Source organism: Saimiri boliviensis, chromosome 5, assembly GCF_048565385.1.
Source record: "Saimiri boliviensis isolate mSaiBol1 chromosome 5, mSaiBol1.pri, whole genome shotgun sequence".
Classification (NCBI taxonomy): domain Eukaryota; kingdom Metazoa; phylum Chordata; class Mammalia; order Primates; family Cebidae; genus Saimiri; species Saimiri boliviensis.
Genome location: NC_133453.1, coordinates 96,396,442 through 96,468,530, shown reverse-complemented (window position 1 = coordinate 96,468,530; position 72,089 = coordinate 96,396,442).

Sequence of the window (72,089 nt, the reverse complement as noted above, 5' to 3'; positions counted from 1 at the left end):
TAATCCTTTAAGATAATTAAATCATATGTTTAAGTGGGGTATTTTATTGAAGGGGGCTTTTAAATAGGTAAAGGAGTACTTTTCAGTGAAGACAACACCCAAGAATTCTAAACTACTCATACAAGTTTCAGTTGGAGTTATATGGCTAATGTTCCTTCATTGTTACTTGTGTTTGAAAAATCTCCTACCGATTTTGAATTTAAAAGCAATTCTTTACCCTTTATAAAAATTGCACTGGGTCAGGTGTGGTGGCTCATGCCTGTAATCCCAGCACTTTGGGAGGCCAAGGTGGGCGGATCACAAGGTCGGGAGTTTGAAACCAGTCTGGCCAACATAGTGAAACTCTGTCTCTATTAAAAATACAAAAAAAAAAAAAAAAAAAAAAAAAAAAAAAACAGACAAGTGTGGTAGTGTGTGCCTGTAATTCCAGCTAGCAGGGAGGCTGAAGCATGAGAATTTCATGTAGTGAGCCAAGAATGTCCCATTGCACTCCAGCCAAGGCAACAGTGTGAGACTGTCTCAAAAAAAAAAAAAAAAAAAAAAAAGAAAAGAAAAAAAAGAAAAGAAAAGAAATTGCACTGAAGGAAGCACAGACACAGAGGAACACTCAGAGAAAGTTGGGAAACACTCCCCCCACCCCCAAATGGGAGGCAGTTTATGCAAGCTTTCAAGAAGTGAAGGGAGGATAATCTTATGATCCTTAGTTAAAAAAGAGGAGTCCTCATGAGCCTTCGATAAAAAAATGAGACTTCGCAATACTGAGCACAGGAGGGTGCATTAGGTAATGCACTTACCAGTTAACCCACGATATTGTTTGGTATGTGTCCCCACCTAAATCGCCTCTTGTAGCTCCCCTAATTCCCATGTGTTGTGGAAGGGACCTGGTGGGAGATGACTGAATCCTGGGGGAGGGTCTTCTCCATGCTGTTCTTGTGATAGTGAATGGGTATCAAGATATCTGATAGTTTTAATAAATGGGAGTTTCTCTGCACAAACTCTCTTTTCACCTGCTGTCATCACGTCAGATGTGAGTCACTCCTCCTTGCTATCTCCATGATTATGAGGCCTCCCCAGCCATGTGGAACTGCAAAGAACTGTAAGTCCAATAAACCTCTTCTTTTTTTTTTTGTAAATTGCCCAGTCTCGGGTGTGTCTTTATCAGCAGGGTGAAAATGAACCAATACAAGCCACTTCAAAAAGGTCTTTTTTAAAAGAAGTACTATAGATAAATAAGTTAAATAGGTCACTATATTTATCCTGTAGAATATTAAGAATCTATTATTTGGAGTGTTTTGTCTTTCTCTAAATAATGGCAGGTAGCACTCTCTTTTTATATGGGGGTGGGTATTTTATCTTATTTAAAAACCATACCACCACTTCATGGAACTATATTTTCTGCTTCTTTACTGCTGATTTCTTTCAAATAAAATATGAACTTCGGGAATTAGGAGTTTTGCCTATTTTGTTTACTGCTATATTCCCAGGACACATCATAGGCACTCAATAAATAATTGTCGACTTAATGAATAGCAATCATAATATCTTTACTATACTACATGCATCACATCCAAGAGTTATTTCGCTGAAAGCAAAAACATACACGACCACTTTCTTGTTTATGAAAAGTGTGTGGGTTCCTCAGATAAGAATCCAAATTGTATTCTTAGGATGGATTATTTCAGGAGAAAAACATACTGATTGTGCTGGGACCTCAAAGTGTCTCAGAGTGTCCAGTGCATTCTCAAAGTATATCAGAAATCTGCTACACAATCAGAGCCCTATATCAAGTATGGGTGACACCAAGATTCTAAGTTAGTATCTATTTCAAACAATGGTCCTCAAATTGCCTCAAAGGGATTAAAGTAATCTGTGCAAAAGGAACTATGGTTGTGTTGTTACCATATTTCACCACCTTCAAGCCAACATATAGAAAAAATCAACACAGATATTATAATAACCTAAAGCAGATGTTTATAAGAAAAGGGCCTCTATAAGATTCTCAGGATAGGCAGGTTATTAGACTAGATTGAAGAAACAAAAAAGCTGTAACATCTCAGTAGCTTTAAAATAGCCAAGATGCATTTCTCTCTCAAAGTCATATGTAAGTTAGGTTAACAATCCACATTAAATATTCGTCTGGTAACTCAAGCATTCAAATGTCCTCCTTATGTTGATGAGGCATCAAAGAGCTACTGGAACAAGGGAAGAGAAAGCGTGGAGGACTCATTTTTATCATGTACATTAGACCAGAAGTGATACATTTCACTTATTTTCACAAGTCATTGTGTAGAACAAGTTCATGTTCTCGATTTGACTAGAAGGGAAGATACATATAAGAAAGCATATAGAATATTTGGGGTACTCTATAATCTGTGCCATATTGGGTTTCTTATAATTGCAAATGTCACCCTTCATTTAATAAAAGGAATCATCCCCAATAAATTATTTATATGAAAGAATTTGGGCTGGGTGTGGTGGCTCAAGCCTGTAATCCCAGGACTTTGGGAGGCCAAGGAGGGCTGATCACCAAGCCAGAAGACTGAGACCATCCTGGTTAACTTGGTGAAATCCTGTCTCTACTAAAAATATAAAAATTAGCTGAGCGTTGTGGCCCACGCCTGTAATCTCAGCTACTCAGCCACTGCACTCCAGTCTGGTGACACAGGCAGAGTCCGCCTAAAAACAAAAAAGAAAGTTTGGAGATTGTCCTCAATCATTTGAATCCATCCTTACTAAATGCATTGAAGTCACAAAATACATTAAATACTTTTGGAAGGCTGTTGTTTCTACCTAATCTTTGGTAATTCATACAACAAAGTTATTATTTTCTAATAGGAGTAGTATTGGACCCAGGGGAATTCCAGAAATTGTAAGTGAAGTTGAGAATCCATGCCTTATAAGGTCAGGCCAAATGGTTGGTTTGCTCAATGCTGATAAACTTTAAAAGGGTTTCTCCCAGGGTAACAGGGCACTCACAGGGATCTTCATGAGTGCTCTCTGAGATTGTACCCAAGAAATAAAATGAAGCAGCAGTGATTCTTCTCTGATTAGCAGAGTACTGTGTGGGTATTTTTACTTGGTGGTATTACTGAAGCAAAGGGAGCTTTGTAATAAAAAACTAGGTTAAGGTGATATTAGCCAATGGAAGAAGTTTTTGTTATTGTTTTGTTTTGGTTTTTGATGTTCTTTATTTTTTATATTTTAAAAGTTCAGAGTAAGATAAGTGTTTTCTACAGCATGTTTCATAGTTATGAAGAACTCCTCATTTTATTTTAAAAAATAACATTTCTTTCAATCCAGTGTAAAATTCAAAGGAACAGAAGAACTCTAAATATTTTATTGACAGATGAGAAAACTGAGAAGCAGTAATTAATGCATAATATGAAATATATGTCATATAATGCATAATATATTATGTACATGCACATTTATAATTTTATAAGAAATTTTATAAAATATTTTCAAAGGACAGGGTTATCATTTTTTGTGGTTCATTTTTTTTTTCTAATCCAGTCTTTGCTAAGAACCTAGCTATATGCCACAGTAATATAGTGTGGATTTAGTCAGATTAGTTCTGTCTTCATAAACGAAATTTGTGACTAAATTACTGCTCTCGAAATTTCACTTGTCATAACTCTTGAAAATTTTCGTTCCCAAACTTTGGTGAGTTTTAGAATCACTTGACATGTTGTTCAAATATACAGATTTTTGGACTCTTCCCTAGTGTTTCTGATTTAACTGGTCTGGTGTGAGGCCTGAGAATATGCATTACTGGTAAGTTACCAGGTGACTCACTAGTCTGGCCTGGGAACTGCACTTTGAGAAAAACATAATATATTCAATGGATTATTTAAAATTTTCTTCAAATAAGCTAGCTCTTATAGATGACACATTCTTATAAGGAAGGGACCATGTGCTATTTATTCTTTACAGACAGGCTGAAATATGACAGATATTTAGTAGAACTTTTAACAAATGATTGAAGTATTCATTATGTGCATTTATATCAAAATATCAAAATATAATTTAAAAGGCATATGGTTAGAATTCAGATTAGCTTCAGTTCTGACCAGGAATGATGGCTTATGCCTGTAATCCCAGCATTTTGGGAGGTCGAGGCAGGCAGATCATCTGAGGTCAGGCGTTCAAGACCAGCTTGGCCAACATGGCGAAACCCCGTCTCTACTAAAAAAATATTAAAAATTAGCATGGCATGGTGGCAGGTGCCTGTAATCTCAGCTACTGGGGAGACTGAGGCAGGAATAATTGTTTGAACCTGGGAGGCGTAAGTTGCAGTGAACTGAGATCACCACTGCACTCCAGCCTGGACAACACAGTGAGACTCCATTTTGGAAAAAAAATAGTTTCAATTCTTTAAAACTATAGATGAGAAACCGAGACTCCCCACTCCACTGTGGTTTGATTGAAATCTATTGCTCATTCTAGATTCAGCTTACCCCAATTTTATGCCTTTCCTCAAACTAAAAGCAAATCATCTATTCTTCACGAAGATAATGTAAATCTCATAAGGATTCACTTTCTCTGGAAACATTGCTCTAAGTAAGTTTGCTTCACATTTGCTCTGCTACTTACCGCATGGATTCATTGCCCAAAATAATATTGTGAGTTTCCTTGTAGAGTTACCGTATTTCCGCTTGGTTCATTAGGAAAGAACCTCTGGTACTCAGATCGGTATGTAGGGAGTTTATTAGGACCAGCTATGCCTTGTTAGGACCAATGCCTGCCTATACAGAAAGAAGTTTGGAGTAGAGAAAGAAGTTGGAGGCAATGCAGTCTCAATACAGGTCTCGGCCAACCCACATGAAGTCTGGATGGTCCTTCACAGCTTTCTTATGTTGCATAGAGGGGAGATTCCCATATCAAGCATTCTTTACATTTATGCTGCCTCTGGGAAGGAAGAATTCACTAATCAGGGCAGTTCTCTAGATGAGGGTGATTTCCACGGGGTTAGGAATAAATACTTCAGTCCTGAGGACAGGCTGAGGAACAACTCTTAGCCACAAACATATATAATCATGTTTTATAACATACATAAAGTATGTTGATGTTTCTACATACATCAAGTATTATTAGTAATTAATATTAAGCTAGTTTAATATTGAATAATAACATTAACAAGAACATTTTAAATATTATATAATTAGTAATTAATTCCAAGCATATGCCTACATATCTTTGTTTCCTTACTACATTTAAAGTAATTTCAAGGAGCCGGGCGCGGCGGCTCAAGCCTGTAATCCCAGCACCCGAGGCGGGTGGATCACGAGGTCAAGAGATCGAGACCATCCTGGTCAACATTGTGAAACCCCGTCTCTACGAAAAATACAAAAAATTAGCTGGGCATGGTGGCGCGTGCCTGTAATCCCAGCTACTCAGGAGGCTGAGACAGGAGAATTGCCTGAACCCAGGAGGGGGAGGTTGCGGTGAGCCAAGATCGCGCCATTGCACTCCAGCCTGGGTAACAAGAGTGAAACTCCGTCTCAAAAAAAAAAAAAGTAATTTCAAGGAGCAAGATATGCCTTCTATTTCTTACTACTGTGTTAGCAAGAAGTATTATTATAGGCTACTTAAATATTGAAAATTATAAACATGATATATCCATTTTGTGATTAAATAAACATTAAGAAGCTAGCATTGATCTTTAGTTATTGAGGTCCACATGCACATAATATCTCAAACATTCTTACACATACTATTTGATGTCATATTGTCTGCCAATCTAGTGATTGTTTTATTTACTCTCTGGAATTACTATTGACTGGAGACAGATTATGGTGTTAAACAGGAAGTGCCCTTTAGGTACTAACCACATAAGCAATTTTTGACACCTGCATTAAGTGAATCCATGTCAAAAGTGGATTCAAACTTCTCTAGCTTAGTCACATTAGAAAAAACTCTAGTCCTCAAGAAAGCCACTAACAGTGGATCATACTAAGGAATAGGAATTCTAGAACTAATAAACAATTGTGTTATTTCTTACTATAAACACTATGCTATAATCTATAGTATAGTATTACACTATAATACTCTAATCACTGGGGGAAGGAGGAAATTGACATTATTCTATTTGGCAGAGAGCAGGATTGGATAGACTGTCCTCTGGTGTGCCTATTAGTGTAATTGAGAATATATTAGAATAAATATCTCTACATGGAGATAGGTGTAAATATATTCCTTTTAGTAACAGTTAACTCATTTATTTATCATTCAGACTCTCTATTCACTTTCGACATATTGGGCACACTATGTATTTAAAATATTGGTGATTATATGAAAAACGTTTCATAGATTATCAGCAGTATTGAAAAATAATTTTGGTGGTTTTAAAAAATGTTTTCAAATGTATATTTTTATTGTTGTTTGTTCCTTACCTAACACAGATAAATAAAACACACATTACAAATCTTCCCTGGTTCAAGGTCTCACCTTCCATGCCACCTAACATCTGTCTTCTACTCCACTGTAACTCCTATGTTGACTCTGGAGTACACTGATTTGCTTTTAGAATTATCCCTGTTTGAAATGTTCAATAGATCCTCATTTCCTATGTGACATTACAAAGCTGTGTTTCATGCTGCTGTGTGGTCTCATGACTTGCTGTGCCTCAGCCCTTAAATCCACTCAAGCTTCTATTGTGGTTATGCCAAACTTATTCTTTCCCTCTCTCATCGCTCTTTTTTTTCCGCTAATTTTCTGTCAGATAAACATGCTTTCTCTACCTTGTTTTTCCCCAAGTGGACAGCTTTTTATTCTGTCCAAACCTTTCTCAGATCTTATCTTCTCAGTGCTGTATTCCCTGGCCTCTTAGACCTATGTGTTCCTATTTTTCTCTGTGTTGTCACGTGGTGTTGTGTATTCCACTCTTGTCATACAGATGTGCTTGTTTTTCCCAGTATATCATGAGCTCCTCAATATCAGGACAATGTCTTAGACTACCTTTGGATTCCTGAGACCTATAATGCTATGTAAGAACGTGATAGATATCTACTGAATTAAAAGTCATCTAGAACACTGGAGGATGGGATTTATCACATTTTGTTTTATTTAGCCTATGCACAACAATTACAATATTCCTAGGAACTAAAATTGTATGTTTATTCTTGGTTAAAATTTTAATTCATTCATTCATTTATTTATTTACTTTTGAGACGGAGTCTCGCTCTCTCACCCTAGCTGGAGTGCCATGGTGAGAGAGTGAGATCTCGCCATCTCGGCTCACTGCAACCTCCATTTCCCAGGTTCAAGCAATACTCCTGCCTCAGCCTCCCTAGTAGCTGGGATTACAAGCACGTGCCACCACGCCTGGTTAATGTTTGTATTTTTTTGGAGAAACAGGGTTTCTGCAAAAAATTCATGTTGGCCAGGCCGGTCTCAAACTCCTGACCTCAAGGATCCACCCACCTCGGCCTCTCAAAGTTCTGGGATTACAGGTGTGAGCTACTGTGCCCGGCCTTCATTAAAATTTTAAGAATGAGAGGCAGAAAGAGAGAGAGAGAGAGAGAGAGAGAGAGAGAGAGAGAGTGTGTGTGTGTGTGTGTGTGTGTGTGTGTATGTTTGTGTATGTTTTGTGGAGGAGGGAGCATATTCTTACTAGTAGGCACAAATAGAAAACTGCAGAAGAATATCAAATTGAGATGAAGGAAAGATAAGATGTTGGTTTCAGTAACAATTTAACAAATATTCCTTGTGCACCTGTTACATTCAAGGTAGTATGCTCATTGCTAGGAGAACTTTGTACTCATTGCTAGGAGTCCCTGCCTTCAATGTGCTTGTAGGAGAGCTTATAGGAAGTAAAATCAGGTCTCCCCCAAATAAGAAAGTATAATTTCAAAAAGCCTTAACATCAGCAGGCAATATAAAATGATATGGAAACCATGAAGAAAATAAACAGTCATTTACATAGTTTATAACGTTCACTTTGGTTTATAAAAAATGCCTGCAGTTAAGTATGTTTAAATGTTAAGTGAATGAGTAGTTGTGACAATTTTAATTTTAAATGTAATGATCAAATGAGGTTTTGTATATGCAGATATCAAGACAACAGCATAGATTAAAGTCAAAGATTATTTTGTATCAGCTTCAGTCATCTTAAATAAAAATATGAGGGACTACTGCATATCTAAATATGTGACAGATTATTATTGTATTTAGTATTAATTATTTCAGTTTTCAGCAAAACAAGAAGTAGCAGACAGGCAATTCTAAGCATAAGTACATTCGTTTTTATTATTCTTTTTGAAACAAGAGTTTAATTATGAGGAGATAACTAGAAGTGTTATGACCTGAATTCAAATTAATATTTGATTAAATTTCATAACACAGCATGAAGCTATAACTGGAATGAACAGTTTGATGAAATTAAAATTACTTAGTAATAGATATTAAGCTAAGTAAGTATTAAATTGCTTATTTCTTAGGCTGTAATAGCAAGTACCAAAGGAATAGTATAGATTTTCCACAAATGAAACCCTGGTAGACTTCCAGAGATTTAGTGCTATGTGGTTTAACAATTCTTGATCTTAATTTATATTGCCTATAGCTCTTCAGATCTGTGATAACGTTTTGCAAATCTCTGCAAATCGCTATGAAACTGAAAATACAAATTGTTAATGTTCTTGATCTGTATTTCTAAAGTCCAAAGGGAGAGAAGGGATATTAAAATCAGTTATATGCTAAGGAACAAAAAAAGATGACCTCTAGCATTTGAAAATATCAAAGAAACAAACACATAGAGATCCATTTGGAAGAGAAGCAACCTGGAGCAGGCATAGGAATTTCTATTTAGTAGATCGTAATAGATATCCTTAGAGGAAGATAAAGTACAGAGACGGAAAACATGGCCAAGCTTGGAGTTCAATGGCAACCCACCTTGTTAGATTCAAGACACTGTACTAGTTGCTAGAATGATATGGACTACTATTGCCCTCTTCCAATTTCCAACGAATTATCTTCCAATTTGCAGTCAATTATTGTGGCTGGAAGCAAGCAGTAGATGAGATGAAAGCAGGATACTGACATGGAACAGTGAATATGGTGAATTTGCTATGGCCCCACCAAGATTACAATTTATAATGGATTTAAAAAATATGATGGTAACTCATGCTCTAAGCAAGGGAAAAAGATGAGTAAAATGAAGGGAGAATGACCTTTGAAATAGTCTCAACAGCACTTGTTCAGCCCTTAATGATGATGAATGGAAGGGAAGCCAGGAACCAGTCTCTTGGCTAGACCAAATGCTTTGGATGGTGAGGGTGGTTTTAGCCTTGGGAACTTATTCTGGAGATCTGGGTTTTTGTTGTTGCACTGCCAACTGTCTAACAAGTTATGGATGAGTCACTTAGCCCTTCAAGACCTAGTTTTTTCAGCTACACTTAGAAGGAATTAAATTAGGTAATTACTAAAGGCATGCCAGTTCTAAAGTGGTCTGATCCAAAAAGAACACATTGATTCCTGTATGTATGTATGTATGTATGTATGTATGTATGTATGTATTTATTTTTCAATCATGAGTTTAGCTCTCTTGCCCAAGCTGGAATGCAGTGGTGCAATTATGGCTTACTGCAGCTTCAGACTCCTGGGCTCAAGCGATTCTCCTGCCTCAGCCTTCCGAGTAGCTGGGACTACAGGTACACACTGCCATGCCTGGCTGGTTTGTTTTGTTTCTGTTGTTCTATTATTTTGTAGAGAAGGGGGTCTCACTATGTTTCCCAGGCTGGCCTTGAACTCTAGCCTCGAGTGATCCGCCTGCCTCAGCCTTCCAAAGTGCTGGGATTCCAAGCTTAAGTCATTGCAACTGGCCTCATTCCTGTTTTGAGTAGCCTAGAATCCTAAGTTGAGAATTTTGTTTTCAGTCATTTTTTGAGCAAGGTAGTAGTATGAGTAAAGTTATATATTTGGAAAATTGATTTAATGGGGATGCATAGGAATAATTCTTTAGGGAAGGTCACTTAGAGGCTACTAATGGTCTTAGGTAAGAGGTAATGAAGGGCTTGCTGAGAAAATACATTATAGAAGCTGAATCCATTAAGATTTTTCTCACCATTAATCAATAGCAATGAGAGTAAAGATAAATGCAAAAATTAGTACACAGCTTCCAGCTTTGGTATCTGAGAATTTTACCAGAACGAGCCAGAAAGTTTTATGTAGAAGGATCAATGCAAGATGTTTGGAATATAACTGTCCAACTGCCAGCTGGAAATACAGCCTTAAATATTCCGTGCTCAAAGTATGGATTAGAACGGGGCTTACAAACTCAAATGTTTACAAGAACTACTGAAGTAACAGGCTGTGTTTGAAACAAAAAAGTAATGGTAAGGCAGCACACTGGAAAAATACGCCTTTCTAAAGGAAGCAGCTGCCACTCAGCTTCAATAGATTGGTACCCTTGCCATTGTAGACCCTGCTTTGCTAAGACAAGTCAGGCATTTAGATTGTTTCCTTGTTTTTGATTGTTGATAAGGAAACTAACTCAATATAATTAATTCACGGTGGGGAATAAGGAAAACATGAATCAAAACCACATTTGCTCTGCAGGCTGCTGGATGTGAATCTGGGAACGCTATGTTAACATTTTCAGCATTAGCAGAAGGATAACAACAATCAGAATTGTGGGAAATGATATAGATTTTTCAAAAAAAAAAAAAAAGAATTTTAAAGAAAGAAAAGAAGAAGCCTAAGAAGAGGCCCTCAAAGAAGTTGTATACCTAAAAAGTCAAGTAAAAGAAAACATGGTCTCTCTACATAATGGTATTGCCAGAAATGAGAAAAATATAAGGATATTACTCAGGAAGAATGAAAGGGTGGTAGAAGGCACATTAGTTGACTCGGAATTTAATGAGAAAAAGAAATGGGTGAACTACCTTGCATTTTTCTTTACATAACATAGATACTTTAGATACTTTCTATTTTATGTTTTCAAAGAATCTGCATTGTTGCTAAACCTATGTATGAGAGTGATTATTATGCTCAGTATCTCTACTTTTTTTTTTTTTTTTTTTTTTTTTTTTTTTTTGAGATGGCGTCTCGCACTCTCACCCAGGCTGGTGTGCAGTGGTGCTATCTCAGCTCACTGCAACCTCCACCTACCAGGTTCAAGCGATTCTCCTGCCTCAGCTACCTGAGTAGCTAGGATAACAGGTGTTCGCCACCATGCCAGGCTAAATTTTTGTATTTTTAGTAGAGATGGGGTTTCACTATGTTGGCCAGGCTGGTCTCGAACTCCTGACCTCATGATCCACCCACCTCAGCCTTCCAAAGTGCTGGAATTACAGGCATGAGCCACCAGGCCCAGCCAGTATCTCTACTTTTTTGTGCTAAGTCCTGAAGAGGTTTGCTGCAACTGTGAAGTTACAGCCATTACAGGAAGACAGCATGGGAACAAAGGCTCAGAAAATTGAATTATTAATTTGTACCATGAGCTAGACAGGTCCATAGTCAGGATTTTATTGAAACATGTATAAGAGAAAGTATAAAATGGGCCTGATTTAATGTTTACAAAATATTTTATTTGTTTTGATTGTATTTTTTTTATTTAGTTTTGGAGACAGGATCTCACTCTGTTGCTCAGCCTTAGTGTGTGGTGCAGTCATGGCTGAGTGCAGTCTCGACCTCCCAGGCTTAAGTATCCTCCCATCTCAGCGTCTCCAGTAAATGGGACTACAGGTACACATCATCATGCCTGGCTAATTTCTTTTCTTGTTAAATTTTATAAAGATGGGGTCTTGCTATGCTGCCCCAGGCTGGCCTCAAACTCCTGGCCTCAAGTGATTCTCCTGTCTCAGCCTTCCAAAGAATTATAGGTGTGAGCCACCATGCCTGGCCTACAAGATATTTTAAAGCGCTGCCTCAGCCATGCTTTATTCATTGACTTTGAAAACGCTTTAGAAGAGCAAGTGGCTTTATCTTACTGGACACTACCCAATCTCTTCTGGTGAGAAATCAAGAATTTCAATTGCTGATAAGCCTTATGTTTTCCATGAAAAGAAACAGCTCCCCAAACAGATGGTTGACTGCAAGATTTTGCCACATTTCTCAAACAGTCTTTGTAAACCACCAGCAGCCTCATTTAATTCTGTCTATGAGGAAGAAGCAATGAGTGGATGATGAATCAGGCATCATTAACTGTAATTAAAAAAAAAATCAATTCAACAATATCTTGAATAGCAATAATAAGATATTAGAAAAGCTTTCTTTTGAAAAGACTTTTCAAATGTGCACAGGATTGTCAAGGAAGTCCCAGAACATGACAAAAAAGAATATTAAAATGAGTGACAAAAATTGAAATGTGTGTGTGTATGTAATTTATATGTAGACCATATTAGGTACTCTGTCAGTACTTGCCACTGCATGATTTTTCTACTCTTGTTGTTCACAGATTTGCTCTGACTATCTTCTGACAGCTATCTATAGAGCTCCAGCGGTCTGACTGCCAACTTCTTTATTCCCGATTTTCCCCGCCATGCTAATTGACTCCAGAACCTTGCTCCGTTGTTTGTGTTTCTTTTCTAGTCTATTATCAATTATTTTCTCACAATCATTTTTTGCTTTTTTGTTGTTGTTTGTTTGCTTTCCTATCTTTTTCCCCCTCCCTTGGCTGACAAACAAACTCACATTCATGTTTCACATGCTTTATTTCTTCCAAGTATCTATTGTTGGTCATTAAATAGCACCACCCATAAATCAGTGGCCTAAACAACAACCATTTTATTTTGCTCATGGATTTCATGAGTCAGGAATTCAGAAGAGCACAGCAGACATGGTTTCTCTCTGCTCAAGAGTGTCTGAAGCCCCAGCAAGGAAGTATTGGCACCTGAGGGCAACAAAAGAAACCCTGGAGGCTGTAATCATTGGGAGGCTTTTTTATTTCCATAATTGGCATGTGGGATAACCCAATTCCTGAACTCAGCTAAAACTTTTGACTCTAATACCCGCACTTGGAGTCGCCACATGGACTTAGACTTCTCATGGCATGATGACTGGGATCCGAGAACAAATGCCCAGAGAATGACAATCTAAGAAACCTAGCCAGAAGCTGTGTGGCTTTTCGTAAATTAGCTTCATGAGTAGGCTATAACTTCCACCATTTTTTATTGGTTATAACAGTCACAACTCAGATTTTTAAAAAATGACTGTTTTGTTTTAACTGAGTGTTTAAAAGAAATGTATATCTTTTTAAACCAAATTCTCTGTATCTGACTTTCACTAATTCGATTGTGTATCTTCCCTTTAAATACCAAGTTTTCTGGAAAAGAGGTTTACAGTTTACTATCACTGTATCCTCCATGCAGAATTTACTTTGTAATCCCCAGCAATCTGCCTCTTGTCAATATCATTCCATTAAGCTTATCTTTAAAATTCAACAATTGCTTTTTGGTGGCCAAATGATAACCCCTTCAGAACTCACCACAATACTAATCATAATCATTAAGCATTTACTATAGACCATAGTCCTAAGTCCTTATAATAACACTATGAAAACGGTAATACTTGCTTTTCATATACTATAAAAATATGATATAAAATTTTAAATGATTTTTTTCAAAGTTTATTTAAGTGATAAACATATGTGGCCGTAATTAAAATTCTTTGGACTATAAAAAATGAAAAATCCCAAACTGCTGTCACTAGGCAAGAGAAAAATTTACACCCAAAATACAAATGTCATATACAGCACAAGAAGGTAATTCAGTTCTGTCTTTATTCAATCTATAGACATCCCCAAATACATTATCAAATATTAATTTAATATAGTTAATACAGTTTGGATGTGTCTCTCTTCCAAATCTCATGTTGAAATGTGATTCCCAATATTGGAGCTGGGCCCAATTGAGAGGTATTAGATCATGGATGCAGACCCTTTATGAATGGCTTAGTACTACCTACCTCGTGATGAGGTAGGTAGTTTACTTGAGATCTGATTGCTTAAAAGAGTGAGGCATCTCCCCACCAACCTTGCTCCTGCTCTCACCACATGATACACCTGCTTATCCCTTGACTTTCTGACATAAATGGAATCTTCCTGAGGCCTCACCAGAAGTCAAGGAGATGTCAGTCGAAGACATGCATGCTTCCTGTACAGCCTGCAGAATGATGGGCCAATTAAATCCGTTTTCTTTACAAGTTACTCAGACCCAGATATTATAGGAATGCAAGAATGAACTAACACAGAAGATTGGTAACAGGAGTAGTGTTGCTATAAAGATATCTGAAAATGTGGAAGCAGCTCTGGAACTGGGTAACTGGCAGAAGTTGGAACAGTTTGAAGGATCCAGAAGACAGGAGGATAAGAAAAAGTTTGGAACTTCTTAGAGACTGGTTAAATGGTTACAATCAAAATGCTAATGGAAATATGGACAGTGAAATCCAGGCTGATGTCTCAGAATGAAATGAGGACCTTATTGGGAACTAAAGTAAAGATCACTCACTTTACATCCTAGCAAAGAGCTTGGCTGCATTGTGTCCAGGTCCTAGAGATCTATGGAAATTTTAACCTAAAAGTAACAACTTATAGTATCTTGCAGAACAAATGTTTAAGAAGCAAAGCATTCAAGAAGTAGTAGGGCTGCTCCTAAACCCCTATAATCAGATATGAAAGCAAAGGAATAACTTAAAGTTGGAACTTACATTTAAAAGGGAAGCAGAACATAAATGTTTGGAAAATTTGCAGCCTGGCCATGTGGCAGAGAGAAAACAAAAAGCATTTTTAGGAGATAAACATAAGAGGGCTGTGGAGCAACCATGTACTAAATAGCATAACTGAAAGGGAGCCAAGTGCTAATATCCAACATAATAGGAAAAACATCTTGAAGACATTTCAGAAGTCTTTAGGACAGTCCCTCCTTTCACAGACCCAGAGGCCTAGGAAGAAAGAATGGTTTCTTGAGCTAAACCCCTAGTGCTGCTGCCCTACACAGCCTTGGGAGGTTGCTCCCTGCATCCTGGTTGGTCCAGCTCCAACAATAGCTCAAAGGGCCCCAGATATAGCTGAGGCAGCAGCTTTGGGAAGCAAAAGCCACCATAAGCCTTGGCAGCTTCCACATGGTATTAAATCTGCTGGTGCACAGAATGTAAGAGTGAAGGAGGCTTGTCAGCTTCTACCTAGATTTTAGAGGATGAATAAGAAAGCCTAAGTGCCCAGGAGAAGTCTACCACAGGGACAGAGTCCCTGCAGAGAATTTCTACTAGGGAAATGCCAAGGTAAATGTAGGGTCAAAGCTGCACACAAAGTCCCCACATGGGGACTGCCTAATAGAGCTATGAGAAGGGGGTCACTGTCCTCCAGACTACACAATGATAGAGTCACCAGTAGCTTGCCTCCTGAACCTGGGAGATCCACAAGCATGCAACTCCAACCCTGTGAGAGCAGCCGTGTGGGTTGCACCCTGCAAAACCACAGTGACAGAGCTGCCCAAGACCTTGGAATACCACTCCCTGCATAAGTGGGCCCTGGATATCCATGATATCAATGATTATGTTGGAGCTTTAAGGTTTAATGTCTGCCCTGCTGGGTTTCAGACTTGCATGAGGCTTTTTGTCCCTTTCTTTTGGCTGGTGTATCGCTTTTGGCATGGGATATCTAACTAATGTCTCTAGCATTATTGTATCTTGGAATAAAATAACTTGTTTTTAGTTTCACAGGCTCAATGGTGGAAGAAACTCATCTTCAGATCAGACTTTGAACTTGTGACTTGCAATTTGGGGCTAGAAGAGGTTAAGACTATTGGAAAAAGATAACTGAACTTTGCCATATGAGAAGGACATGAGATTTCGGGAGCTGGGGCAGAATTATATAGTCTGGATATGTGTCCCCTCCAAATCTCATGTTAAAATATGATCCCTGATGCTGGAGACAGGGCCTAGTGTGAGGTACTGGATCATGGGAGTGGATACTTCTTGAATGGTTTGGTGCTATCCCCTTGATGCTGTACTCACAATAATGAGTGAATTCTTACTCTGAGTTCATGCCATACCTGGTTTTTGAAAAGAGTGTTGCACCTCCCCACTTCTTGCTCTCACTGTGTGACATACCTGTTCTCCTTCACCTTCTGCCATGATTGTAAGCTTCCTGAGGCCCTCAGCAGAAGTTGATACTGGCATCATGCCTCCTGTATTGTCTAAAGAATCATGAGCCAATTAAACCTATTTTCTTTATAAATTACCCAGTCTCAAATATTTCTTTATAGCAACACAAGAACAGACTAATGCAATAGTCATTAAAGTTAGCTAATTCTACCCCTTGGTACACCTAGAAAAAAAAAAGAATAGACTAATACAGTAGTCATTAAGGATAATTAATTCTACCTCTTGGTACACAGATGCTTGTGTTCTATTAACCAGAAAACAAATGGACCTTGCTTAGCTCTCCCTGATTTGCAAACATCGTAATCATCTATGGTGTGTCTCATTTACTAGGTCTTGTAAAACTAAGTAGCTGCTATTCAAGATGTCTACCACCTCTAACCTCTCTCCCAACAAAAAAGATGTCTACCACCTCTAACCTCTGTCCCAACAAAATCACAAAGCTCAATCCATTTCCAGATGGTTGTTTGATATACATGACGTAATGGTTCTAATTGCCAGCAATCATGTGAAGGAGAGTAACATCAGCAAGATGGCCAACTTAGATGTCCCTAGCACCTGTCTCCCTGAAAAAGAAAACCAGAACAATGAATGAACACCTATACTTTAACAAACATAACTGAAGGAGAGTGCTGGAGTACATCAAAGAAGTAAGAGAAACCCTGATGAACACAGAAACTATGGATGACCACATAAAGAATGAAAGGAAATGTGTAACTTCCAACCACTGTCCCCTAACTGGGATCAGCTGGTATCTGGAAGGAATTTCTTCCTATGATGGGGAGGTAGGCAAGTGGATCCCACAACCCCCATTCACACCTTGAATACCATAAATACTTTACCACTAGGATCTCCTGCAGTTCTCAAAGGTACTATGTTCAGCTGAGAGAGTTGACTGGAGTCCTCACAGCTGGGATTCTCTCAGAAAAGGAAACGCTACTGGGCCCTGCTCCCTGTGGCCCATGTAGCAAGTGCTATATGCCATCTTTGAATAAGAACCATGGTTTAACTGTATTTTGCTCCAGGAATGAGGAGTCACAACTCCCCTTCCTCCCTTAGGCTAAGCCTTCACTGAACCACTGTAGCCCAGTGGCCTGACTTACCTAAGCTGAGCTGCAAGCAACTCTTACACCCTTCCCCAGGAGGCCACGTGGAGTTGGAGCCATTTCATCTACCTCTTCCTTTGCCCTCTTGGGCCAGAGCTGAAGTGGTACACTCAAAGCAGTCATATTTCTTCACTGCCTAAGCTGAGGCAATACCTTACATCCCAGGAAATGGTACCTGGGCAGCTCAGAATATTCATGTCCTCAGGCCCCAGCTGAAGTAGCACATCACCTCCTGGAGAATCAGAGCCTTGGGTAAGCTGAGCAGTCATGTATCTCAGAGCTGAGCTGATGTAGTACCCCACATTCCAGGGAAACAGAGCAGCGGCTGAGCTGAGACATCACGTTCTACAGGCAAACAACTCTAGTATTCTGCTTCTCTGGTGCTAGACTACTCACTATCAAATCTGAGATGCTGAGTCATACTTTTCAGTGGGGAATCAACACCCTGCTGTTCCTTGCCTCCCCAAAACTTAAACCACAACTGTGACCATTCTGGGGACTTGCTGCCACTGCAACTAACCTTATAAAGCTTGGGACACCAGCAAGACCCACTGTCCTAGAGTCTAGAGTTACTACTACAAGGTGCTTCACCCCCTAGGAACCAAGTTGCCACTGAACCCTATTGGTTCAAGTTCCAGAACTAAAAACACACCAGATCTCCAAGGCAGACTTTCTTCCCCACTGTCAGGATACTGTTGTACTCTGCCCTTCAGGGTAGAATCACAGATGCAACCCAGCCCCTTCAGCCCAAGCTGCTAGATAAAGGGCACCTCAGAGTCAAAGCTCTTGGCTCTGTGGGCAACATAAGTCCAACCTTGCCACAGAGAGCAAACCTGTTCTCTGAGACCCAGGTGCCACAATAGGCTCCTGAGATTCTGAGCCTAGCCCCCTGGCTCCATAGCTGCTTTGAGCACCTTCACCTGGACCTCCTTTGGTAGGCCATGTCAGACCTTATCCAGAGGGATCCCCTATATTAAATCTCCCTATTGTGGGGAAAATGAGAATAGGAGAAACCTAAAAGCCTTTAACACTGAGTACATTAGTAACCTGTGCCGCCACTGCCACTGCCACAAACTTAGGCCACTGAGGCACCCACAATTGTTGCTGCATGGAGACTGTAATATCGCACCCACCTGTTAACAGAGTCACCACATCTTTCTCAGTCAGCAAAGTAAAATCCAACTGCAGTTAAAAGTCTTTCTGCACAAGTCATTTTATAAAGTTTGAAAGAGGGGATTATTCCACCAGATTCATAGACAGCAATGCAGGGACATAAGAAACATACAATGGCAAGAAAATATGAAACTTACACGGGAGCATAATAACTCTCTAGTAACAGATCCCAATGAAAGGGAAATTGATGCAATTCCAGAAAATAAAATTTAAAATAATGATCTGAAAGAAACTCAATGAAATACAAGCAAACAGTTTAACAACTTAGGTAAACAATTCACAGAATTCGAATGAGAAATTTAACAAAAAGAAAATTTTTTAAAAGATCCAAACAGAAATTCTACAGCTGAAGAATTCAGTGAATGGAATATTTAAAATATAGTTGAGAGATTCAACAGCAGGCTTGATCAAGTAGAAGAACGAGTCTATGAACCTGAAGAAAAGTCCCTTGAAATTATACAGTTGGGAAAAAGAAGGAATAAGAATCATGAACAGTGAAGAAACTCTACAAGACTTGTGGGAAATCATTAGGTGAAGCGGGAATTCCAGGAGAATAAGAAGAAAATAGGCATAGAAAATCTATACGATGAAATAAGAGCTGAAAACTTTCTAAGTCTCTGAAGAAATGTGGACAATCAGATTCAGGGAGCTCCAAGGTCCTCAAGTAGATCCAACCCAAAAAGGTCTTTCTTATATAGATATATTTTATTGCACTTTAGGTTCTGGGGTACATGTGAAGAACATACAGGATTGTTGCATATATACATACATGGCAGCTTTGCTGCCTCCATCCCCATCACCTACATCTGGAATTTCTCCCCATGTTATCCCTCCCCAACTCCCTAGCTGCCACTGTCCCTCCTCTATTCCCCTCCGACAGACCCCAGTGTGTGATGCTCCCCTTCCTGTGTCCATGTCATTGTTCAACACTGGCCCAAAAATGTCTTTCTAAAAAAAAGAAAAAAAATAAGTCTTTCTTCAGGCACATTATAATCAAATTCTAAAATATTAAAGATAGAGATAATTCTACAAACAACAAGATAAAAGTGTCAAGTCACATATAAGTGAATCCCCATTAAACTAACAGAGTATTTCTCTACAGAATCCTTTCAGGCCAGGAGAAAATGGGACAATATATTCCAGGTGATGAAAATAAATTCTAACCAAGAATACCATATTCAGAAAAGATATTCCTGGATAAGCAAAAGAGAGAATTTAACATTAGACCAGTTTTATAAAAAATGCTCAAGATAGTCCTAAGTATGGAAGCTAAAAAAAAAAAAAAAAAAAAAAAAAAAAAAAAAAAAAAAAAAAAATCTCTATCATGAAAACACACACAGTGGCTCATACCTGTAATCTCAATACTTTGGGATGCCAAGGCAGGAGAATCACCTGAGGTCAGGAATTCGAGACCAGCCTGACCAACATGGTAAAACCGGATTTCTACTAAAAATACAAAAAAATTAGCTGGGCATGGTAGCGGGCAACTGTAATGCCAGCTACTTGAGAGAATGAAGTGGGAGAATAACTTGAACTCGGGAGGTGGGGCTGCAGTGAGCCGAGATCACATCACTGCAATCCAGCCTGAGTGGGACAGAGCGAAACTACATCTCAACAAAACAAAATGAAATGAAACAAAAAGTATAAACTTAATGGTAGAACAGATATACAAGGGAGAAAGAGAAAATAATAAAACCTTAGAACTACAGAAATCCACAAGCTGCAATAATAAATAATACAAGAGAAAGAAAGGAGGAAAATATATACAGAAGTGTCGGAAATAAATCAACACAATAACAGAAATAAATAACAACTTTGAATGTAAACAGATTTAATATTCCACTTAAAAGATATAAACAGATAAAATGGATTTTAAATAATTGCCCAACCATAAGCTACCTACAAAAAATTTTACTTTACCTTTTAAGATCCTTATAGACTGAAAATGAAGGGATTAGAAAAGACATACTACACAAATAAAAAGAAAAAACGAGCAGGAGTACCTGTACTTCTATGAGATAAAACAAACTTAAGTAAAAAACTGAAAACAGAAAGAAAGTCATTATATAATGAGAATGGGATCCGTTTCACAAGAGGATATGGCAATTACAAACATATATGCACCCAACTTTGGAACACCCAAAATGAATAAAGCAAGTATTATTAGATCTAAAGGGAGAGATAAACTCTAATACAATTTTGGTAGGCGACTTCAATATCCCAATTGCAGCATTGGATAGATCATCCAGACAGAAATACAGTAAAGTAAAATTGGATTTAAACTGTACTTTAGACCCAATGGTCCTAACAGGTATTAACAGAACACTTCCTCCAACAACTGAAAAGACATGTTCTTTTTGTCAGCACACGGAATATTTTCCAGTATAGACCACATGTTAGACCACAACACTAGCTTCAAGAAATTTAAAGGAATTAAAATAATATCAAGTATTTTTTCTGACCACATGGAGTAAAGGTAGATATTAATCACAAGAGGAATTTTTGAAATTATACAAATACATGGAAATAAAACAACATGCCTCTGAACAACCAATAGGTCAATGAAGAAATTAAGAAGAAAATATTTAAAATTCTTGAAACAAATAGAAATAGGAATACAATATAGGAAAACCTGTGAGATATAGCAAAAGAAGTAATAAGAGGGAAGTTTAGAAAAGAAAAGCTGACATGAAAAATGTGGAAAGATTTCAAATAAACAACCTAATGTCTCATCTCAAAGAAATAGTAAACCAAAAACAAATCAAACACAAAATCAGTGGAAGGAAAGAAGTAAGACCAGAGTTTAAGTAAATACATAAAATTAAGACAGAAATGCAAAAGATCATTGAAACATAAAGCTGTTTTTTGCAAAGATAAACAAAATTGTCGAACCATTAGATATACACTGTTAGTGGGAATGTAAATTAATACTATTATAGAAAGAAGCATAGATATTCCTCAAAATCTAAAAGTAGAATTACCATATAATCCAACAATTCCACCACTGGCTATATATACAAAGGAAAGAAAAACTGTTTATCAAAGAGATTCATGTGCACTCATGTTTACTGCAGCACAATTCATAATAGTCAAGATATTGAATCAATTGAAATGTCCACCATCTAAGTGGATAAAGATCATGTGGTGTATATAAAAATGTGCTGTATACATATAAAACATACTTAAGTCAAAAACTGTGAAAACAGAAAAAAGTCATTATATAATGAGAATGGGATCAATTTCACAAGAGGACATGACAATTATAAATATATATGCACCCCAAATTGGAATATAGAAAATGAAAATATTATATATATATAAAATGGAATACTATTTAGCCATAAAAAAATTTCATCATTTGCTGTAACATGGCTGAGCTTGGAGGATACTATGTTAAGTTAAATAAGCCAAGCACAGAAAAATAAAAATAAAATAAAATAAAATAAAATAAACCTGCATGTTCTCATCCAGATATGGAAGATTACAAAATGTTGATCTCATAGAAGCAGAGAGTAGAATAGTGGTTGCTAGAGGTTCAGATGTTTACAGGGTAGAATAGGTAGCCAAGGTTGATTAACAGATATAAAATTACAGCTAGATAGAAGAAATAAGTTCCAGTGTTTTACAGAACTATAAGCTGACTATAATTAAAAACAATTTATTTTATATTTTCAAATAGCTACAGAAATTAATTTTGAATGTGCCCAACACAAAAGAAATTAAATTCTTGGAGTAATATATATGCTAATTACTATTATTTGATTATTAGACATTGTATATATGTATCAAAATACCCCACTGTATCCTATAAATATGTACAGTTATGTATCAATTAAAAATAGTAATAAAAGCACACATAAAAGAAGAAAAAAATGAAAACATTTGAGAGAGCAGGTAGTGAGTTAACTATTAATACTTGGCTGATTGTCACATAATTGGAAGAAGCTAGAATTGGGTACAACAGCAGCAACAAAAATGGAAAACTCAGTTGGAATGACCATTTTCAAGTCTTCATTGCTTAGTCTCATTACAGATATCTAGCTGGCTAAGGAGCAGCCTTAAGAAAAAAGATACATATCAGCCATTGTATAGAAATATTCGTTCCATGAATGAATGGATAACAACACGTGTCAAATACATACAATATTATCCCACCTTACAAAGGAAGGAAATTCTGAAATACACTACAATATTGATGAAATTTGAAGTCACAAAAAGACAACTACTGTATGATTTCACTTTTATGAGGTACGTAGAATAGTCAAAATCATGAAGGGAAAGAGTAGGATGGTGTTTTCAGGGGCTGAGAGGAGAGGCAATGGGGATTTATTATTTCATGGGTGTAGAATTTCAGTTTTACAAGATGCAGAGTTCTGGAGATGAGTGGTGGTAATGAGTACAACATATGAATGCACTTCATACCCCTGAACTGCAGATACTTTGAAGTATGCAGATACTTTAAAGTGATTAAAATGGCAATTTTCATGTTACTTGCATTTTAACACAACAAAAATTGGGAGAAAAGAATTTCAGTTCTGTATCTTCTGTGATCAACTCCAAAAGTAACCTTTGAAAGAAAAGTTTTATTTATGTTAAATCCCTAGAATATAATAGATTGTCTTTCATATGTGAGATGTACAAATTTTTTCATTGAATTTAATTGCATTGTGTTTTGATGTTTGAAATGCACAGCACAATATGATGGTTAAATAATTAAGATGAACACTGTAAACTCTCCAGAATTTCTTATGATGGCTGACATTTCGATATTCCAAATGTGTCCAGGAAGTCAAGAACATGTCTGTGTATATGCACTAGACACTTTCTAGGAAGGTGCATGTTGCAAACAGTGAAAAGTGAGTTTCTGGCAGTTTTATTTTATACTTTTCTAAATGTCTTTAATATTTACAATGAAAATCATTTTAAATTTGTGTTGAAGATATATAACTAAAGTGGAGATTAACTTCATTATAGAATGAGTAGAATCCAAACAGAAATGACAAGTGAGATTGGGGGAATGATGAATAGCTAAGATAAGATAAGAAAAATGGGATAATGTTAGAAAGAAACAGAAAAGGTATCAGGGAGTGCTAAACAGAAGAATTGATGGGTTTTTTAGGCCAAGTCATTTTATTTCAAATATTTGCATGACACTAATTCTGCCTTCATAAAAAATAACATTGTGATTCAGTGAAAATTCCGATGCCTTAAAGTCTTCAAATCACAATAGGTTAAAGCATGTGAAATATTTAAACCATTCCACATATTAGGAACTATGACAGATATTAAAGTTACAAATTACAGAATGTCATTGTGAATCAAAACCAGTGTAACTCCTGTCCTTAGCTTAGACAATAATGAAGCTGGACTCCATAATATACTTACACTCCTGTAAGTATATTATGTATTACTGTGATCCAGAAAAATCAACCTGCTGCTTGCTGCATGAAATACCTGCTTCTGGAAGATAAGACTAAAATAACTACAAATTATTTATGAAGACTAACAGTATTCTCAACAGGAAGTGCTTCAAGACCTTCATTTCTCTGCGCTCACCATTTAAAAGCTATTTTGTCATAAACTCGAATCGTCTCCACACATTGCAACATACACATTGAAGTCAACCAGCCAGGCCAGGACTTAAAACACTGCAAATGCCCTCCCCTGGCCTTCCCTTCTGAGATACAACAAGACTGTTAAGATGGTGTTCTCTGACTGAGCACAGTGGCTCATATCTGTAACCCCAGAACAGAACTTTGGGAGGCTTAGGCAGTTGGATCACGAAGTCAGGAGATCAAGACCATCCAAGCTAACATGTTGAAACCCCATCTCTACTAAAAAGACAATAATAATAATAATAATAATAATAATAATAATAATAATAATAGCCAAGCATGGCAGCATGTGCCTCTAGTCCCAGCTACTCGGGAGGCCAAGGCAGGAGAATTGCTTGAACCCAGGAGGCAGAGGCTGCAGTGAGCTGAGATCGCACCACTGCACTCCAGCTTGGGCAACAGAGTGAGACTCAGTCTCAAAAAAAAAAAAAAAAACAAAAACAACAAAAGATGGTGTTATTCCATTCTGCATTACTCAGTTTACTGTTTTTTCTGGTGTTGTATAGGAGAAGTTCAATGTTAATACATTGTTTCTGCCTTTAAGAAACTAAGAAGTTCAGAAACCATGGTATCTTGAAATTTGCCTAGATAGCAGAATATTAGAATTAAAGGATGAAAAATTTTATTGAGCCTTATTCAGCCACTATAATTCTCCAGGAGCCCTATGTATATTCATTCATTTAACTATTTGAGATAGATTATTCTGTTAATTGAGAACACATTACATGCATGGAGTAGTGTTTGAAAATTTATGTTTACTATACTCAGGAAGATTGAAACCTATGAGTGAGGCAAACATATAGACAACCATAAGAAAAAATGACAATACTACTTATCAATAAATATACACAGGTGCCAATAGAATTATAGATAACACCAACATGTAACTGGAGAAGTCAGCAAAAATGTCATGACCAAGTTTGTGAGTCAAATATAAGTTAGAAGGCAATGAAAAGGTAAAACTGATATATATAAAAGGGATGAAAACCAGCATGCCATGTTTGAGAATCTGCAAGTCTAACATTACTGGATTATACTATATAAAATGTTTGTAGACAATAGATTCTGAAGGGTTGCTTATACCTTGTTTAGAAGCTGGTACAAAACCTTCTAAATAATAACAATCATTGAAGAATATTGAGCATGGGAAAAATTGCTCCTCACTACACGTTAGCCCAATTTATCTGGCAACACTGCAAAGGATAATTTATTAAGGGATAAGAATATAGGCAGAGTGACTAGCTAGAAAGCTATTGCAGTGAGAGGAGAATTAGAACAAGAGAAATTAAAGAGGTTGAATTAAGACAATTTAAAGTTAATTAATCATTAGATGAAGATGTCCAAAATGAAGTAGCAATTTTCAGATCACTATCAATAGGTGATTGGTTGATTATTGTGCTATTTGATGAAACACTGATGACGGACAAATACTTTTATAATAGTCTTGAAACATTTTTGGACTCATTATGAACAACATATCAATCTTATTTAATGAATCAATAATATTGGTCTGCTCAAATACATGCAGTTTTCTTTATTTAACTGACTATGCAGAAATAAATGGCCTGGCCATGGGTTGTTAACAATGATGAAGAGAAATGGTGGCTATAAAAGTTTATAAAATAATTCATAAATAGTTTATGTATCCATCAATGCTAGCAATTAGCCAATGTCAATCAGGTCTTGAACTTAAACTTATTGAAAAGATAATATATAAAAGAGTCTAACCCAGGATGCCTACTGTATTAAGTTTTATTGTCTATTTTGACATCATGGTCTGTGTGAAGGCACAATAAGGGCTGAGAAAAATCATTTTTGCTCTAAATTTTATTAGAAATCTGCACCTGAATATGGTTGGGTCAAATAACAGCCTTAAAAACAGAAAGGTTGTAGAATTGAATAGGAAAAGGTGTATTTTAGAACAGTAAAGTGAAATTGAAACAGAATAAGTTTACTTTAAATGCCAAAGAATGATGACAGATAGAAAGTCTGTGCACTTTCATATATGTTATCTTTACAGCAAGAATGTTAAGTTAAAACATATATATATATATATATATATACACACACATATATATGACTGTTAAGTTAAAACACACACACACGCACACACACACACACATATATATATTTTATATATATATATATATTTATATATATCTTTATACCTTATATATAAAGAAGTAATCACTGGATTTGGACATCACAACTGTTTATCCTTACAAAGAAGTGGACGTGAAAGAATCTTTACTTAAAGTAAGACCCTGCTAAATGTTGCCTGTTGTGAAAAGTTAAAGAGAAATTTTATTATGCTGCCTCTAGCCAGGTGCACTTTGAGTTGCTGTTGCAATACACAAACTAATTCCACTGGTATCAAGATTTCTAGCATTTGATGGATTGCTAGATAACATAAAACTTTTAAGTTGCTTAAAGCAACATTTTTACTTTGCTTACTTTACTATTAAGATGACTAGAAGGTCGCACTTCACCTATTAATAGAAGAGATAAGACCCATCTGTTTTCTGAATAGCACAACCACTTTTCATTGTTTTAAAATACAGATTTTATTATTACCCAGGTATGGCATGGCAAACAGATCAGGAGATAATTGTTATTAAAAAAGAGAGCTTGCTACTCACAGTTCCCAAGAAGAGACGATATGCCAAGATACGCAGAGGCCACATAGGATACCACCAGGGTGGGTCAGAAGGCACCGGAGTGAGAGGAAAATGTGGGCAAGACACTTTGCTGTGGATTCTGCAGGAAGGAATGAGCAAGTTAGAGTAAGCAACCTTATGATTGGCTAGTTTGAATAATTTTAACAGGCTTTGGGGGTGCCATCTGTCTCTACTTGTTTAGGACCTTATCTTAGGGTGATCTGAGCATGAGAATACGGGCCAGGTTGTAAGAGAGTCTGATTTTTCAAAAGGTGTTTGATTTGTGGGCTCTTGATTAGTTGGTTTGTATATGAAAGGAGCAATCACAAGAGAGTACTTTACTGTCTTTAGGAATTGGCTAGCTTTGGAAGGAGGAGTCAGTCCAGAATTAGCAAGGCTTCAATGTCAAAGCATCAGAAACACAGAAATAAAAAAGCATGATTAATACAAGTCATCAATGTGAAAACCTTTATGTTTAGTCATCCAAAAAAGAAACACAAAAAAGAAACAATTAATTCTGTTCTTCCTTATGGCAGGTCCCAAGAGATTAATCTTAACAACAACTAGAGATTTCTGGACTGTTGGTACTCTTTACATTTAGAGAGCCTAGAAACTAGAAAATTAATAACTGTCTTTGGTTTTGTTTTCCCACGACTTCTCAAAACATATCATTGTTTCAGTAGATAGCTAGCCATGCATGAGTCGGGCAGGAGAGGGCTCTCCCCACCCATTAGGACTGTCAGCTGACCATCAGGTGATGGTGAGGCAGTTCTTATACTAAAATGATAATTGGCTGCAGCTGGTGCCAGGGAAAGAGGCAATTTCCCAATATATAAATACACTTGAAATTTGTAATCAGCAGTGTCCAATAAGATATCAGGAATTGACTGAGTGAGCTCAAGTATTCACATTAATAGATAAAATGCCAGAGTATGACTTGCAGGGGTCATTCCACTAGAAAAGAGAAGAAAGTGTCAGGTGAGCATGCATACAACTTCCTAAACACATTGAGCACACTCACCTCCCAAGTGCAAGGAGGGCACCACACATGCCGGTGGCTTACCCTAAAAGAAGAATGAAGGAAAGAGGTGCAAGACACTAAAATAGACCAGCATGTAAGATTCTAGGTTCAAGGTTAAATGGGGCACTTGACCTCTACGGTGCCTGCTTTGGCTCTTCCAAGGGAACTTTCCTTTCTTTCCTGCTCTGATGCCTTTTAATAAACTTCCCCTCCTGCTCTAAAACTTGCCTCAGTCTCTTTTTCTGCCTTATACCCCTCAGTCAAATTTGTTCTTCTGAGGAGTCAAGAATTCAGGTTGCAGCAGATATGTACAGGTTCACCACTGGTAACTTGGATATTCACCAACCCTCATACCACTAATTCAAAAAACTGTATTTAAAGTAAAGGTGTATGCCTTTTTCTGTTTGCCTAGGGGAATAAGAACATGAGTTCTGGTTTAAAATCATCTGTTAGAAAATAGATTTAAAACAGAATTGTGTTTGCACCTTTGTAATTCAAATAAATTAACTCATAATCTATTTACAGCAGATGAAAGTATATTTCACTCTAAAGCCGGTAATAACTTTATTATAATACATTTCTATGAAGAGGACAATGTGAGGTTGTTGCTCTCCACCTTTAATATTGTACATTCAAAAATACAGAAGGATAATCGATTCGTTGAAGCCTTCAGGATAAAATAAGCCCCATGAACAATGTTCAGATTGAAATTTATAAGATTGTTCTATATTTTTTGACAATGACTTTTGGTTTTAGTACAAATACCTTTAAGATGTTTGAAAATCAATTTTATTTTTATCTAATTATCTAATAAGTGTTCTTAAGCCTGAGCCATATTTCAAATTAAGAATGCAACCAGTTCAAGAAATTTTGTCTTTAAATGAATCATGAGGTATCTATAAGCACTTAGCCATTCAACAAGTGTCTGCTGAATTCAAAATTCTATATATACATATTTTAGGTTTGGCTATTGTAGTAAAATGTAAATGATTATTAAAAGATTTACAATTATCCCTGTAGAACTAGGAAATCACCTTTCCATACACATTTCAGTTTGGTTTTTCCTGAAATAAGAACGCACATAATCCTAGGGTTTTCAGATCACGCACATACGTCTTAACAGTGCACATTACAGCCTAATCCTGGAGTCAATTAATAAATTGGTTGAAATAGCAGTTTGATTAAAATCTCAGATGTTCTAATTCACTTTCCTAGTGCCCTTTAATTAAGACTTTAATAGACTCTGCAATTACCTGCAAATTTTTTCTTTGTCTTAAATATTTGTGCTTCTATCCTTAACTTTCAAAGATCCTTCAACTCACCAAGCACAAGAAAAACTAGTCTTAGAAATTAAGCTTAAGTATATAGAAAATAGTCATGTTTTCCTTCAACAGGATGGGCAACTACTACATGACTTTAAAACAAACATTGCAATTTAATTTGCAAAATGGGTTTTTTTACTCTATAATGTAATGTTTTGTGTGTGTCGTGGTGAAAAACATTACTATTGGTGAATGAAGCAGTATTCTGTGGACATTTTCTACTCAAAGTATCTTGTACTTAATTGATTTTGAATATAGAAAACTTAATACTCAAATTTAAGTTTTCCATATTGAAAATTTAAGTTTATGAGAAAAACAGAACTTTTTGTCATCTCTTTTTAACTATTGTTTTTGAGCTTTTACTATACTTTGTATGAAGCATTGTTTAAAGTGCTTTATGTAAACTGCCATTTACTACTCCACACAACAAGAAAACAAAAAATAAGCAAGTACACATACTTCAGTCTGATGCTTTAGTTTTTAATAAGCAGATATCTACACTTCAAAAAATATATGGCAGCAAAAAGACCACCTATGTTTGATTGCCCTACGAAAACAACTGCCTTCCCACCTACCCTCAAAAATTGTCTTTGGAAGAATTGAGTCTGTTGCTAGGAAACATATCAAACGTTGAATAAACAAACCTCAAGGATGCTATAAAAACATGCATCATACCACATATTGGTAAATACCAAAGCAATGGGAAAAAAAAAAATGTAGTTCCCAGCTTATTTTAGAACCTGTGCAAACTAAGGAAGATTCCATGTTTGGAGAATTAGCACTTGAAAGACATTCTAATATGTTTAATGACTCAGAATATAAAAGTTTATAAAATGTATGATTTGACAAGTTATGGACTTAGTCAAATTATTAAAAATAAAATAATATAAAAATACATGCTCTAAAATAACTTACATAATGTAATAAATTAGGTTTAAAAAATTTGCTAGTAAGCACTCCGATACATAATCTTGCAGGGAGCTCATTGCAACACTTGTGATCTAAGAGATAAAAATAAACTGTACTTTTAAAATATCTTTGCCCCGCAATTGTGTTCACAAATATTCACAGTTTTAGAAATTGAAAAATTGTGTACCACATAGAAATTACAGGCATTTTAAGTTACTTAATCTACATTTAATCTGTAAAATAAATTAATAATAATTTCTAATTGACCTATTTATAAACAAATAATAGAAGATTATTTGGCTATATTGTTAGAAGCATTATATATACATAGATGAAGCAACTAACTTTATAAATATTTATTTTTTGTTTATATGATAATATCTGACTCTAACCAATGAAATACTTAAGTATTTATATATTTTTAAATAGTTTTCTAAAGAAAAAATAAACATTTTCAAAAAATATTTGCAATAATGGTAAAAGTAGGTTGTAAGGTGTTAGTAAATACTGGTGCCAGGTCTTTAGAAAATAAACATTATCGAATAATTCTCCTTCTCCATTTGTAAACTACTCTTTCCTATTTGTACTGTTATTCTCCATTTGGATTGTTTAATTCACTGTAATATAACATTTTGTTTCTTTCTTATTTCAGGGTTTTCTAAAAGCAAATAACATGTTTTACTTTCTTGAATTACATTCCATGTAGCTGATACATCACCACACTCCTACTAAATAAAGAGAAAGTAATAAAAAGATTACATATTTGAAACCACATTCTCTTGCGGAAAAGCTGTAAACATGATAAAAGAAGCAAATACATAATCAAAAATACTTCTTCGAAGATGGAAGTTTTATAGGAATTTTTGAACCATCTCCTCAGAATCTTAAAGATAATTTATAAATGCATATCATCCACCACAAACATTCTTTAGAATTAACTATTTCACATTAAACACATGTTAACTAATATATATTCATATATTTTTTATAATTCTCTGCTCAGTTGATCTAAAATAGATATTTCCATATGTTCTATTATGACTAGGGTATTTTCAGTCTTCACTGAATAAAATTATGTTTAGTAGAGTTATAAAATAAAGAAATACATAATTAGATAAGATTGAATCTAGTGGTTGAGACTTAATTTCCTTGAGAGCAATTTTAAGACTAAAAACATAGGTGATACATTCAGAGACTCTACTTTCTTTGATAAGTTTTGTGGCTAGTCTACAAATGCTAAACATCGAAAATAGTATTTTACAAGAAATAAGAGCAGTGAACATAATAGTAACAAGGTAACATATACTTAGGTAAAATCTCTGTGCTTAATGAAAGGAGGTCTATGCAAAAAAGAAATGGACTTAATTACTGATGGTTATGAAAATTGGAATATTTTGTAGGTGAATGAGGATAATTGAGAGTTATAAAATATTTAAAGAAGAATATTTGAATATTTTAGATACTTTAGATCTACTCTAAGAATAAACAGCAATATTTAGCTACAGGAAATGAACACCTGATATTGGTAGAAATAAAGGAACCCAACCTAGTGAGAAAAAAAGATGATAAAAAGCAGATAGATATTATTACCTTGTCAAGGTTTACTTACTGATCTCTGAGTAAATAAATCTGATTTAATTAATGTAACTATGTTGCCCCTTTCTCATAATAAGCCCATTGAGCATATCGCTTTTAGAAAAGTTGACCTCCTGGTGTTTCTCATAGTCGTGGTAAAATAGCAACCTATCTGGAACATAATCTCATATGTTTAGCTACCAGATATGGTAGCAGAAACAACTTCCACAGGGTCACAATTAAAACAAGACTCTACGACTTCACTTTTTTTTTTCAGTGCAAATGCCACAACTTATATTTAGAAAAGATGCGGTAGAAAAGTTTTCATATTGACCGAACTTCTCATTACATTGATAACAAGAATCAAAATTAGTATCTCTGCCCTTCCTTGGTTCGGCCATCATTGTTCCTCATCTGGACTACTGTAAGAATTTTTTAACAATTACCCTGCTTTCAGTCCTGTTCCATGTGACTGGCCATTACTCTGGCTCTGTGTAATCTTTCTGAAACACAGAACTGACCACATTACTCCCATGAATAAAATAATTCTTTACCTTTTTGTTATAACAATACAAAGTACAAACTTCTGACCGTAACATCCAAAGTCTGCCACAATCTGTTCATTGATCGCCTATCTCCATTTCTATACTCCTGTTCTCTTCTCTACCTTTGTCTTACATTCCAGAACCTCCAAATTTCCTTTCCAATGCCAAGAGTCATGCTCTCTTTCACGTCAATGAGAAGGCAATTCCTTCTCACCTAATTCCTGGTTGGACTTCCCATTCTCTAATTGTCCATCTGGTAAACACCAACTCCTTGTGGTCAAGGACTTGGTTTAAACATCATCTTCTCTAATCCTTTGCTCATCTGTCCAACTTTGGTGCATCGGCATCCTGTACTGGTTATAGTACCTCTGTCCCCAATTTTATTCTATCTGTGTCCGTTTCCTATAATTTTTAACGTTACCTAACTGCTTTTACCACTATAGGAATACCTGAAAAACAGAATAGTTCTTATTTGCATATCATATGACACATAGAGACCAACATATGGTAGGTTTTTAAGAACTCTGTTGCCTGAGCAAATAAGTGAATAAAACTCAACATTCACTAAAATCCTGGTGGTATCTTATTTACATATTCTGAAGCTAATTCTGACTTTATAAAGTTTTACTAACGTTAATCCTTCAAGTAAATTTCAGCAATAGATTTTTTTCTTAAAAAATAAAACATCTTTACTACCCTGCAAATTAATTATAGCTGCAGTTATAATCCTTTTAGAACGAAACAACAATTCTTTAGCTATCAAGATACAGCTGAGGATTAGCTTTAAAAAATTTTTCCAGCTCAGCAGAAATTAGTTGACACACTAATATCTCTTCCCTGTAGAGGTAAAGAATAGTTATTTAGGTACTCATTTTACATTTAGAATGTATTTATTCTAAACACATCATTCAATCCATTCAACCAATAATAATTCATCTTCTAATATTTACAGTAAATTCAGTGAAGGATAACAATATTAAAACTATCAATAAGTTGTGCTTTCTAGAAACTGATAGCTCAGGTTGCCAGCATCTTTTACATTCTACAATTAAACCATAACTAGCCATGGCTCTGCCTTTCACCTTCCCTCCTCACCACAGATTTTGCAAGCCCAAGTTATTGTGATTATTTTATTTTTCTAGTACTTGACACTAAAAATATTCCTTCTAAAAATGAATCTGCTACAAACCAAAAAAAACTCTTATAAATGCAAAGCACTGATGATTTGATTTCTCCATTTGTCAATATTTACATAGTATTTTATTAATAGTAGTATGTGTAAACTGTGCTTCAGATATCCCTAAGATTTACTTAACTCTAAACACTTATCCCTCCCCTGGAAAGAGAATCAGATGGGTAAAATTTGAGGACGATATCTTTTGCAAACATCACCTACTAATTTTTTGTAGTATGATTTCAATAAGTAGTTTTCTTTCTTCTTCTTCTTCTTTTTTTTTTTTTGCCTGTCTTTTTCTGTGTATTACAGAAGGTAGAAAATTCCTGTGATAATCAATTTTGACCCTAATTATTGTCTACTCTACTATATATTGCTTAATTGGCATGAAAAAGAAATAATCTTCTTTTGCTAGTTTACATTATGCTTCTTTCAATTCATCTTAAGATGGCAATGGTTTGGATTTTTCCCCCTTTCTGCAGGAGTAGCTCCTTATTGCTACATACTTATTTTACGGTAAAATAAAACACAGTCTTTAAAATGAATGATAATTGTTCTGTAATATGAAGACTTTGATTAATCTAGGGAAGTATTGTTTTGGGCATGCTTGGATAGGATAACAAAGTGTTCCCTTTCAAAATACGTTTATTCAACCATTAATTTTTTCATTGGACATTTTGAGGGTACTTCGTGTGCATCGCAGAAGCATTTCTTTCCAAAGTGGTTAGACAGCTGAAACAGATAATTGAATAAAAATAGTTAATTATCTAAAGAAAACGTTTGTTTTGTGGTGTACTATCTAGATCACTAGTTATAAGCAAATAAAATTCTAGGTAACTTTTAATATTTGAAATAAGAATAGAATTACTTGTGTTTAATATGATATACTCTATGTAAATTAAATTACTTTTATTGGCCTTTGCATGACAGAGAACACTGACAAAGGTTTCTCCCAGGGAAGAAACAAGAGGCAGTTCAGGGGTGGTAGGTTATTGAGAAAGAAACCTAGTTGCAGTGACAACACACTAAAGATAATCCTACCACATAAGGAGGTGATGATTGTGTTTAGGTGTTTTGTTTATTTTAAATTTCATATGAGTAGTGTTTTTTGTTTTTGAGATCACAAGCAATCTTCTGTTTAACGGTTAATAAACAAAAAGTATTATTCCACAAATAACACTTTGTTTAAGACTTGTTTTTCTGCCCTACTCCGGCTCTCCTTCCCCCCATGCTCTCCTTCCCCCCATTCTCATGTTTGTTTATTAGCTTGCTCCAGTATTTATCTGTATCTGTCTCTATTCATCCACCATGGGCTTAACTTAGTTCTGCAGCAATCTCAAAACTCTGGTTATATGTCTACATATATCTATAAACAGGAAGTATTACAACTTGATCAAAGAAAAAGACTGAGATATGTCTGAGTTCTGTGATTTATTAGGTCTGTAATTTTGAATATATGGCCTGACCCCCAAAAATTATATATATTTCTTCATCTATAAAATTGAAAAACAACACCTACTCATCAAGTTATAATGAAATTTAAAAGAAATAGGCATATATAGCTGATGTTTTAATTATTATAAATATTACTATTTTAATATCAAGTTTAGGAAGAACATGTATTAACTTGTGTCCCAGTCTTTTCACAATGCCTATCTGTTCAGTAAGTTTTCCTCACCCCATTTTGTGCACGTAACGTTAATTTGCTGTCTATTTTGCTTCCACACTTCACAGGCTAGTGAACCTCTTCTTAGAACTGCCATTCCTGCCATTTCATCAACAACTTTATTCTGGGAGCTGCCATGTTCTTACATGTCCCTGCCCATCTTGTCACTCTTAATTTAACATTAGGAATCTGACTCATGTTTAGCATTCATCTAGAACTATTGTAAATTACTGTGGTTCTTGCAGTTTTTGTTCCAGCTAATTTCTTACCGGGGGTGGGTTGGATTTATAGATCTAGAAGATTACTTTACTTTGTGTGCCTAATAAGACTGTTACAAATAATTGTTAAATAAGTGATTGAAAATATGTCCTAAATATTGTTAAAAGGAGTAAAGAGTGAATATTAGGACTAAAGATCTGGCTGTGCCTTGTCACTTTTTATTCCTTCATACATTCTGCAATTTTGTAGTAGCCTTTATTGGCAAAAATAATTTTCTCCTTTATCCCAGTAATATGTGAATCATATAACGCACCAAAATAAGATACTTGGAATTCATTTGTACCATATAAACTATACAGTAAACAAGTAAAGATCTCAGTTGTCTTCAAACTATAAAAATTTGACTTTTTGGCATATTAGGCTAGAATGATATGAATTTTACAAACCAGAGTGAAGATACAAAAAAGCATTGAGGCAAAGATAATTCCTAAATCTTTGACTTATGTTCTGTCTCACTAAAAATTTTGCCTTGTTGGAATTTCATTCACAAAAATAAGAAAGGGACTGAAGTCCATGAGAAATCTGAACAGGGTTGTGGTTTGACAGTCAGTTGATTATGACTGATTGATGACTTTGTCGTTGGCAATTTAGTCTCTGTTTTCCAGTTTCCTACAATCTGCCCATCCAGCAATCCAAGGGACGCTGCCGAAGTCTGCTGTCTCTGTTCTCTCTTCCATCTGCTGCTTTTATTTTTATTTCCTAATTATGAAATTAGGTCCATAAAAATGTCAAATTTTGCAATATGTTACAACTACAGCAAGTTTTTCATTATCATCTGAAAGTGGTCAGTCATGTGCCGTAAGAGCACTGGGCGAGAACAAATAATCTGTACAAACAATTTGATTGAGGTCTCATAAATACATACATACATACATACATACGGTTCATAAAAGAAAAAATGTAAATGCACAATGCTCTTTCAAAGTTTGCTGGAAGTCACAAAAGAAAAATACAAACCATAGCTTATTCACAGTTCCGTAACATATTTTCTCCTAATTAATATCCTCTCCAAATATAATAAATGTAATTGTTCTAAATGTAAATTATACATATTTATTAATTTTCTCTATAGCACTTACTACTTTTTTTTTTTTTTTTTTGAGAGAGAGAGTGTTTCACTCTGTCACTCAGGTTGGAGTGTAGGGGCGTGATCTTGGCTCACTGCAACCTCTACCTTCGGGTTCAAGCAATTCTTCTGCCTCAGCCTCCTAACTAGGTGGAATAACAAGATCCTATCAACATTCCTGGCTAATTTTTGTATTTTTAGTAGAGAAGGGATTTCTCCATGCTAGCCAGGCTGGCCGAAATCTCGATCTCCTGACCTCAGGTGATACACCCACCTTGGCCTCCTAAAGTGCTGGGAAATCAGGCATGAGCCACTGCACCTGGCCTTATAAAGGTGAATCTAATAAATTCTAGAAACTTCTGTCCTGTTCTCACCTGTGGATTACATTCAAAAATGGACATCTAAGCCATGAAGTCATAATTACAAAGAAAATTGCAGTCATTGTTTGCAGTCTCTAAGAACAATAAAGGAGATCTAAATTACAGTGCAAGTCTGCTCAGGAGCTTTCTTCTCCCTGCCTTGTGCTTATCCTCAGCAGCTGCTGAGGTCTGCTCCTGCAAGGCTGTCTTTGAATTTCCAGCAAGTGCTGCCTCTCCTTTCTCTTTCCTGCCTCTCCTCTGCACTCTCCTCATACTTTATTTAATAGCTTGATCTATGTTCTTTGCTAAATCCTCCCTTCTTTGCTTTTGGTTTCTCTAGTTCCATCCTACTCTCTGATTCGTTCTTTTCCTATAAAGAGATCTGAGAATCTGACTGTCAAGGCTCTTTGGTATCTAAGATTGATGCTGGGGCTTAGAACTGGATGAGGCATAGGGTTGGGTGCCGTTAAGAGCAATCACAAGTAAATATGTCTTACTGTTTTTTATTTGCATATTGCAAAGGTATACACATTGAGGAAAAATAAAATCAATGTTGTGGCTTCTAATTGAAAGAAAAGAAAAATCATCTATTTCCTACCCATGGTCCTTTCTAATACAATGATGTTGAGGCCTCTAGAGTCTCTGATTTCACATTGTTAAACAGAGTATTGCATTTGTTTGCACAAATATTCTGATGAGTGTTAGGTAAGGTAACAATGAGCTAAAACTACACGTCTGAACTTGTAGAAGAATTTAGTGTCATGTATAAAGAATTTGCGATGAATATAGACTGGAGGTAGAGACGGAATGAGGGTCGAAATGGTAGAATGGGGTGCAGGATGGGGAAAACACTGTGTTTTAGATGTGATTAGAAGGCAAGCAAGAACACTGCTAGATTGTCAACTGAGAGAAGATTTAAGAGAATAATATCTATTTTTCTGTATAATGTTTAATGGTCTTCTATGTCCCCAGAATATTTTTAAGGTTTTCCAATGGCACAGGGCCTGGTGTGTTTGTGTGTGTGTGTGTGTGTGTATGTGTGTGTGTGTATACATTCTTAATCTTAAGGGAGAATGAGTTTTATATCAGTTTCAACAATTCACAACCAACTACACCTAGTTAAGAGAAATATAATTTATAAATTGTTATAATTCTTTGGAAATAGGAATATGACTAGAATTAGTCATGGGCATACAAGTCCCCTACAATATTTTAGGACAGTGGGGTGTTTGAACTTTCTTCATCTTATAAAGTGAGGGTTCAACCAATTTAATGTGGACTTTTAAGGACCAGGACCCTCCAGTTGCCATGGGGATTATTTGCGTGTTGCTCAAATTCTGAATTGTCAACTTACTACATCCATACTCATTCTAAGTATTTATAACAATAGCAATCCTGTAGTTAGTTCTTGAGAATATACTTCATAAAACATGAATATTTTTTTAAAAAAAAACATACTTAGCCCAATAGACGAAATCAGTTAATAACATTCAGAAAATGCTTATACAAATGCACTTTTTAGCTCCAGTCTCAACACTTGATTTGTTAGCAGTTCTGCGATTTCCACATCCTCTTAAAAAAGCTTTTGAATTGCCCTGTTAATGGTGGGAAAGCAAAATATAGCTAATGTTTAATAAGCATAAAGTAGTTCAATCATTGTGGAAGACAGTGTCACGATTCTTCAAGGACCTAGAAATAGAAATTACATTTGACCCAGCAATCCCATTACTGGGTGTATATCCAAAGGATTATAAACCATTCTATTATAAGGACACATGAACACAAATGTGCATTGTAGCACTGTGTACAATAGCAAAGACCTGGAACCAACCCAAATACCCATCGATGATAGACTGGATAGGGAAAATGTGGCACATATACACCATGGAATACTATGCAGCCACAAAAAATGATGAGTTTGCGTCCTTTGTAGGGACATGGATGAACCTGGAAATCACTATTCTCAGCAAACTGATAACAAGAACGGAAAATCAAACACCGCATGTTCTCACATATAGGCGGGTGTTGAACAATGAGAACACATGGACATAGGGAGGGGAGCATCACACACTGGGGTCTGTGGGGGAGAACTAGGGGAGGGACAGTGAGGGGTGGGGAGTTGGGGAGGGATGACATGGGATGAAATGCCAGATATAGGTGATGGGGATGAAGGCAGCAAACCATATTACCATGTATGTACCTATGTAAAAATCTTGCATGTTCTTCACATGTACCCCAAAACCTAAAACACGATTATATATATATATATATATATATATATATATATATAGTATATATATGTAAAACAAGCATAATTGTACATTGTGTTTCCTCTAAGACGTGTCCATGTAATGCTTGTAGATATGCCGCTTGCTAAGATCAAAAATCATGCTGTGACGGCAGTTACTCTGAATCCCAGCCCATGGATCCTTCTACTCTCTTATCTTGTAAGATTCTTTTTCAAGGTAAATTAAAATTTATTTGGCATTCCAAAGATCTATTTATTTATTTATTAAGTCAATGCTTTTTGTCTCTTTCTTGCTTAAAAAAATAAAATAAAAACCTTACGGTGGCTTCTCTCTTTTAACCTTCTTACAGTCTACTTGGGAGATACACACAAAAGCAGATAATTTCAATCCGGAGTTATGTGAACAGCAACAACAGAAAAGGCTTTGAAATTTAAATAGCAATCTAGCAGGTTTCCTGAAAGGACTAGCACATATATTTGTTTTGTGTTTGTGTCTGCTCTTGAAAAGAAATGTTTGAGCTGTAACCTTCAGTAATTAAGAATGTGATCTTACATGGAGTTAGGATTTCTACAGAGATGATCGAATTAAGACAAGGTCATTAGGATGGGCTCCAATCTAAGATAATTGGTGCCCTTGTAAATTGAGAAATTTACAGAAACAGACACACATACATAGGGAGAATATCATGTGAAGTTGAAGCTAGAGATCGGGGCGATGCATCTACAAGCCAACAAATGGCAGAAATTGCCAGCAAACCTTTAGAAGCCAGAAGAGAGGCATGAAAGAGTCTCCCTCACAGTCCCGAACCCTGCCAATAGATTGATCTTGGACTTCGCCCTCCAGGACTGTGAACCAATAAATTTCTATTGTTTAAGCCACCCTGTTAGTGGTTCATTGTTACAGCAGCCCTAGGAGATGAGAACATTCTCTGTTCTTGGAAGAAGTAATATTTAAACCCAGTCCTGAAGGTTGAAAACAGTAGAAAGAAAGCAGTACACACATCACTAATATTCCAGGCAGTACACACAGAAGAAACGAGATGAGCAAAGGCTTGGAGATGACAGAAAACACAGTTCATTCAGCCACCTGCCAATAGCACTGAGGAATGAAGGCAGAGAGTTCACATAAGAAATGGAGGAGTGACTGGGAACCAGATAGCAAAGTGTTTCTCGTGAATCCAGGCAAGAGATGGTGACCGTCTGTAGTTGTGGACAGCTGTTGTGAAACCTCAGTTTTAGTCTTCTTGGTTTAAAAGCATTTTAACAAGAGACACACAGCAAAGAAGATGCAGTATAGTGCAATTTATTGCAAAGGACAAAGAATACTCTGAAAGTTAGATGCAGAATAGATAGAACATCATGAGAGATGATTCAGAGCAGGCGGCTCCTGAGGATGAGACAGTGTTGACTGTAACTGGGAAAACTCCCTTTATGGGGGTCTTACATGATTATTCATAAGAAGATGGGGAGGAGTGTCACTAGCAAGCATGTTCTGGGCAGTCCTCTGGGTGCACATACACGGCAGTATATGCTTGTTCATACATTGTGTGTCTCATTAGCAAATTAAATTTCCATCCGGGGCTGTGTTTTTTTACTACTATAATGAGCAAAGGGTCAATCTGAAGACAGGTAAAACGAAACTGCACATGTTCGCTGCAGAGGAAACTGCCTACTGGAGACAGCTTTGCTAGAATGAGCTTTGCAACTATAATGCAAATGCTGTAGAGGTTCTCAAGAAGTCCAGTGCACAAAATTTGGCAGTTGGGTCATTATTTGGTTTCCATTTCAGAGTATAGTCTGTTCTCTTTTCTCTCCCCTAAATCTTAGTTTCTGATGTATATTTAAGGTAATCTCGATCTTTTTATTATAAAATTTGTTCTAAAATATCAATATGCAGAACCAATGCTTATTCTGTTGAAACTTGTGGATTATCACTGACATGAAGAAACATTGCAATAAGGTGCCACTCTAGCAAGTGGGTTCTAAGCAAAATAAGCGTGTCAAAGTACGTAAAACTGGCTAGAGAAATTTTATAACGAGTAGTTTTGGCAAAACCGAATCAAAGTAAAAACAAAAAGGAATTTCATAGTTTTATCATAGTGATGTTGAGTATTTATTTTTTTAAAGCCATAAATTTGAGATCTGTATTTTTTAAAACCCCTTCTTCAGTGACTAAGAGCCATAGAATGTGGTTCTCAGTCACTGTGATCACGTTGTAATGTGATCAAATTGACATCTTTAGAAGACCCTTCAGTGTTTGCAAGCAAGATTTGCAGGGTAATTGAGAGTTGACTACGTATTAAAAAGAGTTATCCAGTTTTACCATGAATTTTACTAGAAGATAAAAGCTGGATGAGAAATTGAAATTGAATTGCTTTTCCAAGATGGAATTGTTTTAAATATCACCTAGTGAATTAATCTCTGACAATCATTATCGTATAATAATATTTACATCTTCCGGAGTAGGAAATGTAAATGGTTATGCTTCCTGCCTTTTAGAATCTTTGGATGACAAAAACAATAAATATATACATAGAAACGCAGGCAAATGAATCTCCACTATATGAAAATCCTGAGAGGTAATGCTTTGAAAGAAGATAAGTTGAAAAAGTAAATTCAATAACGAATGGCTTACATTTCAAAAGTGACCCTCTGTGGGAAATTAAATACATATAAGCAGACGATATGAGACAAGAATTGGAAATGTTCTTTGGGTATTCCTTTCAACATTCCCAGTGTCTATAATGATATTCATTGTAAGGCACTTTCATATCTATTATCCCTCTTTTTAAATCCTTCAAGTATATTAAAAGGTATTTACATATGATACATATTTACAATCTAACTCCCATAAGCCAGTCCAACGAAGTTTCTACAGAAATTGAATATCAATTACTTAAAACTAAATCACTGTATGCTAAAAGTTTGCTTCCTTTTACTTTTTTATTCTCTGTTCTGTTTTATTATTAATTGACTAATTGATTTTGGAACATTTATCCATTTATCTTGGGGTTTTTTGCATGTATATGCTACACAGAGTATTTAGTCTCAAATTATAACTAGCATATCTTTCCTTTCCTCCATACATATTTTTCTTTGTAATTTTAGTTTGTTCCTTTTGCTTATTAAAGTAACTGGGTCTGAAAGTCTTATATTCTACTACCTTCAGAGGTTGAATTACTTTATCCCCTTCCTTTACCCATGACCTGCAATCTTTCATTCAAGTTGTTACATTTTCTTTAAACACAAAATTTAGGAAGGTTTTAAGAAGCCATAAACCATCCCTTCTCATCTTAATGCTGATATCCTTCTTCCTCTCAGACAGGTGTAAAAGTTCTACCTCCTCAGATCATTCTTTCCTAATCACTATAAAAGTACAAATTGTGTCTACTTTTCTCTTTTTATTTTCTACTTTTTCATTTGCATAATACTCTTTTCGTAATCTGCGCTTTTTTACATTCTCAATAATGTCCTCTTCATCAGAGTGCTCCCTTCACAAAGAGCTTAACGTGAGTAGAAATAATTAGAAACTTCCCTTTACGCATGGTCATCTTCCTTTTAAATGTTGAAACATGAAAGTTATACTGCCACAGATGTTAGTATTGTTTCTCCTTAACCCTGTACCTTCAGCAGCAGGTATATACGCTGAAGCTTTCTTGAATTTGTCCTGTTATTTCAGGAGGGAAAGTCTGCAGAACTCTTCATGAAGCTAATCTTCATCACACATAACGAATGTTTATGACAATTAATACTTACCTGGGGTTGAACCACAGGCAATACACCTCTTCAAAAAGCTCGGCACATTTTTCTTTTCTTTTCTAATGTATTTAATATCCCTTTCCTATCCACATGCATAAAAAGTATTTTTACTGCTCTTTTATTTTGATAAATCATACAACTTTTGTGTATCGAATTTCTCACTTCGCATTTTCCTCTGTTGACTCATTCAAAGTTCTCTGGCATGATTTTTACATTTGTTAAATATTCCTCCCCGCTTTCTTCTCAGTCAGAGAAATAGCAGCACAAAGGCCTATTTTACAAATGTGATCTGCATATTACTTTTTTTTTTTTTTTTTTTGTCTCTACCCTATTCTGCTTTCAAATGTGGAATGCATTTCTCTGAAAGGGAGCACACGATCCGTAATCATGGTAGAAGCTAAATGGGCCCTGGGGCCTCACTCTCTGTCCATTTTATTTCTTTACCTATCCACTCATTTAGAGGGTGCCAGCCACACTGGCAAATGAAGCATTTTTGCATCCAAAACATTATTCATCATCTTTGTATTCTCTTAAAGAGAAGATAATTATTTGCTTGTTCAAACATCATAAATAACTATTCTATGTTCTCCTTTGAAAACATTTGAAATTTCTCATCTGTCAATTGAACAGCTATTTTTGTCCTTGATAGCCGATGTCCTCTATTCTCAAAGTCCCTCAGTGGAACAGACCGTACTGGATATAACGATGTTAAAATCTTCAACTCCAAATCTTCCTTTCCTGGCCCCTCAAATTCTGCACTATGTCAGGTGAATATTCAGAAAGCTTCAGAAAATCTTATCGGAGCCTCCAATGGATGTCTCAAGCTATTGCTTTCAGGAATAAATGTCTGCACCTGACATCAAAAATGGACTACCCAGCCAGCCCCAGTTCAGGCATAGTTTTGATGACTTTACACCTGGTACCACTTCTCTCTTTCCAAACGTTTTCCAACTGAAATTCTTTACATAGCAATATGAATGTAGCACTTCCTATATACAGGCAATGTCCTTAGCACTTTGCATCTTTTATTATTATTATTATTATTATTATTTATTATTATTATTTTTTTAGACATAGTCTTGCTCTGTTGCCGAGGCTGGAGTGTAGTGGCAGGATCTCAGCTCACTGCAACCTCCGCTTCCCAAGATCAAGCGATTCTCTTGCCTAAGTCTCCCAAGTAGTTGGGACTACAGGCAAGTGCCACCACGCCTGGCTAATTTTTTGTATTTTTTTAAGTAGATATGGAGTTTCACCATGTTGGCCAGGCTGGTCTCAAACTCCTGACCTCATGTTATCTGCCCACCTGGGCCTCCAAAAGCGCTGGGATTACAGGTGTGACCACCATGCCCGGCCACTCTGCATCTTTTAATTCAGGCAAACCTTAAAACAGTTGTACAAGGTAGGCACTGGATACTATTATTGTTTTCATTTTTGCAGTTGAGGAAACCACAGCACAGAGAAGTTAATTAACTTGTCTAATTACTAGCTGTTTAGCTAGTAGATGACAAAAGCTATTTGAGTAAAAAAAGTCACAATCCTCTTGTTAAACCCTTCACTTCGTATCTATAGCAAAAAATTCTGAAACTTTTAGCAAGTGTAAAAAAAACTAAATCCAAGTCACCTGCATCAGAATGTGTCTGAATTTTGTTTGTTGACAAACATTTGAATCTTTTTAAAATTTACTAAGGGAATTTAGCATATTTTTATTATTTATCAAATTTATGTATTTAATCTTATCATGCTTTATTATTTTAAGTGTTTCCATTACATTTCTTCTTTTTAGGATGTAGAAGATAGTTTCTTTTGTTCTCTTTCTTTAGTGACTTGATAGGTATATGACTCTTCGTAGTTCTATTAATATTAGTGATTAACATTTTTAAATGACAAACTCAAACCTGCATTAGTCTTATTATCACAGTTAAATTGATATATTTTATACTGATGCTTTCTAAAGAAGATATAAAATTTAGCACACATTTATTTCTACTCATAATTTTATTCCTATTTAATATAATTGTTTTATATTTTTAGCTTCAGATTTACTTTATTTTTATATTATGCATGTCTTTTTCCAGATATTAATGTGACATTTGTGTTCAGTTTGTTTAAGTCCTAATATTTCAACTCTGCTTAACTGACTTTATATTAACCATCATACTATTTCTGCCATGACTTACAAATTCTTAACTTCTTTATTTCGATGCATCTTTTAAGCAGCTAGAATATGCCTGAGGGCTTTTTTCCCCACCTTTTAAAAGCATGCAAATTACATGGTTAAGACATGTGTATCTGAGAATTTTTTTTCTTTTTCCTTCAAACATAGCAGTTACAAAGTTCTTGGTGGCAATATTTCTCCCTCAAAACTCTTTTCATAGTTCAATCTCTTCTGGAGTTAATGATGTAGAAGGAGTTTGACGTCAACCTGATATTATTCTTGTGCATGTAAATTTTATTTTGTCCTTCTTAAATGTACTTAGGCATTATCTTAATTTCAACATTTTTAAACTTTCACCAGGTTATCTAGATATTGGTATGTTTTATCTATTAAATCAGGAGGTTCAAATTAATTTTTAGCTGAGGTAAGTTGACTTCTTCTAAATTCTCAATTATTATTTCTATCCTATTGTTATATATAAATAAAAACAAGCACCAAACTTTACCTAACACTATATGACAAATTAACACAAAATAGATTACAGATCACCATGTAAGAATCTAAAACTATAAAATCTTACAGAGGTGTAACTTTTTTGAGCTTGTGGTAGGCAAAGCTTTCTCACATTGGATATAAGGCCCAAAATAGAAAAAGAAAAGATTGAAAAAATCCATGTTACCAAAACTAAGTTCTCCTCTTTTTCATTACAAAAATGAAAAGATAAGACTCAGACTGGGCAAAATTATTTGCAATATGATTATCTGACACGTGATTTGTTTCTAGATCATATAAAGAATTTAAAAACCAAACCAAACACAAACAAGTTGCAGACAAATACTTAGAAAACATTTAACAAAGGAGATAAGATTTTCGATACCATTAATCATCAATGATATGTAAATTAAAAACACAGCGAGATACCATTACATAACAATAAGAATGGCCATAATAAAAAGACTAGCCACAGCAAGCATTGGTCAGTATTTGGAGGAACTGAATTTGTCATGTATTTCTGATAAAAAAGTAAAATGGTGTAGTCACTGTGAAAAACAGCAAACATATATATATACATATATATATATATATGTGCATGTGTGTGTGTATGTGTATATATATGTGTGTGTATATATGTATATATAACATATATGTATATATAAGTATATATGGTATATATATGTATATATAAGTTGTGTGTATATATATGCATACACAACTTATATATATATAGCTTCAACTTGTATATGTGTGTGTGTATATATATTTATATATATGTGTGTACATATATATGTACGCATATATATAAAAATATATATACACACATATATAATATACACAAATACATACATATATATGTACACACACATATATATATATATATACACACACACACACACACACACATATATAAGTTGAAGCTATACTTAACATAGGACCCATCTATTCTACTCCTCGGTAGATACTCAAGAGATTTGTATATGACTATGCCTAGCAAGTTCATTCTTAATAGGCCCCAACTACAAACAACCCAAATGCCCATCTACTGATGAGCTGGCGAGTAATCTGTGGTATATCTGTGCCATAAAATACTACCTAACAATAAAAATACATATTACTGCTGTGTACTGCTAACGTATACAGCAACATGGATGAATCTCAAAAATATACTGAGCCAAAGTAGCTGGATAACAAAGGGGGTATCTTTTGTGAGTCTATCTGTATAACATTTTTTAAGGTAATTTAACCCGTAGTGATACTAAACAAAGAGGAATGAGGAAACTTTCGTATAGTACACATTTTTCAAATCTTGATTTTGATGATGGTAACTCAAGTGAGTACATTTTATTGTATTTCATTAATCATGTCAAAAAATCATATATGAGAATTTCACAAGAGGCTGCTTGCTTTCTGTGGAGCAAGTTGCCTACATTTTAAGGAACTAACATTCAGGGTGGATCTGAGTTAATCTTGTACAATTTTTCCTTGATTAGCTTTCTTTTACCTCTCTTGAAATTCAGTAGGCTGCTGCTAACTATTATGGTTTTCACAGTTATTGCAATTTGATACTTCGCTGTTTATTCTCGGATGCATTCTGAGAGAAAAGTAGAATATAGAAAATTGGCATTGCTAACTGGATGCTGATCACATCCAGGTATACCCCTTTTTCTCCTAAACCCTAGGGTATCTGTTTGCATTCACAAGGACAAGAACTCTCAATTCTATTGCTTCCTTCACCTGGAACCTTGAAAATAGCTAGTTGTTCACACTTTAACCTCATGATGGCATGTCTTTTGGAAGTTTGCATACTGTGACTTTTCCATCAAAATTTTGCACACATATCTTTTTTTTAAAACCTCGTCTTGCTGTGTTATTGTCTTTCCACACATTTAGACATTTTGAGATGCCTCTACAAGTGTTCCATGGTTGAATGACTAATTCCAATTGTTATCTTGTGCTCTTCCTGAAAAGGTCCTGAAGCCATTTAAAATCAAACATAAAACTAGAAACATGCCAATAAAAAAAATTGGAGGAACAGGCAAGTTACAATAAACATGAAAGGGCTGAACTTCATAAGTAATCAAAGAAATGCAAATTAAGTGGTGAGATATCATATTTGCCTATTGTCAAGGAAAAATAAAAATATTCATTGTTTTGAAAGCTGCAGGAAAAAGAGTGCTGGTGGGAATGTAAATGGATTTCTGAAAAGGAATTTGAATAGATCCTTTTTAATACTTTCAAGAAGTATATTATCTTTTCTCTAGATATTCTATATCTGGTCACTTATTCTAAGTAGTCAGACAAGGGCATAAATGTGTAAGCATAAAGATGTTTATCACAGTGTTTTTCAAATGGTAAAAAACTCTCTATTTCTAATGGGAGTAGGGGATGATACTTCATGTAATATTTGATGTCTCAGTACGTTATCTACAGAATATTTCACATAGATGACATTTGTTTTAAAATGCTCATGTACATATGGAAAACAATCTAGAAATAAATATATTAAAATGTTAATCAGATATTTATGCTGTGCGATTGAGGATATATATTTATTTTCTTTCTTAGGCTTTTCTGTATTTTTTAACATGTCTGAAATCCACACATTACTTGGTATTCAGATTTCAGTATATAATTAACTCTGTATTCCATAGGCCTATTTTGTATCTCTCGGTTTCTTTGCAATCTGTCTGTATTTGGTCTCATTAGCACTCATCTATACTTTTGCCTGATAGACTTCAGGGGGAAAAGTCATCATATGACTTCCCCTAAGTATTCAGCTGATTCAATTGTCCCTAGGGTAAGTTTAAATACGGGTACTTGTACAATGCACAAACTCCTCTTTTTTCTACCTCTATTTTCCCCCTCCAGCTTCATTTTCTGTCACTGCCTCAGTCCTCCTTCAGTCTGTATTTTGGTCTCACCAAACATCTCATCATCAACTTCTCAACCCCATACCTTTGCTATGCCTGGCAATGCACTTTTCTATGCCTGGAATGTCATTTTCTTTCTGACATTATTATGGCTGATACATTATCCATGCTTATATGCAGGTAAATTGCATATTAAACTTTTAAACATTCCCTGACTGGCTAGACTTTTCCCTACTCTGGGCTCTCACAGTAGTTTGATCACACTTCTGAGAAAATCATATTTTATAGTATTTAATGATGATTGATTAAGATACCAATCTCAGCAGCTAACAACCTGGAAGGAGAGAACACGCCTTACATTTTTACATTTCCAGAATCTGTTATATCATAAACTTAATTTCATATTTGTGAAACGGGGAAAAAGAAGGAAGACTAAAGTTTATATTAAGATGAGGAAACTGAAGTGCACAGAAATAAAATTATAAACTACATAGTAGAGCCAGTAGTTAGAAGAATTAAATATAGAACTCAGGGTTCTCTAATCAGTATTTTTCTTTAAAGCTACTGTCTTTATAAATGTGTTCCCTTGGCATTACATGTGTTATAAGATCAAACAAGATTCTGAATGAGAAGATTTGTAAATTTTAAAGCAATGAGTTATCATTTTTAAGAAACAAAGTTGCACAGAAATCCATAAGCTGCCTTTAGGAATAACCATCTATATCTATAATGTGGTATAAGATCATATTCAAGGGATAGATCTCAAAACTCTGTAGAAGTTTTTTTAAATCTTTAAAGTGTAATGATTTAAATTTCTCCCTATTATGTATGAAAACTAGATAAAATGTGCTGCTTTGATTTATTGAGGAAAATATTTTCTGCTACTCAAATGTAAAATATTATGTAATTTCTAGAAATGTATTCATTACAGCAATATGGGTCAATTTGCCAAAAATTAAATGAGGCAACTGGAAATCTAACCATCCAGGCAGAATGAGATTTTGCCTACATAAACTCCTCTTGATGTTTTCATTGGTTAAAGAATTACTCTTCACTTTATAACTTAAAGTTGCTTAGTGCTTCAGTAAAAACAGCTGCTGAGTCTCCTTCATGAAAGAAGCATTTGAAAATTGTAAGTGTAGCAATATTTGAAGCTACTTTGTTTTATTAATTTATAGATTACTTGAAAATTTTGAATGAAAAAGGTAGTCATTTTAGATACAGTTTTAAAATTTCAAGTCATATATATACAGTTTCTCATCACCACAATGTTAAAAAAATATTCAATTAAAATACCTCCTTTGCAGAAACAAAATCAACTAATACATAAAACATAAATGTTACTAAAATTAATACATTAATAAATATGTTCTTTGGGGGAATAAAGCAGGATGCAATCACTTTCAGTTGTCTTTAGTCTCATTTCTCTTTCTAGAAATGAACACTGTCTTTGGTTTGAAGACATCCTTACAGAACATTTCCATACACTGACTGCATATTAAATGTATGGCTGTTTAATACCTTTACTTAAAAACAGTATATGCTTTGTTTGACAATTTGCTTTTCTTCAATTATTAATCTATCTTTCACTGCCTTCAAATCTATATGCTTGTATTCTTTTCGATTATTACATACTATGGATACACTGTAGTTTCTTAGTTATTCTGTCGATAGAGATTTGGGTCATTTATTTACTGATTGGTATTTATATCCTATACCTTTTGAGATCTTACTCTTTATCCATATCTATGTAAGTGGTTTAAATAAATTAATTTACTTTTCACAAGGTCTTAGTTCAGGATATAACAAAAGTACCGCTGACTCAACATATACGTATTTCTCCCAGTTCTGAAGCTGAAAATTCCAAGATCAAAGTGCCAGCAGATCTAGTATCTGGCAGAGGCACTTTTTCTGGCTTGCAGATGGCAGCCTTTTTGCTATATCTTCACATGGAAGAAAGGGAGAACTCTAGTCTCTTCTCTTCTTATAAAGACGCTCATCCCGTCATGGGGGCTCTATCTTTGTGACCTCATCTACACCTAATTACTTCCCGAACACCTCACCTTCTAATATCATTTCATTAGGGGATAGAGTTTTGTGATTAATGGAATGTATTCTCCAAAATTTTTGTGTTGAAACTTAATGGCCAATATAGTATTAAAAAGTTGGGCCTTAAGGAGGTAATTAAGTCACATGAGAGCACAGCCGTTTTAAATGGGATAATTGCCCTTAAAAAAGGGTTTGAGAGAGTGAGTTATGTCACTTTCTATCTTCTGCCCTGTGAAGACACAGCATCCCTCTTCTCCAGAGGAGGCAGCAACAAGATGTCATCTTGGAAGCAGAGAGCAGCCCTCACCAGAAATCCATCAGCATCTTGATCTTGGACATCTCCACTTCCGTAAACATGATAAATATATTTCCATTGTTTATAAATTACTCGCCCTGTGGTATTTTGTAATAGTAGCACAAATAACAGGTTTCAGCAAATGAGTTTTGAGGGACACAAATAGTCCATAATACACAAGAATTCTATAAATAAATTATATTATTATCCCTATGTTACAGACCAACAGCGACGTTTTCTCAAGTTCATACTGCTAAAAAGATATAATTTCAGGAATTAACCCCAGGAAACCTGACTCCAGAACTATGTTTTTTTCTAGCAAACTATTTCAAATCTTGATCTTAAACTCTAAAAAGACCATCAGGAAAATCTGTAACCAAATACTGTATGCCTTTATCCATGGGCATATGTTCCAAGATTCCCAGTGGATGCCTGAAATCCCAGATAGTCCTGAGCCATATATATACTATGTTTTTCTTATGCATACATTATAATGAGAAAGTTTAATTTATAAATTAGGTACAGTAAGAGATCAACAACAATAAGAAATTAAATAGTAACTAACAACAAAATAGAACAATTATAACAATGTACTATAACAAGTTATATGAATGTAATCTCTCTCTCTCTCTCTCTAAATATCTTATCGTGCTATACTCACACTTCCTGTGATGATTTGAGATGATATAGTGCCTATGTAATAAAATGAAGCCACAATGCTGACATTGTAACACAGTGGTAGGCTGCTATTTACCTTCTAATAATACACTAGCAGGATCGTGTGCTTTGGATGATCCTAGTTGAAGATAGTTGACTATGGGCAATTAAAATTGTGGAAAGATAAACCTCAGATAAGGGAAGGCTACTGTAATTTTAAATTCATTAGATTGACTATAATAAGAAAAGCTATCAAATTGACAGTCTTAGAGAATGTCTAAGAAAAGGAAGATCAGGGTTTTAGGGCCTGGGTGAGCAACGTTTTTTTTAAGAAGGCTTTATATAGGGAGTAACTGAGTGGAACAAGGCAGAATTCATAATCTAACACCTATGGATTGATGGTCTTAGAGGGGTGAGGGTCAACAAAAAATTTTTGATGAGAAATCTGTTATTCTCGATAGCTAAGCTGTTGTATTTGGTTCTTAGTCTTATCTTCCTGAAGCAAGTAGCTAAGTCGTTTTGCCTGTTCTCAATGTTGTTTAATGAAAAGACAGGAAGATATGTCTAAATTTTTACCAATATAGCTACAATGAGTAGAGTTGTATATGAGTCTACAGGTGTGTACATGAGTATTTTTTTAAAGATAAGAGTCTTAGAAGTGGAAATTCTGAGGCTCTTGGTTTGCAACTTTTTTAAAGTTAACAAATACTGTCAAATTGTGTTCCAAAAGATTGTAATAATTAACATTTCCAATAAAGGCACATGAAACTTAATTCCTTAATAATACTATATAATCAAGCTATCAATTTTTCCATTCTGGTAGGAGAAAAATGTTCCTTTGACATTTTGACTATAATCTACCTGATGTTTTCTGCATTGCCTTAACAAAGTTGAACATTTTTTTTTTTATGGTGGTCATTTATATTTTGTCTTCTCTGAGATATCTCTTGATATTTTTTGTCATTTTTAAATTGATTTGCAGAAATATTTTACGTGATGTAGATTTCTTGCTCACCTGTCTGAAGGGTGGCTGTTTCAGTTCTGCCAAAGACTGCAGTTGAGTGGGTTCTATTCTACTTATACCAATTTTGGACTCAGGTTAAATGGCTACTTGAAACATCTACTTCTCATGTAGAAAATAAAAACTCTGGGAGAGGTGAGGGGAAACATGACATTTCTCTTAAGGAATAACATATTTTACTCCCATCCATATTCTACTAATCAAATCAGATCACCTAACACAGCTCAAAATCAAGAGAGTAATGAATTTACTCTTTTCATGAATGTCAGAAAGAGAAGAAAGTGAATGTTTGTGAACAAATGTCTAACCTACACAGTATAGTTAAAGCTCACTCTAGCTTGAGATCTTCTAGGAGATAATCATGATACAGAATTTGGTAACTTATTGCTATATATGTTTTTGTTCCTACTTAACAAATAAAGTGAATGTATTTATTAACTACATTCTATATGCTGTAGCATTAAAAATGTATCTATGTTAACAAAAGTAATGACTAGTAAACATATGGACAGATGCTCAATCCTACTAGCAATTAGGGAAATATAAATTGATATAATAAAATATGACGTTTTCCTCTTTTTTTTTTACAGAAATAAATTTGACAGCAAATGTTGAGAAAGAATGAATAGAAATTCTTACATGTTGATAGCGCAAGTACAAGTATATATAGAGAGAGTGATTTGGTTTTGACTTCTAAGAATTACCTGTTCTTAAGGTTTTTAAAACTCAGCCATACCCACTGGGAACTAATGTATATTTATATATAAAACTTGATTTTCATTTGTGATATTTTTCTATGGTTATTTTCACAATCAGATTTTCTCTCGATTTGTGAATCAATATAGATAATTTGTGGGTTTTTTTGGTAACGTGATTCATTTTATTCAGGCATTTTATTGATGTTTATTTTGCATTTTCTCTGTTGATCCCTTCTTATTTTCCAGAGTGCTCTTACATATTGACATTTTTTCAGATTTCTCATTTCCAGGGCTTGATGTTGGGATGTGAGACAGGGCTGTCTACTCAGGTTGTCAACCTGATTTCCGCTGTTCGGACAACAGTGAGATTGGATAGACAGAGTGTTATATATAGGTTATTTATGATAATTCATGCTTTCAAAATTTCACAATAAATACGCTTACACTAAATTTCTGATAAATCAGAAGAAAATGCATATAAACATTCAAATGCAAATGGTTAGAAGAAAATGTAGTAAATTCTAATGAAACTTGTTGTAGTTCTTGACTGTGGATATGTTATAGATAACCTCTTTGATTTGGCATCTTTTTATCTTCTTTCAGCTAGCATGTAGTAAGAAATTGAAGTTGGTAATACCATCACCTTTTTCTCAGTTTGCTCTCTAGAGCATATTCTGTGTTTCTTTGTTTTTAAGCTGATTCAATTTCTTCCTGTTCACGTAACTTAGGGGATCTGGTCAATTTTCCAAGTGAAATGAAAATAAAATACAATGTTATCTGTCACTTTCAGAAAATATTCATCTTAATTTTGAGATCAATATTTCCACAAACTAAAGATACTTTATACTGTAAAATTAAAGTTTATTTGAAAAATATATTTATGAATAGTGGGGTTTTTGTTTTTTTTCTGTAGGTTTCTGTAAAAATTTACACAAATTATTGTAATGTATTAGAGAGATTTTTTTAAGTGGTCTATTTTTTTCTATGAAAATCAAGTTAATTGAAGTTTGAAGTCTCACTTTTTGCTTTTTCTAGGACATGTAATTCCAATTGCATAATATGAGTTTAATTGAAATTGGAAACATGGAAATGTCATGCAGGAAAGTCTGAAAGTTGAGCAACCCTAAATTAGACATTACTGAAATACTTGAAAAATTTATAGTTAGATCTTCCAATGAGTTTAATTTTAGCCACCATAGCTCATAGATACCTGCCTAATCTAAAACTTTGGTATAGAATTAGTGGCAAAACCATGATTACAATCTAACTGCAATTTCCAAACCATCCTTACTAATGACCAATAATTCAACTAAATTCAAAAAATTTTCACGTTCCTTAGTATTAAATCTTACCAAATATCTCTTTACATAAATATGTTATATGACTACTATAAATATAATTTTAGCTTATAATCATTTGGTGAGAAGACAAGTAAAATTCAACTTCAATTTAGTGAAATTTCTTACAGAACACTCAGTAGCCTCACAAATGCTAATGAACTGGCTTATAATAAATCATGTCAGCTCTCTAATACATTTCAAAAAATGAGATGTGATACATATTTTAATGTAACCCCAATTGTTTCTTTGTACAAATAGACAGAAATATCTGCTCCAAATTTACCATTTAGATATATCAAAATTAAAAGAACACAGTGAGATCTTAACACATTTGAACAAATTTGGAGGTTTCAAGCTGCAATTGTTCTACAATGTCTTTGTATGAGCAAAATTGCTATTGAAAATGATAATTGCATTTCTCGAATATCAATATAATTCCAAACATTTAAAAACTTCAACACATTTTCTGCTCATTATTTGTGCTTCAGGCATAATGCTGTTCATATTCTAATTAGTCATTATCATGTACTCACTAATTATCTCAATTTTAAACCATTAAAAATTAGAAGATCAAAAATTTAAATGATATTAGCAATAAATTAGCTACCAAAATGGTGAGAGAATTGAATTCAACATAAGAAAAAAATGTATTATTTTCACTTGTCTTTTTTTGCATTAAATGAATTTTACTTTATATTACTTGAAATTACCATTTCCAGTAATTTCAGAAGTAAATTGAAAGATCTAATTATTGAGGGGAAAGATCAACTGATTAACAAGATGATATTTCAAAAGCCTCTATTCCCTCTAATGACACAAAACTAAAAAATATTAATAGATTTTTACTGCCCACACATCCCAGAACAATTTTCAATTTTCTAAATGAAAGAATACTGGTAAATAATTGGTGAGGTTGTTATAGTACAAACTTCACCAAAGTGCATCATCTCTTTCTATGCCACAGAGGTGATCATAAGAGACCAAATTTAGTTAGAAATGTATATAAATATCAATTAAAAAGTCTTCAGTTCTGACAAAAAAAGAACCTCATTTCAACAAATAAGTGAGATCAAATAACAACTCCTTTAGAAGGGTGAGGAAATAAGATTCCAAGTGTTTTAGCTTACAGTCTTGGGGGTAGGATGGCTGGGTTTTTTGGAGGTTGGGTGTTCTAGAATGAAAAGTAAATATATGTATCAAGGTCACCTAAAAAAAAAAAACTTTTTCAAAGATATTAGCTGAAGTTAATTCCAAATTTAGAGGATTCCAACCCAGAGAGGCTTTGTATTAGTGAAAATATAAAGTTGATTTCAACAAAAACATTAAAACTATATATATTTTTATAAGAAAAAGAAATCTATACAATAATTATATGAGATACAACTTAAAATTGGGAAAGGTAAAAAGGGATCATCATGAAATTTAAACTTGGTTGATAGGAAATAATGGCAGTTTAGAACAGCAAACCACCATTTAGGAACTTGAAAGTTAATTCTCATTACACTCTACTGAGCTTGAACCCTGTCCTGCCCTCTAAATGAGTGAGGTTAATAGTAAGGTTAAATGTAAGGTTTCTAACAAAAGACAGAGTTCTGCTGAAGATAATCACAAGGGAGTCTTATTTATGTGATGATTTGGTTTGGCTCTGGGTCCTCACCCAAATCTCATGTCAAATTACAAATCCCTATGCGCTGGGGGTAGGACCTGGTGGGAGATGATTGGATCACTCGGTATCATGTTCCTTTGAAAGTGAATGAGTTCTCACAAGATCTGATGGTTTAAAAGCGTGTGGCAGTTCCCCATCGCTGTCTCTCCTGCCACCATGTATGACTGCCTTGTTTTTCCTTCGACTTTCACCATGATTGTAAGTTTCCTGAGAAATCCCCAGCCATGAGGAACTGTGAGTCAATTAAACCTCTTTTCTTTATAAATTACCCAGTCTCGGGTAGTTATTTAGAGCAGTGTAAAAACGGACTAATACATATGAATAACAGAGTTTTTAATAGTTCTGAGATTGTTGCTAGCGTTGTGTTTTGAAGGGAGTGTGTACATAAAAAGAAGGTCACATTGGAAAACAAAACAGTCATCAGAGAAAATTAAGGGAGGGGGGAAGCAGAATCTAGAGGAAAATAGGTATATTACAGATAAAAAGTGACATAATAATGGCAATTTAATTTTTCACGGTGCAGCACCAGGTAAAACAATTAGAAAACACAACTAGAATTTTAGATTTCCTGATGTACAAGTATGAAATTAATTGATTCTTATGGGATTAGATTTCAAATCTACACATAAAATACATTTGTTTTAGAAAGCACTATAGTATCCAAAAAACATGTTGAAGTGGAAATTGAAATTGATGAGGAATTTTAGACTTTACAGAAATACATAGAACATATTTATATATGACTCCAAAATCTTCTCTTTTGAAGGGAAATTTTCTCTTAAAGAAGAGAAGGGAAATGATAATACTGTGGAAGTGTACAACTGCCTTCTATGAGGATATTGGTGATTTTTTTATAATAGAGTTTATAGAACTAGTTCAGTGGAAAGATATAATAGTGATGGGATGTACAGTAGTAACACAGTGATGTAAGGAATATTTCACTTTTCCAAGTTCAGATTTACATGAGGCCTTAATCCGCCTTGTTGAGCACTAAAAAGACAGAGGAACAATAAGCCAGTCTGCTGTGGATTTTGTTCGTACCAACAAGGAATAATTGGTTTCTAAATTTAAAGTGATGATAATTGTAGTAGAATTAGCCATGCTGTTCTCAATGTATAATATTGAAAGAAAAGAGTGAAAGACATGCAAACTAAAGATTGAGCTATTTCCTCCTTCATGATTCTCTAACAGTAAGAACACAATTCCATTGAACCATCCTTCTTGGCTCATAATCCATCTCTTCAGAGAGAATTAGAACTTCTCAACTGAGAATCAACACTAGTATTTTATTCATCTTCATGTCTTCATGCTTAGCACAATATTTCATTTGGGAATTTGATACAGTTGATCCTGTATTCACAGATTCTGTATTTGCTAATTTACCTAGTGACAGAAATGTATTTGTAAATCTCACCTAGTGACAGAAATGTATTTGTAAATGTCACCTAGTGACAGAAATGTATTTGTAAATCTCAAGTCAATACTTAGAGTGTTTTTATGATCATTTGAAGACATGCACGAGTACAGAGAGATGAGACTCACCCAGCACATAGTTTCCCAACCAAGGGTGATCAGGTAGGCAATCCTTCCTGTTTCAGCTTCCAAGCTACAGACAAGTGTCCTTTTTGTGGTCTACTTAATGCTGTGTGTGTGTGTGTTTTTTTTTTTACATGTTTTTGTGGGTTTTGTTGCTGATGTCGCTGTTTAAAATGGCCCCAAGCATAGTGCTAAAGTGCTATCTAGTCTTCCTAAGTAGAAGAATGTTGTGATGTATTTAATGGAGAAAATACGTTTTAGAAAAGCTTTGTTCAGGCATGAGTTTTAGCGCTATTTGCCTTGAGTTCAGATTACTGAACCCACAATCTAAATTAAATAAGACATATTTAAATAAAAACACATATAAAACAGGGTTGTGTATTGAGTGGTTGGTGAAAATGTTGTGGCCAAGGCTTGCAGGAATTTTACCCTGTGTTTCCCTAGGAGCCATGATTCCAGTGTTTGCAGTGACTTTATAGAACATAAGTGGCATCAATAATGAGAATCCACTATATAGCATTTTTTTTTTAGTAAGTGGTATTTTAACTATGTATCTGTCAGTCATAATAACGAGTAGGTTTATTTTTTAAGATTTTGTATCTTTTCAGGACATAAAATGAAGCTTCACTTACATGGATTCAGGTATTTAGGTATTTAAAAGCTGGAGTTCATGAGTTTAATGTATAGCTCTACCAGCTGTATTTCAGAGAACACTTTATGACTTTGTGATAGTATCTAACCTCTTTGAGTTTTTGCCCTCATCTGCATGAATAATTGGCTCATGAGGTTGTTGAAAGGTCCAAAGAAGTAGTGCATAAGAAAATATTTTCTAAACTCTAAAATACTAAACAAAAAAAATTTTATCTTTTGCTTATATTAATTTTATCTCTTGAGACAAATTAAACATAAATAAATATTACTACTGTAAACATTTTTCTCACTCTTTAAACAACATTTACAGCAACTACAAATTATTTAAAGTTAATTATATTTGGGACTGTGAACACGAAGAATATAAAAATTAAAAGATGTGAAGCTTGCGGCTTAGTTTGTAGCTTAGGTGGATAAATTTTCTAGTCATAATTGGTTTTAAATAGCAACACAAAATAGTAAATGATAAACACACACAAAGAAGCAATTTCCATAGAGCATTTAGAAGAGTGAAACTATTTAATACTAAAAACAAAACAAAACTTCCTTCAAAGACACAGTGTAAAACATAGCTTTCTTGCAGCCATTATGTCTTATACCTGGATTTTTACTTTTGGATAAATCACATTAAAACAAAACGAAAGTATGAGATAAAGTTTACATTTGGGGTATTTTATTTCTTTGATTTTAAAAAATATTTGAAATATACAAAAGTATTCCTAAGAAATGTTTTACAATTATTTGTAGCTAGATATGAAGCACAATATGTTTTTAAGTATTTTCTATAATACAGTTCTAGAATTTATTTAATGCATTCTTTTCCTACACAAATACAGGTTTTTCTAGGCTACTTCTTATGTGATTTAGTTACATTTGCTAGTTGTGACATGATCTCTATTTACACTAATTACCAACAGCTGTAATTATACAAATCATGCCTATACGCACTAATTTACTCAAGATGATATTCAAACAAAAATTTATCTTTTTCCTTCCTGCAACAGGAGAGAATGAAGTGCTGAGAGTTATTAAATGAAGAGGGTAAAACCACAGAGATATTATGAGTTGTACAAGTGAGTTGGCAGGAAAGTATGACAGGCAGGCATTTTTCACTTATGCTGAGCAGCAAATTCTTATCTGTACAGCAATTTTCCATCCCTTAATCACGTGTGTGAAATCCACAAAAGTTGGGGTTCAAAATAGAAAGAATTATATTACTGGCAGATGTAGCAATTCAGCCCAGATACCATTTATCTCCCAATTTGATCCTCTACTATAATACAACTTTTTAATGTTGCTAAGAATATCAATAAATCAGCAGCTAGAGACCATAAGAGGGTCTGAAAAATCCAGTCCTTGCTCTATATTAATCAGAGAAGAGGAAAGGAAAGAATACATTAAATCTTGATTACTTATTTCACCTTTAATATTCCACTTGTCATAATAATCCAATGGGATTATAGTTACATTTTCCCTATTTGAGAAAAGTATGCAGGTTTTAATGGTGTTCTAAGTTTACACAGTTAATAAGCAGTAAAATTGGTATTAGAAAAACCTGATTCACATACCTGATCCCTTTGTATTTATGGAACATCAGCTGCACCTGCTCCCTTGAGCCACAAGGTCATAGGCTCTGCCACCAGAATGTAGCATGACTACAAAACAAAAAAGTCTGATGGAAAGTTGCTTTTTGGTGATAGGAGCTAATTAGTGTTTGCTCTATTATTTTTTTCATTTGATTCTAGATTTTGCCTGTCTGGACCTGTTATCCTCTGGGATCTGGGTCCATGGTCCTTGGTGCTCCTGCTGTGCCATTTTATTCATATTCTTTGTTCTTCTGGTTGGTGCCGGACAGAGATCAGGCCAACCAGTAGTACCCTTGATAAAAATGTCCTCAAGCCTGAGGTCGAAAACAAAACTTAAATTTATATGGCTTGTATTAGAGTTTCTAGAGGGAGAGAACTAATAGGATAGATGTATAAATAAAGGGGAGTTTATTAAGGAGTATTGACTCACATGATCACAAGGTGAGGTCTCACAATAGGTCATTTGCTAGCTGAAAGCAAGGAAGCCAGTCCAAGTCCCAAAACCTCAAAAGCAGGGATGCTGACAGCACAGCCTTCAGTCTGTGGTGAAAGATTCAAGAGTCCCCAAAACTAAAGAAGCATCCTGCCCTTTCATCAAGGGAACTACTGATTGGTCTGATCTCTGTTTAGTACTGACTGGAAGAATGAAGAATATGAGTAGAATGGCAGAATAGGAACACTAAGGGCCACAGACCCAGATCCCAGCGGACATGCAAAACTGTAGAAAGATGTAGGCTGAGAGACTAAACCAGTTCAGCCTTTTCACATTCTTAGGCCTGCTTTCATTCTGACTGCACTGGCAGCTGGTTAGATTGTGCCCACCCAGATTGGGGGAGGATCTGCCTTTCCAGTCCACTGACTCGAATGTTAATCTCCTTTGCAACACCCTCACAAACACACACAGGAAAATACCTTGCAGCTTCAACCCAATCAAGTTGATACTCAATATAACCATCACACTATTATTCCCAAATACCAAAATTTATTTTATCTAAATTCAACAGATTGGTTCGGTGGTTGACATAAAGAAAGGCAGAGAAGTGTTTTTAAAGGACTTGAAGTTTATTTAATTAAGTTAGAGTCCAACTGATATTTTATGGAAGGCTTCCACGCAATGATTGTGGTGTCCCAAGTGCTTCTATTTTCGCTCCTTCCATCTTTTATAACCTTCCTCCAGAGTCCTTTCCCTTCTTTACATTCTGATGAGTTAGAGAAAGAGCTAAAGTAAATATGTTGGCCTTTTTGTGGGTCCAGATGTCTCTTCTTTTAGCCAGAGGCTGTATATAGATTTAAACTGCAGGGGGTTCTGGGATGTATAGTCAATCTCTGTTCTCAGTAAGAGGTAACAGGATTAGAAAGCATCTACTCAGTCTCTAAAATAGAGTACATTCATCTTTATACACCAATTAACATAACTTCAAAACATATGAAGCAAAAAATGATTTAAAAAATTCGTGGAATAACTAACCACTCCATAATTATAGTAGGATACTTTAGACTTGTAGATTCTGTGAATAAAATTATGAGTATAGCATTTTACATTATTGATCTCAAGAGTTCCCTGGGAATGGTATAAAATATATAAAAGCACAAATTTTTAATGAGTTAAAAGGATTTAAATTAAGCAGTAAGTTAATCAGTTTTCTAACTGCGCTTTCCATCATACCTAAATGTGTGGATTTGTGTGTCCATACACACACACACACACACACACACACACACACACATATAATATATTCACTTATATATAAACGTGTAACTATATAGATATATACATATATACACATAAATTATATTGCATCATTTCAAAATACAAAAAGAAATATTTCGAATATATGTTCTGTCTCTACTGATATATTTATTAGAATCTTAAAGTTCTGTGTAAGCACCACACAAAATATTTATGAATCACATTTAAGTCAAAGTTGCAAATCCAGTCAAGTTGTCTGTTGTCATTTATTGATTGATTTTTTTGGATGAAGGTTGAACAACATGAAACGAACTTGTTATAGGAGGTGAGATTTAGGTTAGTATTTCTGATTAGAAGTATATATAGACTTTACAATAAATATCTTAGGAAAATTCTTAAACTTTCTGTGAACGTCATTAGAAATAAACAACACTAGTGCTTTTAAAATTTGGCTTGATTTTACTGCATTTCAGGAGGGAAGTTTGAATTGATAAAATGATTTAGTATTCTGACTCTTTAGGCAAGTACTGTATTCTTACTCATGGGGAAGAAAAAAATATGTTTTTATTCTATATGTCTACCTCTTTATTGCTGACCCAGAGACCTAAGACATACATTGTGTGTATCAAACACTTTGTTTATCTATTTCCTCAAATGTGAGTTCTTTGAGGAAAGAGAGCAGATCTTACATGTTTGTGGTTCTGCTACCTTTCACATACTTGAACATGGTGAATTTTCACATAGCTTATTTGTGGAGTTTCATATGAAAATTGGCTCAGCCAAAAACAGGAGATATTTTATAAAAGAAGAAAAAAAAATCTCTTCATTTTACCTTTGTTTCTAAACACATCTATCCCTATTAGAATACTTTGCTCCTCATTCTTAAAATACATTGGTCTTATCTCATCTGACATTAGTTAAATCTCTCTTTCAACAAGTGGGAATATCAATGTCACTATCAGCTTTGAGAGTGAATCAATTGGCATGTTAATTGCTAATATGAAGACCAAAGACTGTTAATTTAAAAAAGATGGAGTGTTTATTTGAAAGAATTCCTCCTGTCTTATTTATTCCAAATCTATGCAAGCTTATTTCCTAATGTGATGTTGGACCTCCTGGCAGAGGGATAACATTTTTTTTCTAGTCAACAACTGGCTTTCCCCATATGTTGTAAAATATTAAAGAATTTAAATATTGGCATTGATAATTCACTTAGCCGATCTCTAGAAAAATGTGGATTTCTGGCAGTTAGGCTGCTTCTTAGTACCTCCGTGTACAGGCTTCCCCATGATTTATGTGCTCTACATTTAGTTCTACTTTCCAATCTTCTTGTCACCAATTTTACTTTGTCTGATCAGTCTTTTCTGTCACTCTCTCTGGAGTCTCATTTATGTATGTCTCATAAAAAATATATTAGTTATCACCCTAAAAGACTCACAGCTTCTGTTTCTGTGCCTGTCTACATGCAGACTGCTCTAACAGACTTCACCTACTTTGCTTGCTAGAGTTTACCCAGGTACAGGATTATTATTATTCAAGGTAGCTTCTCTGGGCCCCAGTGATCCTCTGGCCTTGTGTTAATGGATTTTCTTCCTAAAGATGCAAATAACGGCTATCTAAATTTCTGTTTTAATTGTCTCAAAATGAGGCAATCTGGCATCCTTGCAGGGCCATAAATAATCCTCTGAAACCACTTACAGAAATGCTCTGCCACAATGGTTTTTCAGGGCTTGACTGTGAAAAATGTGCAGTGCCAAGCTGCCACAATAAAACAGATCACATCTGTAGAAGAGGGGTTAGCAGAAGGAAATTTCTCCCCAATTCTACTCCTTACTATATGCATAAATACCATCTTCATCAGTTAATATTATTCCAGCAGTGATGTTAGCACTCAAACACACTATCCAAAGGATCTTCTCAAGCATCAAGTTGGGGTAACTTATCAAAATGAAAGTGGTTGCAGTTGAGTTAATCTTGCTTACATCTTTTAAAAAAAAAATTTAGCAAATTAGAAAAAGATTACATTCAATCATTATTTGAATTAGTTTTTCAAAACTACCTAAATCATGACTCTAAGCCCTTTGATAATTTATGCTTGGAATCATAAGAGTGAAAATAAAATTGTACTATTATAAATTAAATATGATGTATTTGACTCATTATGAAAACTAAATCAATTTTTAAAACAAGGGTAGGGGCTGGGTGTGGTGGCTCAGACCTGTAATCCCAGCACTTTGGGAGACCAAGGCGGGCAGATCACCTGAAGTCAGGATTTTGAGATCAGCTGGACCAATTTGGAGAAACCCTGTCACTACTAAAAATGCAAAATTAGCTGGGTGTGGTGGCACATGCCTGTAATCCCCACTACTCAGGAGGCAGCAGTTGTGGTGAGCCAGGATCAGGCCACTGCACTCCAGCCAAGGATGGGAATGTAAACCAAGCCTCAATATTTATGATTAGCATTTGTTTTTATTATTATGTACACAGATATACAGTCTCTGAAGCATAGTAAGTACTCAATACTTATTGAATACATAGACAGATTAACGAATATGATGGTTAATACCATCATTAATTCTGCTGATAGAAGCATCCTATGTCATTTTGCAGGCATTCATTTAGACAGAGATTTAACATTCATCCAGAAATTAAATTTAGCTATTATGAAATAGGAGTCAAATAAGTCATATACTGCATGTGAGAATATCACACAGTTATTGATGTTCATAAGTAGATATCTCTGACATCAAAAATATGAAATAGTATTTTGCTTAAGAGGCAAAAAATGATGCAAAACACAGCTCATGACCATTTTAGAGTGTGGGTAAACAGAGAACAACATTTCCATCATGTAGAACACTCATTTGCACTGAAATTTTAAATCATAATATACCTTGATAAATAAGCCTTTTTTTTTTTTCATGAAAAAGGCTTTGGGGCATAGGACACCCTAGAGCAGGTGAAGGGTAGGAAGAATATGTGTCGTAAATCATTACTGAGAAAGTAAAGATGGTGACTGGATGATTCAGTGAGCCAGGCACAGGGAGAACTAATAAGTTAAAATAGAAATTAGCTGATTAAGCACTCTTAGATGAGGAAGAGAAAAGTGAATCATAAAATACGGAACTTATGCCAGGCGTGGTGGCTTATGTCTGTAATCCCAGCACTTTGGGAGGCCGAGGCAGGTGGATCATAAGGTCAGGAGTTCAAGATCAGCCTGAACAACGTGGTGAAACCCTGTCTCTAAATAAATAAATAAATAAATAAATAAATAAATACAGAACTTAGAGAAACTCAGTTATCCTGTTCAGCCTTATGCTTTCAGAGAGCTTTGTTTAAAGGATCTATGAAAGAAAAGTTAATCCCTTAATTTCGCAACTCTTAATGGAAAAAGAAATATTTGAACAACGTACCTTAGGAATCTGCATTATTTCTTAAAGGTTTTACTCTCAAAAGTACTTCTTAATATCTAATCCAAAATTTTGCCAAGCGATGAACTAATAAATTAGTTATGCAAATATTCAAATACTTAACAAGCTATTTTCCAACATTTTTATTCCTTTTTATTTTTCCCTATTCAAAGTTTACAATGTTTCCTAGGACGCATTTTTTTTCTTGAATTTTCTGCATCAACTAACAAGAATGTCTGAGCCTCTTAAAAATAGAATCTGACTGTAAAGTCAGCTGAATATGGAAATAAATTAATCAAAAAATAATTATTAATTTTCACTTCAGGCCTGGATAAATTCAAAGGAATTGAATTTATGTTTCTGCCTCAAACACCTGAAAAACTGAGTAAAACATTAAAAACAATGTTTCTCAGATATAGGCCAACAGGTAGCATAGGAGGACAGCATGAGTGAAGAAGAATAAATGAAGTGACTTCCATGATTGCCTGAGCTTCTTGCCTTGAAGCAGTTTCTAAGCTGTAGTACAGGGAAAGGAAACCTACAAAGAACCTAGTGGTCAGTAACATAAGGAGACAAAGATCAGAGTTTAGGGAAGTCATAGTGACTATAACAGGTGGCACAATAAATGGAGAGAAAGTTGTTGCATAGAAAGAAGAGTATAGAGACCTACAGAAGGGGCCCCTTAACTCTATGGATGAGTAGTAATCAATGCTTGTGCTAAAGGAACTACACAAGCTTGCAGAAAGACCTACCAAAAAAAGGTAGGCTCAATAAGGTCCAAAGCTTAGACATAGCCCTGCAAGTAGTTTATATTACCACTAGCCAGGGTCAAAAAATCTCGGTAAACAAGGTATCAGATAGATCACAGAAAATATCAACTTAGTAGTACAGCGAAATTATTCATAGATTAAAGACTGCTTGGTACTAACTTAACAAAGGTTAAAAGCAAGCCTCAAAAGTATTAAACAAATTCCAAGTAATTTAGCTACACTCCAGAAAAAGTTCAACATTATTTGAAGGAATGCAATATGACCAAGAACCCCAATATGTAACCTCTGTACTTTCTGACATCCAAATTACCATAGATGCTAGGATCAGAAAAATATGACCCAGAATCAGAAAAAAAAATCAATTTATACAAATAGACCCAAAAATACATAAGTAACTTTTAAGTTGTAAGTTTTAACCAAAATGTTATTGTTAAACAGAGATTTTAAAAATGTTTTCTTTGTGTTCAGAAAGGTGGAGGAAAGTGCAAATGTGATACAAAAAAAATGAATGATGCAATAAAAAGACAAATGAAAATGCCAGGGAAAATTTAATGTTGGAAGTGAAAAAAAAAAGATGAAATTAACAGCAATTAGATATTAAAGAATAAATCAGTAGAATAAAAGACCTAGTATTCGTAACTCTCCAAAATAAAATACAGAAAGAAATATTAGAAACAAAACAAAACAAAATGAAAACAAAAATCTACGGAATCTGTGATCTGTGGAAAAATATCAGTGGACTGTAATAATCATAATTTTCCCCATAAAAGGAGAGAAAGGGAACAGAGAAAAAAATATGTATTTGAATATAAATAAATGGCTGTATTGTACTAGTCAATTTTTACACTGCTGATAAAGACATACCCATGACTGAGTAATTTATAAAGAAAAAGGTTTAATGGACTCACATTTCCATAGGAATTTGGAGGCCTCACAATTATGGAAGAAAGTGAAAGGTATGGTTTATATGGTGGCAGACAAGAGAGAATGAGGACCAAGCAAAAGGGGTTTTCTTTTATAAAACCATAAGATCTCATGAAACTTATTCACTACCATGAGAACAATCTGGGAGAAATTGTCTCCATGATTCAGCTATCTCCCACTGGGTTCCTGCCACAACACATGGAAATTATGGGAACTACCATTCAAAACGAGATTTGGGTGAGGACATAGCCAAACCATATCATGAATCTTTTCAAAATTGTATGCTACAAACTCAGATTCTTAGAAATCTAAGAATCCAAAGCTGAACAAATGTAAAGATAACAACACCATGGCACATTAAAATGAAACTGCTAAAAGCTAGTAAAAAAAGAAAATCTAAAAGTAGCCCAACAACAACAAAAAGATAAGTACAAAGGAAAAAAAGACTAAAGTAATAGCAGCATTCTTGTCAAAATATATGCAAGCCAGAAGAAACTAAATGAAATATTTAAAGTACTAAAATAAATAACTGCCAACCTAGGATTTTAAATCCAGCAAAAACAGATTTTCAAAAATGAAAGCAAAATAAAGACTCTGCAGGCAAATAAAAGGTAAGAGAATTTATCCCTGGCAAACCTACACTACAAGATACGTTTGAGAGGTTATTCTGGCAGAAGAAATTCAGAATACCAAGAATGGTAAATATGTGTTTAACTACAAAAAACATTTCATATTTTTAAAAATTTCTTTAAAATACAACTTTAATTTGTAGCAAAAATAAGATATTTTAGTGTTTGCATAAGTAAAATTAATATACCTGAGAACACCAATGCAGAAGGTGGGAGGATGTAGGGTACTGTTATAAGGTGCTTAGAGTACATGCAAAAAGATAGCATTTATTTTACTGTAGGCTGTGAGTAACTCACAAATCTGGTATAAACTCTAGATCAGTTCACTGAAAAGAGAAAACAAACATGTATAGCTAATAAGCCAATAGTGGAGATGAAATAGAAACCTAAATACTCAATTAATTGGAAAGAAAATAGAGGTAGACTGACTTCAAACTGTAATACAAGTCTACAGAAACCAAAACAGCAAGGTACCGGTACCAAAACAGATATATAGACCAATTCAGCAGAACAGAGAACTCAGAAATAACACCACACATCTAAAACCATCTGATCTTCAACAAACTTGACCCAAACAAGCAATGTGGAAAGGATTCCCTACTTAATAAATGGTGCTGGGAAAACTGGTTAGCCATATGGAGAAAACAGAAACTGGATCCCTCCCTTATGCCTTATACAAAAATTAACTCAAGATGAGTTAAAGACTTAAATGTAAAACCCAAAACCATAAAAACTTTAGGAGAAAACCTAGGCAATACCATTCAGGACATAGGCATGGGCAAAGACTTCATGACTAAAACACCAAAAGCAATGGCAACAAAAGCCAAAATTGACAAATGGGATCTAATCGAACTAAAGAGCTTCTGCACAGCAAAAGAAACTCTCATCAGATTGAACAGACACCCTACAGAATGGGAGAAATTTTTTACAATACACCTATCTGACAAAGGTCTAGTATCTAGAATCGACAAGGAACTTAAACAAATTTACAAGAAAACAAACAAACAAACAAACAATTCCATCAAAAAATGGGCAAAGGATAGGAACAGACACTTCTCAAAAAAAGACATTTATGGGGTCAACAAACATGAAAAGAAGCTTATCATCACTCGTCACTAGAGAAATGCAAATCAAAACCACAGTGAGATACCATCTTACAGCAGTTAGAATGACAATCATTAAAAAGTCAGGGAATAACAGATGCTAGTGAGGCTGTGGAGAAATACAAATGCTTTTACACTGTTGATGGGAGTGTAAATTAGTTCAACCATTGTGGAAGACAGTATGGCAATTCCTTAAGGATCTAGAACCACAAATATCATTTGACCCAGCAATCCCACTAATGGGTATATACTCAACGGTTTATAAATCATTCTACCATGAAGACATATGCACACATTTGTTTACTGCAGCACATTTACAATAGTGAAGACTTGGAACCAACTCAAATGCCCATCAATGATAGACTGGATAAAGAAAATGTGGCTCATATACACTGTGGAATAATATGCATCCATAAAAAAGAATGAGTTCATGTCCTTTTCAGGGACATAGATGCAGCTGGAAACCGTAATTATCAGCAAACTAACACAGGAACTGAAAACCAGACACCACATGCTCTCACTCATAAGTGGGAGCTGAACAATGAGAACACATGGACACAGGAAGGGAAACATCACACACCAGGGCCTGTTGGGGGTTAGGTGGTAAGAGGAGGGAGAACATTAGGACAAATATCTAATGCATGTGGGGCTTGAAACCTAGATTATTGGTTGACAGGTGCAGCAAACCACCATGCCACATGTATACCTATGTAACAAACCTGCATATTCTACACGGGTATCCCAGAACTTAAAGAAAAAAATCAATAAATAGATGTAGAGTCTAAGAGGTAGGACAAATGTAAAACAAACTTACAAGGTGATAGATTTAATGCAAACTATGCCAATCATTCCATTCAGTGTTCTTATCAGCACTATTTATTAGAGCTGTAATGCAAGCCACATGTATTTTAAATTTTCTAGTAGCTACATTTAAAAAGAAAAAAAAAGGTGAAAATGATTTTAAAAATATAGTTTCCATAACTAGATGTATGCAAAATATTACAGTTTTAACAAGTAATTGATATAAAAATTGTAGAGTGTTTTATATTCTTTTTTGGACTGAAGTTTTAAAACCCACAGTGTATCCTACACCTAAGATACATCTTCATATCAAGTGTCCACTAGTCATGTGTGGCTAGCAGCTACATTATGAAATAGTACAATTTGTATACCATGACTGTGGTGGTGATGACATGACTTAATACATTCATTAAAACTTAACAAATTGTACACTCAAAATTGATTAGTTATATTGTATAACATTGATCCAGCCATGTACACAACACCCAAATCACAATATAGATTTTTTCCATCATATCTGAAAGTTCTTTCCTCACCCTTCACAGTCATCTACATCCACATAAATAAGCAATGTTTTGATTTCTGTAATTGTGGATTAATGCAGCTTGTTCTTGACCTTCATGTATACAAAAGCAAACATCATTTATTCTTTTGAGTTTGCTTTGTTTTATCTGATATGATCTTTGAGAGATTCATTTGTGTAATGCAATATTTTTGCATTATTAAGACATAAGGAAATTAATTTGATACAAAGTCTGAGAGGATATTCATCTGACTGCTTCAGAAAGAAGATCATAGTCAATAGGTAAAGTGGCTTCTGCCTGCTTACCAAAGCAAATGACTTCTTTAACACTTACCATGCTATCTTATATTTAACCTTTTAAAAAATGACTGCCTGTTAAACCCAAAGCTCATATATAGAACATTATGACTATGAGAGCACTTTTTGCTAAACTTTGTATGAAGCATTTAAGAAGCAATACTTCTTTTCATTTGCAAGATAACATTTCCAATAAATACAATCATTGCCTCCATTTTACAGATGACAAAACTGTTGATTAAAGGCATTAAGTGCATTGTCTAAAGTCACACAACAAGGTGAAAATAAATAAAAGTAAAAGTCTCAACAGGTCTCTTAGTGATATGAACACTATATTGGTCAAATCTCTCCCATTCATCTTCATCATTTTCTTGCAGCACCAACTCAATATTCACATTGTTCAAGAAGAATCACCCAAGTCAATGTTTCCTCATGGTGTTTCTTTTTCATCCTGTACTGTTTCCAACACAGATTCTGATGACGACAATAAGTTATCATGGGCAGAGATGAGCACATAGATGGTAAAACAGACAGAGCTCATATTGTCCCTGTTCTTCTACAACTCTAATTTTCATTTTTAAATATTAGTAAAAACATTCAATAACATCACTTGCCATGTTCTTTAAAATGCCAAATAATAATGTAAATTTGTATATAGTTAACAATATGTAAATACTCAAAAACAGGAACTAATTAAACATATGCTCTGTGAAATGGATTTTCTTCTATTTTAAAAAATTATTCAGTGTCTTAATGTAAGAGTATAAAATGAACTTCTTTGTTAAAGATATTGTATAGGCAAAGTAAGAAAAGCATACACCTTTCCATCTTAGAACAGTTTTTACAAGTGAAATGTAATTGCCTGTATTGAACTAGACAGATTAACAAAAAAACACATTTAAAAGAACTGTCCTAAACTCTCCGAACTGTTCATTTCTTATATTACCACATTTTTTAAAAGACATGACAGAAAGGGCAAAAACAAAATAATTCCAGATATATTCTAAGTTTGTGTAGAGGGAGGAATTCAGCTCATTCAACTATTCAACAGAAGCTACCCTATTTTAACGAACACTATAATGTTCTCTAATGCTAGAAGTTTTACATCTTCAAATATCTTTCAAGTAGTTGCTTATTTATAGCCAAGATGTGACTGTCTTGGTAGTTCCTAAAATTTTTTTCATAAATATTCACCATTATGTCACATGATAAAACTTGCCAAATGTAAACATTTCAGAGGACATCAATCGCCTAGAAATACCTCAAAACAAGAGTTGAAAAACATTTTCAAAAGGGCAGGGTAGTAAATAGATAAGGCTTTGCAGATCACCTTTCTGTTACTTTGGAAAATCCTTGCTTTGTCTGTCAGTGAGAGGCCATAAAAAATGACTATGCAAGCTATGCAAAGCAAACTTAATCATTAATAAATAAACTATTATGGTTTCTTAGCCTTTAAAATTTTCATCAAAACTTTGAATAGTCCTAAAATTTTCATCAAAACTTTGAATAGTCCCAGTCAGTGGTAAGTGTATAGGAACATGGAAAAAGTCGTAAAACTAATATTTATTTAATACACTGTGACTTCAAACCCTAGAAATCCAGATAATTAAAATGTTTTACTTCCTTCTAAAACATTTATTACCCTGGTTATGATATTGTGTTACAGTTTTGCAAGATGTCATCATTAAAGAAAAATTTGATAAAAGGTACATGGGATTTTCTGCATTATTTCTTACAACTACATATGAACTTAAAATAATTTCAAATGAAGAAAAAAGATTGATTAGGAAAACTTGTCCAGAGTAGTTTGAATAATGCTTGCTGTCTGCTTGTTATATAACTAAATATTTAAAGTGAGCATCTTTTCTGTGTCTTTGTGAATTGTCAGACTTCTAAGTTCAGATCTGCTTCCACCATTTTGTCCTTTGTTCTTTCAAAGTCAGGATATATCTCCAAGAGTGTCTATATGGTGAAGATTTCTCTTGGCATCACTTCTTCTGAGACATTGTTATCTTTTTGACACAACCACTTTTCTTATTCCATTGATAGGTTCTCCTTCACCAAATGTTTCTGGCCATACCAAGAGTCTCTCTAATAGCTGTGTTGTCGGTGTTCCCATGCTCAGCTCTAGCTTCTCTAACTCTATGTTATAATCAAGTTTCACTCTTGGGATTATCACTTTTTTGTTGTTGAAGTATCTTCATCTTTTTGGTCTCTTAATTTTCCATCTTTATGAAAGGCTACATGAGTTTATCACTGGGAAACAGAGGCCACACAGCTACATACTTTGCTGTCTGTGCGTGAGCTGAAGAACTTAGGCTTAATGGCCATTGCTGGTTGGTCACTAT